The 72,089-nt window shown below is 36.0% G+C and overlaps 3 protein-coding genes across 5 annotated transcripts; all 3 read right to left on the bottom strand.

Moving 5' to 3' along the window:
- Nucleotides 1-17,250: 17,250 nt before the first annotated feature.
- LOC143594122 (uncharacterized) lies at nucleotides 17,251-21,808 on the bottom strand. 3 transcript variants are annotated; one of them, XM_077073511.1, is made up of 3 exons: nucleotides 21,253-21,808; nucleotides 17,887-17,935; nucleotides 17,251-17,672 (listed from the first exon to the last, which is right to left on the bottom strand). In XM_077073511.1, exons 1-3 carry the CDS (start codon nucleotides 21,709-21,711, stop codon nucleotides 17,644-17,646), a joined length of 537 nt encoding a protein of 178 aa, XP_076929626.1. In that variant the 5' UTR covers nucleotides 21,712-21,808; the 3' UTR covers nucleotides 17,251-17,643. The 3 variants fall into 3 exon arrangements, 2 of the variants coding, with proteins under 2 accessions (XP_076929626.1, XP_076929625.1); XR_013146266.1 differs by having other exon boundaries at nucleotides 17,256-17,672; nucleotides 17,863-17,935; XM_077073510.1 differs by having other exon boundaries at nucleotides 17,265-17,672; nucleotides 17,750-17,935.
- A 13,827-nt stretch (nucleotides 21,809-35,635) lies between these two features.
- LOC143594123 (transcription factor MYB83-like) lies at nucleotides 35,636-38,757 on the bottom strand. The gene is made up of 2 exons (XM_077073512.1): nucleotides 37,807-38,757; nucleotides 35,636-36,415 (listed from the first exon to the last, which is right to left on the bottom strand). The coding sequence occupies exons 1-2, from the start codon at nucleotides 38,106-38,108 to the stop codon at nucleotides 35,713-35,715; spliced, it is 1,005 nt and encodes a 334-aa protein (XP_076929627.1). The 5' UTR covers nucleotides 38,109-38,757; the 3' UTR covers nucleotides 35,636-35,712.
- An 11,870-nt stretch (nucleotides 38,758-50,627) lies between these two features.
- LOC143594124 (ATP synthase subunit O, mitochondrial-like) lies at nucleotides 50,628-66,443 on the bottom strand. Its single transcript, XM_077073513.1, has 6 exons — nucleotides 66,214-66,443; nucleotides 52,720-52,770; nucleotides 52,363-52,606; nucleotides 51,278-51,390; nucleotides 51,096-51,182; nucleotides 50,628-51,007 (listed from the first exon to the last, which is right to left on the bottom strand). The coding sequence occupies exons 1-6, from the start codon at nucleotides 66,334-66,336 to the stop codon at nucleotides 50,861-50,863; spliced, it is 765 nt and encodes a 254-aa protein (XP_076929628.1). The 5' UTR covers nucleotides 66,337-66,443; the 3' UTR covers nucleotides 50,628-50,860.
- Between the last annotated feature and the right edge of the window lie 5,646 nt (nucleotides 66,444-72,089).

Here is a 72,089-nt window from a genome sequence, read left to right as displayed (position 1 = left end):
TTGTTGAATTTATTGAGGGATTCAACAAGATCGTTGATGTTTACGGCTTCCCCCTCAGCCGGTTTTTTCCCCCTGGCGTCCCTTCCCAATGGCCGCCTCCTCGGCGGTGAAGACGTTTCCTCCCCCGCAACGTTTAGGTCGAATCCAACCCGGCAATCCGACCCGTCCGTTGTGCTGTACGCTCCAGACGAACTAGTTTTAGTCCGTTTCGGCCCTACTTCCGCATCAAGGTCCGGCGCCACCAGCTCAACCCACTTGGCACACCTTCTCAACCTCTCCCACAACTTTACACCGTCCCACGTCTTCACCGCCCCATACCTCCGCAGGCACTCCTGCTTCCACTCTTCGACAGTGAAATTATAGACCGCCAAATCGTCACTGCCACTTGGTCTCATACGACCGGCGTTCCTGTTGAACAGATTAGTAAACAAGCCGACAAATTTTCTAATTTCGGTCCACCGACCCGAAATCATATCGGGATTCCGCTCTGTACTCCCAACGAGCGAATAGAACGTCTCCCTAACCTTTGTCCAAAAGACCTTGCTCTTTTGGTAGTCGGCTGCAAAATTATGTAAATAAATTTGTAAGCCATTTAACTTTTTTATTTAACTTTTTATTTACAATCATTTTTAAAAACGTTAAAACAATTACCGCAACGCCGATCCTCAGAAATGGCTATCCAAGCCCGACACAGGGCTTCCTTCTCATCCGATGACCACGGAGTGATTTTCCGTTTCGCCCTTCCGGTCGAAGCCGAACCCGACCCGTCCGTTGCAAGTTGTTTTTTCCGGTGGACGCGTCTTCTTTGTCCCGCAGCTTCACCTTCTGGTTCCGGTTCTTGTGTCTCCGGAACTACAAAGTTAGGAGACGGTTGCATGTTGGATGGTTGAAAGCCGGATGATTGTTGCGACCCCGAATAAAACATCGGTTGTTCCGGTGCCGACCATAAATCGTCGTAAGGGTAATCTGAATCTAGGTTTGGGTACCAATTTCCAGACATGTTTTTAAAAAAAGGTTTCGAAGATAGGGTGATTTTGGGTTTTGGGTGTGGTGTGTGATATTCGTTTTGGTTGTAGTATGTGAGAATGGTTGTGTTTGATATGTATTGTGATATATGTATTGTGATATATATAGATGATTTTGTTAAAAAAAAAAAAATATTTTTATTCATTATTAAAGCCTTCCAACGGCTCTTTCCCATTTCCCACAGCCACTCACGCGCGCGAGCCTCCTGGCGCCTGCCTCGTTTTCCGCTCTCGCGCCCCTCTCGCGCCCCTCTCGCGCCCCGGTGGTGTGGCTCTCGCGCCCCGGGGCGCTATCGAAGTCCCTCACGCGCCCTGACTAGCGCTCCGCACCCCTCAGCCTTATAATCAACCTTTTATAAAGATTACTAGAAAACAACAAACAAAACGATATACTGTTTCTTCAATTTAATATATTAAGTTGGTGCGTGTGCCAGCCACAAGCAAATGTATTAATTTATTAAGTTGGTGGCACAAAGAAACAATTTGTGGCGCACTTATCGTATCTATGCTTAAATATAGAGACAAGTCCAATAACTTATAACTTTTCTTTATATCGGAATAAAAAGTTGTAGAATAAAATATTTATAATCCTTTTATAAATATAAGTACGTTGATAAGTTAAAATAATGTCTGAAAAATATTTATATATTATATAATATATGCTATATTAAACTGAAAAATTAATATAAGCTTTGATAAACTTGTTATATTTAGGGGGGGGGGGGGGGTTTGAGAAATATATTTTTATTGTAAAAATAATAATAATGAAAGCCTTTTAAAACAACAATAATTAAATGACGTTATAATATATTGCGTTTATGTATAAGCGTTGGGTCTCAGATTGCTTCGTTTATCAAATATAGCAAAGTGATTTTAACAATATGTGTGAAATTATGCGGAAATTAAATACTTTCATGAACTGATCGTACATAATTTTAAATTTATTCATTGTAAACAATAATGGAAGTGATTGAAAGAAAAGCTAGTTGCTACAACAAAACAATAATTCAATGATTATGTGCGAACGATTGATCGCTTATTTTAGTTGTGTTGTCTTGTCTTTTATAGGAATAATTTGATTTAATCAAATGTACAACTGAATATGCATTTATTGGGCTTTGTTCTATGAAGATTCAGCCTTTTGCCAGTATGTCCCTCTTGAAAGTAGTACACAAATTGTAATTTGGGACCTAGTTGCCTAGCTGCTGAAGACGTGGCTTGAGGCTTAAGTGAAACCAAAAACATTTTTTTTGTAAGCATAGGTTGGATATCCGATGAAAATAACCGGATATTTAATCATATCCTGATACTGGATGAAGATCATCGGATATCTAATATAAACATCAGAATTCTGCAAGTGTTTTTAACTTATTTTATAAAACTGTTTTATATGTAATCAGGAATAGGGGATCACAGACGGTGGTTAGCCATTACGATCTGAAGGCTGAAATGAATATTTTATAGTATAAATGATGTAAATAATAGTTTATAAAAACTCTTTTGTAAGAAAATTGGGTGTTTACTGTTTAATTACCAAGATTTTAAATATAATAATATTTTAATCAAAGACCTTTGTTTTACAACCTTAAACTCATATATATTTATAAAACATGTTTCAATATTGGTCACACGCCTAGACCCATGGAGTCGGTGTGACATACTTATTGCATTTAATATTATAATTTGTGAAAAGAATTTAACAAAGTCATTAGCTTATGAAATAACGAATTAAATTAAAAAAAAAAAACCCTACTCAAGCCTTCTATTGCTTTCTAAAAATGTGATAATCAGAGTATACCACTGCGACAAGCTTATTTATATTCACGTCTTGATATGATTATATTCAATACCCGAGTTGTGAATAGTAATGTTGATGTGTTAGAAAACACATATGTTTCTAAGTTTGTTTTTTTTGTATGTAATTACTTATTATTAAATTAATCATTTTAGTTCGTTTTAAGCATATATTGATTTTTTACAGGTTCCCATGTGCAGTACGAGTGAAAACCCGATGCTGAAGCCAAAACTAAACAAGACAAGATGATAAGAAGCATTCAAAAGTAAAACGAGTATATCTCAGGCTAGAAAATGAGTTATGGGTTTCTCGACGAGATGAATTCTAAAATATGGATTTCATATCCCTTGCACGACACTAGGAATGGAAGAAGATGTCTTGCGATGCACTTGCTTTTATCTATGTTTTGTATGAGTGTGTAGTTGCTACATGTTTATCTGTACGGGAATTGGATTTTAATAATCTCAACTATTAACTATTGGCAAATAACAGTCTCAACCAACGAAATGCCTGCTAACGGACCGATCTTTTAACATATTTGCTCCTAATGATCTGCGACTAAAGAAATCCTAACGTTGTTAGTCGCTAGTCGACAAAAAGACTTTTTAGCCGGAAAACTAAACCTTTTTTTTGTTGGAAAACTTAACCTGAACACCACCACCACCACTTAAACACCACTGTCTGAACACCACCAACCTACCAACACCACTTGAACACCACCGTTGATGACCACCACCGTTGACACCCACCACGTGAACACCACCATTAATACCACCAACCAACAACCACCATTTGAGCACCGCCAACTAACTTCAACACTGGTTTTACAGTTTCGACAACCTCAATAACTAGGTTTACTAGAAAGAGATTCATAAAGGTCTGATATAAGATTACAAAAAGGGATGAGACAAGTTTTTTTTTTTGGCAAAAAAGGAGTTTCCAACCAAAAAAGTTTTCCGGCGAACAACAGCGTTAGAATTCTGTAAGTCATAGATTGTTGGAAGCAAATAAATTAAATGATGGGACCCTTAGCAGACATTTCGGTAGTTGGGATTTGTTAATTGTCAATAATTAATAGTTGAGATTATTTAAATCCAATTTTATTATTTTTATATATGTTTCCGTATAAATTTTACTCATACTCGATCAATTTGGGGAACAGTAATCTAATCCTGTTTTTTACTTATCTATATATATATAAAGTGACCACGTTTTCACTTTTTTCTAGTTCAATAAAATAGTTTATTTCGTGATGAATTTTGAATATATATATGTTTGTGACGAGATAGCTTGTGTTGTTAAACCTAATAGACTAATACTTGTTTTTGTTTTAACTTTTGTACACTGCATGCATGTTTTCCATGGCATCGCGTGGGAAAAGACATGCTAGTTTGCTTTACAATAAAACGGTCTTGCGATTCTCGTTAAATTGATAAGAGTGACTAACAAGAATATAGTATAAATTTTAATACAAATAATGTGAAAAGTATATAAACGTGATTGTCCATTTGTAATAAAGTAAGCTCAGATATCGACAAAGAGACAATTAAGAGATTCGTGTTTTTAATAAGCAAGGTAAAAATAGGTTACCTCTTATCACCTTTAGCCAGTTAGTCATTAATCTGGTTGCCAACATCAGCATTCTCTTACTGAAAAGCATTTGCCCCGGCCCGTGTATATAACTAAATAATTATGAGTGTTCATAAGCATCACATAACAATTATGAGTGTTCAGGACCGTCTCAACGTTTTTGAAGGCCTAAAGCGAACGAAAATGTTGAGGCCTTTTTTTAAAAACAATTTGATATAAACCCTCCTATTTTACCCGGGTTTGGGACCGGCGATAATAAACTATTAAGTTTATAGTTGGCGGAGTTAAATATTTTTTTTTAAATAAAAATTTTCTATGTAATCATATATATATGAAATTTACTTTTCTTGCTTTATTTGATGCAAACTAATAGCATGAAATTCACAGAAGGTCTAAGTAACAAAAATCAGGAACTATGCACAAATTATAAACGAATTCAAAATAGAAATTAGTAGGCTGCGTACCTTTAAGGCTTCAGGTCAGTAGGAATTGTAGTCAAACCTTAGCATCAAAAAAATCAAAAATCAAGAATTGGGGCTTCCGGCTTCCGATCACACCTTCGAATTAGGGCTTCCACCTTAATGATTTTAGATTTTAAGAATCAAAATCAAGCCTTAGAATTATTGAATTTCATATTCAAATACTCAAAATAAATCTTACAATCAATTTGGGGTAGGAGGAATATGGAGAATTCTTCATCTTTAATATTCAACAACACAATGGACACAATGATGAAATTAGAACGTTGGAGGCTTAGCACTTGTAATCTCCAGGTCGCTTCAGTTTATGGCAGCCCTAGCTTCTGATTGCCGTCCATCCTTTTTGGTTTTTTTTTTCTTTTTAAATCCTTTCAAGCATTCACAGTTCACGTATGATATTAGAAAGGAATTGGGCCATCCTCCTTTAGTGTGTTTGGCCCATTTTTAACAACAGAAAAGAACTGGGCCTTTATTTCAACTTATGGCCCATTTTTAACCTATATATTATATGCATCATATAATAATTGGAGGCCTAACAAAATTGGAGGCCCAAAGCGATGGCCTAACTTGGCTGGCCCATGGGCCGGCCCTGTGAGTGTTCATGGTTTAGTTTAATACCTTAAAACCATTTAAACTGGTCATCGTTTAGGTTTCACAGTTGTTTTTTTTTGTTAACTTTTGGTTTCAGTACTCAATGATGTATATAGATTTTCGACTACAGAATATCGTTACTAACGGTTTGGCTCATAAGTTTAACTTAAAAACCGTCAAACCAGGATGTGAACATCCATACGTAACATATCATTATTTTTAATTGAAAAAAACTACAGAAATACCAATATACCATACTTAAATAAAATAAAATAAAATACTCATTTTATAGTGCAACATTTTAAAAAAAAATTATAAATCTCATATTAATTACTCCCTCCGTCCCATTATAAGTGTCATAATTTGATTTTTCAAGTCTTTTTTTGTTTAACTTTGACCGACAATATTTTTGTTTGTGTTATATAATACTTGATGTAAAATATATGAATGGATTAGGTTTTAAATGTATTTTATATTGATATAATTTTCATCAAGTATTATATGACACAGACAAAAATATTTACGGTCAAGGTTACAAAAGAAAGACTTGCAAAGTCAAACTATGACACTTATAATGGGACGGATGAAGTATATTTTTAGTTTTAAACTTTGGTTAAGATACCTTACCGGTATAATTTATTTAATAAAATACATTTTAAAATAATAAAATTAAAAATAAATGTGTTAAACAAGTCAATCAACGACTCGCCGGGTTCAACCGAACATGACTCATTTTGCTAAACATGTTCGTAGGTTTGACCTGAAACTGAACTGAATCCGTTTATACTAGATCCAAACTCATGAATTTTGTGTTAGGTTCGTTTCGTGTTGGGGTATGCTGCCTACAAAAGGAAGCTTCGTCGCAAATATAGTAATTGTGATCGTCCACAATGTTGTTCAATGTTAGCTTGCATTTAATCTTGTATTTTTAAAGATTAGACAAGTGAATGTAGAACTTTTAATATTATCAAACAAATTGGTACATAACTCTTACTTTAATCTAAACTAGTAATTGCCCCGTGTGCATTGCAATGCAAATTCTTAATTTTTTATTTTTATTTTTTTTATGGCAAGTTGATGTGTATTCGGTTGGTATCAGTTACGTTCGTCATTATATCATAACTAAATCCAAAAAATAAATTTCATAAATTAACATATTAGAAAATCAAAATAAAACGATGTTTGCACGGTCGGTAAAACTCAGCCATTGGCAAACCTCGAACGTTGTCGGTAAATCCTAGGTGTTGGTAAAACCCGAACGGTGAAACCTGGACGTTGGTAAAACCCGAACGTTGAATCTTGGACGTTAGGAAACCCCGAGTGTTGTTTGTAAAACTCAAAATTTGTAAAACCTAAGCGTTATGGCATCGAGTCGACAAAAAATCGATTGATACCGGTTACGTGTGTGTAATATTGTAAATAACTTATAAAAAATACACATATTTTGCAAAAATAATAATAATAAATAAATAATAATAATTTCGTCAACCATGTGCTATTAAGTGGACTAATAGGAATATTGTGGAATAACAGGTGAGGACCGACGTGAATATGGTATAATAACGGCACTCGTATAACTTATGATACGAAAAAAATAAGATATGTAAACCGATGCTTATGTGGTCGGTTAAACACGGACATTAATGCGACAAGGAATCGAATCGTTGTGGTATCGGAAATAAACCCAGATAATAATTTTGACAAATTAACACATTTAAACAAAATATCAAATAAAAGAAACCAAAAAAATATTCAAAGAAAGAAGGTCTCGACATAACCCCAAAAAATTTTAAAAATTTGTTAAAGATGTGCCTCGAGCTTGTACACCATTTTTCTAATTTCCTAAGCTCTAACAAACTAATAAACAACCAATATGCCAAGTTATCATAATTGTTTAAATATCAAAATGATTTACATAAAAATAAAACTAAACTAATAAAATATTAAGAGAAAAACTTTTTAACACCAAACTTCTCAATTAAACTAACTAAATAATATTTATATTTAGATTTATTTCGAATCCTAAATTCAAGGTTATATAAACCAAATAAAAGTTAGGTATCGATTTGTTGAATCAAATTTAAATAGTATTTTGCAACACATTGCTACTTTAGAAAACTTTTTTTTAATGGTTCAAATTTGTTTTGCAACACATGTAACCTCTCTTTCCTTTTAATTTTTTTTTCTCAACAGCAATATGATAAAAGTTGCACTATAAACATACATCAAACTTTATATGTATTGGTACTTTATGTACTAAACTTTAAACATTTATACGTTAAGTAGTTTTTATCTCTTATATTACGGGTGTTGTTTTATTTTATTTGTTTCTAATATTTATTTATTTTTTGAATTTTTGTTTTTTATTGTATGAAAGTTAATAATATAGTTATGGTTTAATGATAAATTGTTTAAAAAAAAAATGAGATATTATAACCCGGTTTAAAAGCTATATGAGTTTGATAAGACCCAAAACCCGTTTATTTTTTTAACTATAAAATTGGTCTATTAATTATAAATCATATATATTTTGTTAAATAAATCATATATTAATTTTTAGTATATCCATACTTTATAGGATTTTTATATCAAATATTTGGTTTTTAATTTAATGAGATGTTATAACCCGTTTAAGAAAAAATATATTCGTTTGATAAGGCCCATACCCGTGAATTCGGATCAAATGCATGAGAAACCTCTATTTAAAAATCAAGCAAATATGGTGACTTTAAAAAAAGGGGAAGCGATCATATCGCGACATGTAGGATTTTTATGTTTTCGTTTATATATATTATAGATAAAACTTATGCTAACATGTTTTTATTCACTCTACCTAATAATAGGAAAGGAATCAAGTTAGTTGCTCATATAAGAATAAGTAGTTTTGAGGAGGAAACTTAATAATATAATTATTTAAACTAAATGGTGTGTGCCACACACATGCAACAAAATATAAAGAAAGTTTTGGCGCAAATAATATAATTAATATTATTCAAATTACATTGTATCATGCTCTTCCTTTTCTACAATTTGCTTTACAATAAAAATGTCTTGTGATTTTTTTTAAATTCTTTAAAGTGACAAAGTAACGAATAAGACTAAAGTTTATATTTCAAATTTTCAATACAAATAATGTGAAAAGTAAATAAACGTGGTGCATGTCCACTTGTAATAAACTAAGTTTGCGTATGGACAAAGATGGATGCTTTAGAGATTCCTGGTTCTTTTAACGGTCAGCAAATAAATAGATAATTGATTAATTAGGTACTCTGCATGAGGTGATCGCTAGATGGTCCAACCCTGCCATACGAAGCCCCTTGAGTACCTTTAAGTTATTTCCAGTTGCAAAGAAAACTCACCTGCCTAAAGACATGTAAGGCACGGTTTTGGTTGTTGAGTCTTTCGTATTTGTAATTAGTTTATTTACGGTTTTAGATTATTTACGTTTATATGTATTGGGCCCGAGGCCTTTGTATTTGGAGCCCATTGGGCATTATCAATGAAGAGTGTATGATAATACACACACTGTATAAAGCGTGTGTATAGAATACACAACCTAACCTTTTCACAAAACATTTTTATCCAAGTCCTTAGAAACTCTCTCAACCTCTCTAACCCTCCTCTATATTTTCGGCTCTCTCTAACACACATACAAGATCCGAGATCTCGGTTCAACTAGTTGTTTCCGCCAACTAGTTGTGAGGTTGATCCAAGAACAACTAGTATCTTGGTTTGTTTTGTTGTTTGATCCGGTTTCGGGACCTACAATTGGTATCAAAGCTTTCGGGCTCGACTAGTTGTAGATCTTGGGTCACAACCTTGGATTTTGGTCTTTTGTGTGTGAAAAGACGGATTTTTCAAGAAAATAAGTGGTTTTCGGTTTCTTGTGTTCTTCAAGTTTTCAAGAAAATCAAGCGTGTTCATTCTCAAATATGTGTAGTTTTGGTTGAAAAAGTTGGTAATTGTGGTTTGTGAATCTCAAAGAATTAATGTTTGTGTTGGTATACGTGAATGTTTTCTTGAAAGGTAATATTATTCATGCAAATGGGTTTAATTTGTAAAAGATGAGTTTTTGACTTACTGTTTTGGTCTAAAATTTTTGAAACAAAAGTTTGGTTGGTGGACTCGATTACTTTTACCCCACTAGATTACAAACAGCCCACTTGCATACAACAGCCTAATTCGATTACATTCCAGTCATTCGCATACACTCCAGACTCGCATACATTTGATCTCACTCGAATACAATCAACTCGCATACATTCCAGTTGCCAAAGTCGCATGCATCTAACCTAACTCGCATACACCTTCCACTGTCGCAGTCGATTACAACATTCGTTCACATCCACACTCGATTACATTTGCCAAACTCGCTTACTTCATCACTCGGTTAGAAGTTCCACTGGTTTACAATCTGTGTTCGATACAACTCGCTTACATCCTCATCCGTCTTACACATCATCGTTCGCTTACATCTCCCAGTCAATTACAAGTAACTCGAGTCGATTACAATCTCCAGATTCGATTACTTTTCTTCAATTCCCGATTACCTTTCTCCAACCACCATCAGCCATCCATCTCGTAACCAACCACAATCCTCCTGTCTCACAAGCATCTGGTTCTCGCAATACGGTTTCGGTGATCAAACAGAATCTGTTGAGTTGTGTTGTTGATCTTGTCTAGCGACGGGGTTGATAGCGCTATCTCAGATCTGTATTTTAAGGTTGGGTTTGGATATATTATTTTGGTGATGAAGAAACCATAAAAATCTGGTTGTCTTGTTTTTTTAAGAAATGATGGAAAGATAAATATGGATGTCATTGAAAGATTTCAGTACAATTCAATCTTTATTTGAAGTCCACTAAGTGATGCGCATATTACTACGTTGACATTGACTTTTGAGTATTGGAATATTTGTGTGGCCCATATTTATTATGTAATACATATTAAAAAAAAAAAAAAACCACTTGAAAGATTTGTGTAATCTTCGCTCAACCACTCCATTCAAATTTAGACAATCTTATTTGGTGAACTTGTATTAACAAAAACAATTCTTGGTGTTGAGAACTGTTTACAAGATTTGTGAACCATCCGATTCTTAAAAGGTTTGGCACGGGTATAACTTGCGGGTTATTTCGGAATTTAGAATTACTTACTTTGGGTTTCAAAGTTGATAAGATCTTTCTTCGGGCTGGTCTAAGAAAAGGTTTTGGGTTTATTTGTCAAAAAAATAATAAATAAATAAATAAATAAAATAAATCTGGGTATGAGGGAGAACTGAATGGACATGTTAAAAGAAGAATTCAACATGTTTAAACATACTCAAGGAGAATCAATTACATCTCTCATCAACATATTTGAGTCACTCGTTACTAAATTGAGAAGTGTCGGTATCATCCATAAGTTGTCTGAAATCAACATGAAGTTGTTGTATTCACTGCTTTACGCATGGAACACCAGTGTGATTACCATCAAGAGAACGACAAACCTGGATATATTAACACTCTCAGAGTTGACTTCTACCATCAAGTCTATTGAATCAATGGATGCCAACCTTCGAATAAACAATCAGTCAAAAGAAAATAAAGATGAGACAAGTGATGCGGGTGTGAGCAGTCAAGCAAGTCCTATCATCCCCGAGTGTGCTGCAAGTGGAAGTAGTCAAGCAAACATCTCGTCAAGCTCCACTAATGGGATTCCTACACCTAGATCGCTCATTCCCGAGGTACACAAACTTTGCACTCAAGAATGTATAAAGTTCTTCATTATAGAAATCACAATGCTAAAATTCTTGAACAAGTTCGTAGCATTAAAGTTCAGAATGATGATCTTAAGAAAGCTGCAAAGATTTATACCACTAGGATTAACACTCATGGTAATGATATGACAAAACTTAGGGAAAATGTCACTATTGCTACATATTTAGCTCAACATCATGAAAAACATATAGATGAACTAAATGCTAAAATTTCCAAGTTAGAAATTGAATTATCTCAAAAGAAAATTGTCATAGAAAACTTTGAGTTAGCCTCTGAAAAGCTGAACAAGCTAATTGGGTCACAAATGAAGTTAAGATTAAAGACTGGTATAGGTTATGATAGTTCTGCTGTACCCCACCGCCTTTTAATGATAACTATACTAGCCTTCCTCACTTTGAGTTTAACTCACCACCAGAGGAAGAAATGGTCTATGGTATTGGTCATGTGCCAATTTCAAAGACATTCGTTCCTGCTGCTCCCAAGACTGTTGATTCAGCTGTTCCTTCAGTTAGTCATAATAGTAGTTCATCTTATGTAGCGGGTTGTGTAGAAGAAAAGGGGTGTGTGGAAACAAACAAGGGTTGTGGAGATAAAAACTTGCCTTTTGATTCATCTATTGACAACCCTGTCTGTAATAATATTGTTTCCAAAAACATTTTGAACAATAATGAATCTGATGAGAGTGTTCATGTTGACACGTCTCTTGAAAATGAAAATGATGTTTCTATTTCCGATAGTGATTGTGAAACTATTTTTGATGAAACCATTGTTGATAGAACTGTGCATGAGACGGTTTCTGTGAATACTAACCTACCCAGCTGCTCGTCAAAAGATTGTAAAGTTGAGGAGACTAAAATTAATGAAAATCGTTTTGAAAAGGAAAAAACAAGTACATCTGGTAAATATGTGCCACCTCATAGAAACAATTTTTATCAATCTACTAATCAGTATTATCAACCTCAACTGTACAATCAATTTGATAATAGCTACTATGGTTATTATTCACAAGATTATGTTAACTCTTTCTATACAAATGTTTTTGATGATCGGGGTCATAGATATGACAACTTATTTGTTCCCGTACAGCCATATCCTTATTCTCCACAACCCATGTATTATCATTCTGACGGTTTCTATAGGGAAGATAGAAGAAAACTTTGTTTTGTATGTGGTAACCCGTCTCACCTTGCAAGACATTGCAAGAGCTGGCATAAGATGAAAAGAGAAACGAACAATAGGTTTAATCAATTCCGTTCAAGAGCTAAACCAAGCTCAAGAACAAGAAATGACCAACCTGACAGTTCTGCCAGCGAAATGGATGTGAGATCCAGAAATAAAAAGAATGATAAACCTCCTTTTTGGATAACCAAAAAAAAGAGAGCAAAAAGGAATTCAAAGACTGAAAGGTCTGAGAATTCATCAAAAAGAAAGCAGGATAGACATCCAAAGATTGAAAAATCTGAGGATGTTGTCTTAAAACTAAGAAGGAGACAGTCTCGAAAATCTGTTAAAAACAGGAAACCTGCTCGTGCATGGAATCCTAAAGACTGTTCTTTTGATTCTGTCACGTCCCACAACTTCATAAACAACAACGAGAAAAGGACATTTGACAACCTTGTGGTTGACCCTCCCGAGACAACTAAGTCTCGGGAACCTGTATCTAATTAAACTGCTAATATGTAGGGTCAGCCAAGATGTTCTGTAAATAATATATGATATTTGGATAGTGGTTGTACCCGACACATGACAGGAGATGAATCCTTGCTGTTTGACATTAAACCGTTCGATGGCGGATACGTTTCTTTTGCTGGAGATATGGGTGGAAACATTTCTAAACAAGGTAAAGTGTCAAATGGAGTCCTGGCATTTGACGACGTCAATCTGGTGAAACAACTGAACCACAACTTGCTTAGCATCTCTCAAATCTGAACCGAAAGCTTGTCACATATAGAACGGGTCGATACTGATGACAACTATGCATACCTGTTTACTAAAGCCTTTGATCGTGCCAGATTTTTGTCTCTCGTTGAGTCACTTGGCATGATCTCTTTTGTACAAAATCAAATTTTTTATTTTTTATTTTTCTTTATTTTTTTAAATTATTTTAATTTTATTTTGTTTTATTTCATTTTATTTTTATTTTTTTTAAGTTTATTTTATCTAGGTTCTTTTTAATTTAGTTTCTTTTTTAATTTAGCTTAAATTTTTCTTTTATTTTAAATTTTAAACTTTTATTTTTTAAAATTTAGTTTTAAGTTTTAAAATTTGAAGCTTTTGTTTTATTTTTATTTTGTTTTTAATTTTCTTTTTAATTTGCATTTCATTTTATTTCATATTTTTTTTTATCTTTTTGTATTTAAAATTTGTAAATATTTTTCAAATATGTCACAATTTTAGAGGGAGAAAATGAGTCATAACTCACCAAAAAGATTTTACTTTTGTTAAGAAAATCAAAAATTAAGTCACTTGACTTTCCAAAAATATTTTACATTATTTATTTATATTTAGTTAAGAAAATCAGAAAAAGATCTAAAAGATATTCTCTCGTTTAAAGGGAGCTCCTACTTAGAGTGAGTCGGATAATTAAAATATCGGAAAATTTTGAGAAATCGATCCGACCTTTGAAAAATGATAGAAAATTGTCTTAGGTGACCCTAGCACATGAAAAGAGTATATCAAAAGCCAACAAGATCATTGCTTGATGTGTAGATAGGCTTGACAAATGAGTAACTATCATAGTGATATAAACTTAAATATCTGCCTTTGCTAGTGGTTACACTCTTATGAAGTGGTTGCCGACTCCAAATAAGTAATACGAAGGCAAAAATCCTAATAGTCAGTCATACACGAGCCCGTTAGTGATTGGTCACAATGAAAAATTATTTCTTGCTTTAGCTTCAAATATTGCAAATATCAAAAATTATTGAAAAAGCAGAAAGACTGCAAAATACTCAAAAAATATTCAAAAATCAACAACAAAAATGTTGATAATTTTATCAAACAAAAAGGGGTATATTAGAACCACGTAACGTGGGGCAAACAAGTAAGTCCTAAACACTTTATATGAAGGCATAAGCCAACAAGGCTAGTAAGTCCATGGTTCAACCTATACATATTGTTTGAAAGAAAAGTTTGCAAAAAGTCTATGAAGCTCAAAATGTTTTGATCAATCATTAGGGGGTCGGAGTCAATTCGTGGTGATACTGATGAACACAAAGTATGCCCAAGGTATGATGGAGTATATAACATGTTGGATTAACAGGGGACCACACAAGTATTGTGCCTAACTATACCTTAACGTATCACGGTGAAATCAAAATACTTGTTAAGTTTATAGTGGACCAACATATCTACAATCGACTTTGGGTTCTTGGCATACTAATATCCAAATAGAAGTGTGATCTAGGACGCTATAGACAATATGATTCCATGTCGTGATCTTTCTCACCAAAAACAAGTACCATGGATTTTGTAAATTAATTAATATAATATTAGTATTCTCCTTATCTAAATTTTTTTAAATTTTACTTCATTTTTAAGTTTTTATTTCATTTTAATTTACATGCTAAAATTAGTTTAACTTATATTTCTTTTAATTTTATTTTATCTTATTTCATTTAACATTTGATTTTATTTTCTTTGATTCTATTAATTTACTTTCAACTTTTATTTTTAACTTTATTTTTAAATTTTGTCTTTACTTCTAACTTATTTGATTTTATCTTATTTTATTCTTATTTCTTAGGTTATTTTACTTTTGTTTTCATCTTTGTAATTATTTTAACACTTTCTTTTAAATTTTGTATAAATTTTATTTTTGTCCAAAAGGTTTCATTTTCTGTTAATTTAAATTTTCTTTTTCTTAAAAAAAAAAACTTTATTTTACTTTGAACTTATTTTAAAATTTTTATTTTATTTTAATTTAAAATTTTATTTTAATTTTTAAGTATTTAGTCAAAATGGGTTTTTGTTTACAACAAGGTCTTTATTGCATTGTTTGTTAAGTGTTGACCCGATAAAATATATATCTTGAAAAGTGCTTGGACGGAGACGATGATGAGTTATAAGAGAGATGACGAGGATGAGGATGAGTATGATAGCTATGATGATACTCGTGGTGATGGTAATGGTAGTAAAATTGGTAGCGGTAAGTCTACCGGAAATAAGACGGCTGATGCTAATCCGTCAAAGGAGGCTGAGAAAACGAGGGACTCGGAGGCTGCGGTGGAGGCTGAGCTCGCCTCTTTACTAAATGTTTGTTCTTTTGCAGGAACCATTCCTTCTGTTCGAGAAAGCCGTAGATGAAAATAATGTTGAAAGTGATGATGGCATCAATTATTCTCCCGATCCTGATACACCAGTTAGGGAGAATGTTGAGCCAGCCGTTATAAACATGTTGTCACTCATGTTGCTGCACCTTCTCGAAGAAACTCAAGAAAAGGAACCAAATTCTATAACGTGAGTAGGATGGGAAGCATGTGAACGAGGTCGAAGTTTCTTCACGACTTCATTACATGGGAATTGGACAACGAATACGGCGAAGTTATCATACATTGCACTCGCAGTCATGAGCTCACGTTTTTTGATGAGCTTAAACTAGCTGGACTTGGACTTCACGACCTGAAGAAACTTGTGGAGTCGCCTCTTTGCACAGTCGAAGATGTCCGTCATGACAACACGGACGCCATCGTTGGAAAGTTCAACAAGTTTGCTAGATTACTTGTTGAAAAGAAGCCTTTTGAAGATGATCCAGATGGTGTATTTGACTATGAGTCCAAATGCGAGTGATGAGAAGGAAATAATACAAATACCAAAAGACTAGAGGGAGATTGTAAGGCCCGGTTTTGGTTGTTGAGTCTTTCGTATTTGTAATTAGTTTATTTACAGTTTTAGATTATTTACGTTTATATGTATTGGGCCCGAGGCCTTTGTATTTGGAGCCCATTGGGCATTATCAATGAAGAGTGTATGATAATACATTCACTATATAAAGTGTGTGTATAGAATACACAACCTAACCTTTTCACAAAACAGTTTTATCCAAGTCCTTAGAAACTCTCTCAACCTCTCTAACCCTCCTCTCTATTTTCGGCTCTCTCTAACACACATACAAGATCCGAGATCTCGGTCCAACTAGTTGTTTCCGCCAACTAGTTGTGAGGTTGATCCAAGAATAACTAGTATCTTAGTTTGTTTTGTTGTTTGATCTGGTTTCGGACCTACAAGACCCACTGTTGGTAAAACCCGGATGCCCTAAGGATTGGACCGGATATCACAAAGATTCCGATCTTTCTTCATTGAGCCACCAATTCCCTCCATAAAGTGTTGTATGTGGGGATTGAACCCACCACTACACATTAGAAAAGACGTATATGTATAAATTTATCGATAGTTATTGTCTTCTAGAAAAACCTAGATGAGGTGGAGGGGTAAGGGATTGACCGGTTCACGAGAACTTTGAATTGATTAACCATTCATGTTTTCTTTAAATTGATTATAGAACATTGTATTGCTTATTCGTTAGAATACGTCTATTTATAGACATGCACCACATACAAAATTCTTAAACGTATGGGGTCATTATTGGCGGTCATTCGCTAATAACTAAGCGAATGGCCTTCCCATACCCCACAACCTAGGCGTATGGGAGCATATCTAAGCGTAAAAGGGTTCATACGCTTACAAGTAAGTGTGTGATTAGCTATAACTAAGTGAATGGTCATATATATATATATATATACACACATGCATACTTAAGCTTATGAACCATTCCCATTACATATTAATCCCTAAACTACCCCTTACCCTATTTGAACAACTACGACCACAATTTATTGTACTAACAAGAATAAAGTTAAGAAACTTAATCAGTCAGATTTGTTAAATTAATCACATATTTAGCTTAATCTATTTATTGTATGGTTCACGATTGGGTTAACATGTTTGATAAAAGAGGCCGTATTAGCCGACACAAAACCTGATTAGTTTCTTGCCATGTGAGGAATTTCCGCTACTAGTTAATTATATCCAACTCTATAAGAATGAGAAAAGAAAAAACAAAGATATTCTAATTACAAGAAGAAACTTTATATGGTTAATTAAACATATTCTTTGAGGACGAATAACTTTTGCACTCTTGGAATCATAACAAATTACATCGATGATCATAAATCAAGGTTTTACGTTGTTTATTTTGTGATCTATTGATGATTAATATGCACTCGGCATGGTGATGATATTTAAGGCGAATAAGGTTCCCGACAACATGAAATCTTGAACTAAATTTCACAAGAACAACCAAAGATAGACCCTTTCCGGAGTCTAGAATGTCTTGCATACTTCTTCCGGCACCATACATAGGCTTATTTGTTGTCCCCAAGTGTAACAAGAAAGAAGTTGGCCCATTACTTGATGCATAGAGTGCTTGGTTTTCCTGCCAAAACAAGATTAGCCAATCGTGGTTTACATTATTTGTCATGGTTTGTTTGACAAGTTAAAAGAGTGACTTACAGTCGACGTTACAAAAGGGATATCGTCAAATGACATAGTTAAGACGATTGGATGAATATGAAGACCATAGAGTCTCGACTTGATGTTTACAAGTAGATTTATTGAACAATTACATGTGAGAAATTTTGTGGTAACACCTGTGTTATCTGCTCCTTCCCCTAGCTGAAACTCGTTCATTCTTTTGATCTATAATCATACAAGAAAGAAACTAAAACGATAGAATAATTTCAAAATAAAAGTAATAAAATATTTTCAAGACTATGTAATTCAAGAAAGAAAAAAAAACTCAACAGAAAAATACTATGTTTTGTTTTCTTTGAATTAACTTTATACATACACAAATGAAAATCGGATCTCATTTTCAATTTTATGGCGATGTTACGACATCTGTTATGGTCATTCTTCTCATTTTCCGTCATTTGTCACATCTACGTCATGTCAGTGCCAACTCGGCTTTTCCTCCATCATTAACCCCATCACTCCACACATATTTATATGAAATATAAATAAAAAATAAAGGAAAAGAACACAAAAGGTTCGACTGGTGGATTTGGGAATGACCGGCGTGACCGTACGTGGTAATGAATGACCCTTGCATGATGAGCTGTCCACGCAGAACCCTTGCGTGAGGCTTAGGGAGTTAGGGAGGTATACCAGTTGGTCTTAGTATGCAATAAATGAGTAAATGGCATTATGTTAACTTAAATTTCCAAAAAAATATTGTATCTGAGTTATAAATTTTTAAATAAAGTATCACAAAATATAAACTAGGTTATTATAAGATTCGGCAAGGCTTTTCAAAATAAATCCGGTTTGTACCCTAATCGAACTGTAGGGCTAAAATCGGTTGATAATCCTATGCTTTTGGAACATGATTGAAACCGCTTAAACTTGATCCATTTTGGTTTAAACCTGGTTTCAGAGTGATCAAACACCATCCTTTTCCCCTTAAAAAGCCCGGTTTTAATCTGAACCAGTTTGAATAAAACCCAATTTGACCATATTAAACTCAGCCCAAATTTGCTTCGAGCCAGAACCCGATTTGTGTACCTGTAGATGTGATACGTAATACGGTTTCCTTCACAATTCTATGTTCAGAATTTCATTGTTCTTTTAAGATCATATTGATTAATAGATCAACTTTAATTGGGCTAAGCTTATTCAGTAGTACAATACCCGTGATTGTTTCAATCATCAAAATATGGGCTTGGGCTAGTCTTCCGTTACGCTCAAAAATAGTTTCTATAAGGATGGAACATCAATATTTGACCAAATGCTTTTGGCTAGAGGTATACAAATCGGGTTTTTTCTAATACCCGGGTTCGGGTATGGAACCGATTTCGGGTATGACCGGGTATTGGAAAATCGGGTATTGAGAGAAATCGGGTAGGGTATTGAGGAGAAAAACTCAACCCTATACACCCGGGCAGGGTATGTTCGGGTTCGGGTATTGCCGGGTATTGGAACCGGGTATTTTCCGAGTACGGCCGGGTAGTAATATCCGGTTTTGAATTTTTAATTTTATTATTCTTTTAAATTTGTTTAAAATTTATATTTCCTTTGTAATTTATAAAACTAATTAAACCATATTACAAAAACCATAATTCCACTTAAGCACAAATCATTTTAAAAAAACTTAAACATAAAAGTTGTGAAGTAACATAAAAATATACTATAAAAACTCATGTATTATTTCGGGTATTAGAAAATTGGTATCGGGTATAACCGGGTATGGTATAGGGATGACCGGTTCCGGGTATTTACGGGTATAAATCGGGTACGGCTCTGGGTACGGGTATTGAGCTCAAAAAACATACCCTATCCACACCCTACGGGTAGGGTCGGTTCCGGTTTCGGGTATAGAATACCCGGGTATAAAAAAACCGGTTCCTCGTATTTTTTTCAGGTCCGGTTCCGGGTACGGGTTTTTTGTGCACCTCTACTTTTGGTGGTGTTCATTTTTATAAGTGGTGGTGTTCATTTTTATAAGTTTGAGGGTTTAACTCCTGGTAAATAGTGGTGCAGAATTAGAAGTAAAATTATAAATCTTAGATTTAGAAGTAAAATTAAAAAGTGTGTATATGTATTAGCCGTCAACAAACTTGTATCTATATATTATCTAGGTTTGTATCAAATACAAATGATATTAACGTGTAAATAGTGAGAATCAAGTAGAATAATTATATAATTACATCATAGAGAATATAATTAATGAGACACTAATTCGTCATTGATTCAAATTTGCCGTTAAGAAAAATATAGCTTATAAATATAATTAAATATAGCTTATAAATATAATTAAAGGTATACCTGTAAATATATATATTTAAACTAAATGAAATATTAATTAATTTGTAGTGGCCACGAGTAAAAGAATATAGTTAATGATGTTACACATACGCATGTAATTAGAACCACTAGATGGTCATATGAAAAAGAAGGTTTTAGCTAAGGTCATTCCTTTCCAGGACCATATAGTTTTTTCCATCCTTGTCTTTGGCCATTATCTTTTTCCAATCTCGTGATTCCAACTAACTCTACATATTGTTTTCAAATTAACCTTTAGTATATAATAAGTTAAAATAAATGCTTTGCAATTCTGAATTTTGGTTGGAACTAAACTAAAAAAATAATTTCGAACAGTATTGTGTTTGAACTTTTTTTTTATTTGTGTGTAACTAATTATGTGAATTTATTATTTATTGTTGAAACGTTTGAGTGATTTTTACTTTATGTTAGTCAAAATATTTTATTATTCATAATATAACTTTATTAAATTTAATTTATTTTTTAGGTTGGGTATTTTTGTCATTTTTAGTGAATTGTATTCTATTCCTTTGTCTTTTTCCTCATACCAAACAACACAAAATAATGGTTCATTTCATTTTGAACAGGTAACCAAACATGACAATGAAATGGTAATGATTCATTGCATTCTTTGCCCATTCAATTCATTCTTCCATTCCATTCATTCATTCAGTCCAGTACCTAGTTTAACTTTTTAGACATTCATATGTCGATTCAGAAAAGTTAACAAAAAAAAACTCACTTACTATGTCGTTTCCATATTAATAATGAATTAGAAAAACGTTAACTCAAAACCTAAAAAATCTCAAAGGATACTTTCTTTTATTTACTCTTGTTGATCATGTAGGTTTTTTTTAACTGCAAAAGGAAATTATATAAAAGAACATCGAGAAAGCTAAAACTTTTCTTTAATATGAGATTGGAAATTTCAAATATCTTTGTTAAATTTTTTTTTTATTAATTACTATACTTTTACCGAAGGGCATGCATTTGTAACATGTGTTTTCTTTTTTGGAGGTCGAGTATTCAATCCTCATGGTAGGTAGATTAAATGGATTTGAGAGTAGAGTGTTGTTCTTCTGCCAACTTATTAAACTAGATTTTAGCAAGTCGAGCTCAAGTAGTTCGCAAACGACCAGCTTGTTTACACATCTAGACTCTAGAGAGAACAAGAGTAATTGAGAGTGAAAGGTGACCTTAAGAGAGATAACCGGAGAAGGAGGCTTAGTAATGAGATAGAAGAACAACAATGCAACTCCAAAGCTGACCATCAATCTTAAACTTATCTGAAACATGATCCAAACACATGAATCCGAACGCGAGAACGACACAAAATCCCACATCTTCTTCCCAACATCTTTCTCTTCCCATGGCCCTTCTTCATCCTCACTCTCCACACACTTTTCACCAAGTTTCACCACCACACCACCACCATCACCATCGGTTTCATGGTCCAAGCTTTCTCGAGAGATCAACTTCTTGTCATGCATGGAATTGGAGGATCCACGAGATGAGGAGTAGTGGGAGAGAGTGAGGCGACGTTGTGTGGTTGGTGAGTGAAATGAGACGGTTGTGGTAGGACTTTGGACGAAGTATAACGCGGTGTATTGGTGGGATCGAAACAATGCTTCTTCCTCCGATGGTTCCATGTTCATGATCTAGAGTTCTTGATAGTGAATTATGATATACTAATGGTGATATAGTGAAATGAGGGGGTTTATTTGGTTTTAAAGCTGACACAAAAAGTGGAAAACAGGTTGGTATATATTTTTATCATATTTTGGCAAAAGTATATATTTCTTTGTCCTGAAAGATTTACCAAAAGTGCAACTCATGACTTCAATTAAAAGTATTGAGTCACACTAGTGGTGTGTGGCTTGATGTTTTAGTTGATAATTATTGTAAAGGAACTCCCATGACAAGCAATTGCGCCACTAAGTAAATGTATACTGTAGTAAATAGTCGTATTCATCGGTATTCATCAACTGATTACCCATGAAAAAGTGTCGCATGATGTAAGGCCCCGTTACCGGTAGCCCTACTTTCGTGTTGGATTTACTCATAAACGCAGTTCTAAATATCAGAGTTAATTAAAACATTCGCGGAATATAAAAGCTTTCATAAAACATTTCATAACAAAACACGTCTTGTCTTAAAACATCATTTTGTCTTTCAAAATAAATGAAACATTAAACTTAAACGTCTTGAGTCTTCCGATGCCAGCCTCTTATTCAGTGCCACGTGTCTCCTCAAGCGAGCTGCCTCATCCTACTCACCTGCGTGCATACTAAAAGTCAGCTACGCTGAGTGAGTTCTAGTTAATCATACATTATACAATACACATAAACTTATATTCTTTCATTCATACTTTCATACTTTCATACTTTCTTTTGTATTAACTTACTTTCATATCTTACGTTATAAAGAGCATTACGCCCTACATTCCTCGAGTATTATTAGGGCTCGGTACCCTCATTCCTCGAGTATTATTAGGGCTCGGTACCCTCTTTCCTCGAGTATTATTAGGGCTCGGTACCCTCTTTCCTCGAATATTAGTAGGGTTCGGTTCCCTAGTTCTCGAATATTAGTAGGGTCCGATTCCCTCTTCGTTACCATACAACCATACATCATACCTCGAGTATTATTAGGGCCCGGTACCCTCTTCGTAACCATACAACCATTCAACCATCCTTTCCTTCTTTTATTAACTTTATCACGTTCATACACATAAGCATACGTATCATACTTTACCTTATACATAGCGTTACAACCTGACAGTACGTGCAATATCTGAAGATCGTTCAAGTACCATCAAGCAACCATTCATACATTTCACATTATTCACATAAGGCATACACTTATCACTTAGGATAAGCGTATTAACAAACATATCGAGTATGCACACAGCCCCGAAAACATAACACATAATTGAGGCTAGAAACTCACCTGAATCCTGTTACGCTCTCCGTTAATCGTTATCCCCTTCTTGAGCTGTGCACGGCTAACTGTATAATATTTACATGTATCAATTAACTACTACTACTCATGTTGTATTTCTATCTTTATATAACCCACAACGAACGGGGGTCCGGGGGCAGCGCCCCTGGCAGCGGGGTCTAGAGGCGGCAGCCCCTTGTCCAAGGGGCAGAGCCCCTGGATGGGGTCGAGCTGCCAGGTCAGCTTGGAAAAATTTTATTTCCATTAACTGTCTTAACACATTTTCCATTAGGTTTTTAATTTATTTTCTAATGGAACTTGACTTTAGGCGAAGTTAAACCTTAGGCGAACTTAGCTTTAGGCGAAGTTAAACCTTAGGCGAACTTAGCTTTAGGCGAAGTTAAACCTTAAGCGAACTTAGCTTTAGGCGAAGTTAAACCTTAAGCGAACTTAACTCAGGGGAAGTTAATTAGTTAGGCGAACTTGCTTGCAAGCGAAGTTAAGCTTGCAGGCGAAGTTAAGCTTTGCAGGCGAAGTTATGGTTTTGCAGGCGAAGTTGCCCAGTTCAGCTACGGGTTTGGTTTTTATCAAGCATTTTGGCGATTTTAATACCCTTGTTATGGTTCGACATCACCCACTACGTTCCCTAACCGTTTTCGGTCGTATATATACCCCGTATATACTATAAAGCTTGGACCTTTAAGTAAAAACGTTCAATACTACGTAAACTTTAAAGGTCAAGAACATACCTTTAGCGCTCGTTCGATCTTGGTTAGCTTGTTTATGCCCTCTAGATCTCGTGTAATAAGATCTAATACCAACTAACGTTTACTCTCTCTCGGATCTTGCTCGTTTATGGTGTGTGTGTGTGTGTTTGGAGTGTGTAGAGATTATGATGGAAATGAAATGAGGGTTTAGGGTTTTAGGTTGGTTTAGGGGATATTTATATCTCTTAAAGCCCATGGACCTAAGGCCCATTCTCATTTAACCCATCTCAATTAATCTAAGTCCATGATCCGTTCTTTACTCGATATTAATTAATTAATAACGCGAAATCACTAAACGTAACTTTCTTTATTCAACATTATAAATTTTAGGATGTTACACATGATTAAATTGACGTTTACCGACGGCTATCCGTAGGTATGTGTAGAAATCTAGAGTTGGAGAGGGTGAATATATGTTTTTAAGCTTTTTCACTTGTTTTAAACATGTTCAAGATTGCTAATCTTATTTGTAAACTCTATGTGTAACTCAAGTAACAAAGAAAGCAATTAGTAAAGAGTTTAAGGGTTAGATATGACAAAACTAATTTATGGAGTTTCAAGTGAATGTTAACGAATCCATTCTTTATCCTCTAGCCAGTTCTCCGCCTGAGAGTTTATTTCACTAGCCGTTTCCCTAAATAGTATGGATCACCAACGCAATTAGATAAAAATAGTGATCACACTCTTCAATACGGATTGTCAAGATAGGGTACTAACAAGTCATAAAACATTAATTATGTTAAGATAGTAAATGCTCGCAATATTATGTCAAATAGTGTTAAACACTCGCAACAAAAACAACATTATATCAAGATAGTGTTCCGATCCTAATTTCAGAAACACTATATCAAGATAATGTTTTTCCTCTCTCAAATAATCAACAAATGACGAACACTCACAATCAAACAACTAGTCCCACACTAATGATGCCCTTCAATAATACATGAATATTTGAATGATATTGTAGAAGTTTTTCTTCTTTTTCGATCTATTTCTTCAAATGATATTAGATATGAAGTATCTTAAAGAGATATATTAAGTGATTATATGTGAAAGTTTAGAACAAATGTCGTGAACAAAATGGTTTATAAAAAACTTATAGACACAAGTCATACAACATCGTAAAAACTGAACTAGGAATTAGCCATCCACGACCGATCCCATTGTCCAGTATAACCTAGAGTGTTTGTGAACATTATACTTTTATCTTGTCCACTTTTGTAACATCTTTTCCATATATTTGAACAATGTTAAATACTCGTGTTATTGTTTATTTCTTTCGTATTTGTGTTCAATTAGCGTATGTTAATCCTAACAAAAGAAATTAGAGAATGTAGCTCACGAAACTACATATATGCATCTTACGTAGCTACATTTTAAGACGAGGTAAATTATGTAGATTACGAGCTATATATATATATACTTTTGAGAACTACATGCAATTTTTTATTACTTTTTTAGTTTTGGTAAAGATTAACTTCACATAAAAAAAGAACTAAGAAATTAATACTAAAAATTTAGTGGTTAAAAGAGTTTTCAAGTATTTCAGAGATTCTTGTTTGAACCGTCCCTTACATGTGTGTATTTAGATTCAATGATAAAATAATTAATAAAATATGAATTATACATATAAATATATTTGAATTGGTCAATGAATATGATAATCAATTAAATGTGAATTGTATATAATATATATATGAATAGGGTTAATGATAAAAGCATGGTTGCTTTTGGTATCATATCTTTGGCCTTGAAAAGCAAAACATTTCGGTGTAAAACAATATATACTTAAAGCTAAAGAAAACACGGCAATCAATGGCTTTGGCTAGGTAGGGCTTTACAATTTCACTTGAATATATAATTCATCGTTTCTTAAATGGTTAATAAAATTAACTCCAAAAGGGAGATATTAAAGGTGTGCGCATAATACAAAACCGAAAACACATGAATACAACACTTCATGAAGAAGATAATAAAAGGGTATTTTATAAAGAAAACAGAGTTTAAAACACATGAATACAACACTTCATGAATAGGGTTAATGATAAAAGCATGGTTGCTTTTGGTATCATATCTTTGGCCTTGAAAAGCAAAACATTTCGGTGTAAAACAATATATACTTAAAGCTAAAGAAAACACGGCAATCAATGGCTTTGGCTAGGTAGGGCTTTACAATTTCACTTGAATATATAATTCATCGTTTCTTAAATGGTTAATAAAATTAACTCCAAAAGGGAGATATTAAAGGTGTGCGCATAATACAAAACCGCAAACACATGAATACAACACTTCATGAAGAAGATAATAAAAGGGTATTTTATAAAGAAAACAGAGTTTAAATAAATCACTAAACTCTGTAGAAAGTAATAAACTTTAACAAAAGGACTAATTAACGGTCTTTCGTTGGATCATGTTGAAAATCACGTGACAATCATGTGCAATTATAAAGTATAAACAAATTAAAGTTTCGGGTTGAAACAAGTTTTGGAAGGCTAAAAATAAGAACCTATGAAACCAGTTAGATTCGGTTTGAAAGCAGTTCGTGTAGGAACCGGTTTAGTAGAGGTGCAAAAAAGGTACATGTGCACAAATTGGTAGTGTTATTTTTCGAGATGTTTACCATCCTGTTTTGACGGATTTAGGTTCAATCGTAAACTAAACCGTTAACAACGATTCTTTATTATAAAAATACAAAAACTAATCAATGAAATTAAAAACCGAACATCTTTTAAAAATTTGGTTTCGCGGTTTGGCTTTATTGTCCTTCTCTTAAAAATGCAATATATACTAAAAATTTTATTTGTAGAATAATTAGGTAGTCTGGTAATTTTATAAAGAGAGACAAAAATGAGAAAAATTTATAGAAAAAAAACACAATAAAAAAAATAAATAATAAAAAAAATCACAGCTCAAATTTTAATACGAAAACAAAAAAAGTAAAACACAAAAATATTTACATCGTCTTCCTCGTTCTAAAAAACACAATGTTGAGGAAAAAAGATTATTCCGTCATTGACATTAATTGTGTCATTTTTCCTTAATATTGTGTCTTTTTTTAGTATTGTGTTATATTAATCAACATTGTATTACCGTATATTTTGTGATCTAACATACATTTTTTATTTATAATTGAGTCTTTTGTTAATTTTTTGTCACTGTGTTTTTTCGTTGTTTTTTTGGAGGAGAATGACGAGAGAATCATTTTAGTTTTCAATTTTTTTTCTTTTTATTTATATTTTGAGTTATGATTTTTATTTTTTTTGAGGGGAATTTTTTGTGAATTTTTTATTTTCACAATTTTTTTCATACTTTATATTTTTGTCTCCATTTGTATTTTAATTTTTCCCTAATTAGTTATCCATAAGAAATAGTTCAAAGTTAAAATAAAATATATATCTCCAGAGAATTTTGAATTGCATGAAAAGGCCAAGCAAAGATACGATTTCTAGAAGAACAATAACATCTCTCTTTCAAATAGATATGATTCTTACAAGAAGAGTAAGTACACATTCAATCTTCCAACATACACAAAACAAGAAAGCAATAGACGATAACATGATGATTTAACATGATTTTAACTAAACTGACCTATATTAGGTATATTCTTATTTAATGACATCGCTTGCAAGTACATAACTTGGTATACATAAAGACTGAACTAGGGTTTGTATCTTATTAAACAATAAATCTAAACTGGACTGGCTTGGCTTAGGTCCGGCCACCCTGCACCTGTCACCTCTTTTAATTTCAATTAATAATCGACCCAAACAAGACTTATGAACCCAACAATCTCTCACTCGGTGCCTTGAACACGTTCATATGGGCTCTTAATCGTACTTATGTAATCTAAACATTATGCTTCCTTTAGTTTCCACTGCCTTCTCATTAATTTAACTTGAAGGCCCATTGAAGCTCACCGGAGCTCCAATACATTAGTCATGACTAAAACTGCCCCAACCGAATTATCTGTTCCTACCGGCTCCCACTGAAACGAATTGTCGGATCCTAAGATATCACGAGAACAAACACTCTTCATATTGAGCAAACAATCAATCGGAGAGACTTTTGTAGCTAGAATACTGGTAAGAACTGTCGACCTGAAACATGACATGCGCTCCCATTGTCATGATGTCCTCCGACTGATAAACTTCCTGGATTTTCATGGGGAATCTTCACTTTGGCTCTAGGTTTATTACTTGCAAAACGACACTCTTCTGCCTACGAGATTCTATGAACTGGAATTTGTCTTTCATCGGAACTGGACTATCTCCTTCTGGTGATATGTCGACCATATACAACGATCCATTTTCTTGCCATGAGCTGACACAAGATTTCCTTTGACTACCTTTCACCGCCCATTCCCAAACTTAACATCGTGACCATGGTCATCCAACTGCGCAACTCAAATCAAACATTTCTTCAAACTTGTAATGACCCTCACGTATCTCAAAGTCCAAGAAGTCGGCTGAAGTTATCAAATCAACATCTCTCATACCCGTAACCTCTAGAAGATCATCGTTCTTTAGTCGAACCTTTACAAAATTCCCAAACTTTAGATTCTTCATCGTTTCATTTGTAACTACATTGAGTGGCATGAAACAATGCACCATAATCCATCAGCCAATAATCAAAATCACTATCAACACTACAAACTAAAGCATCTTTAGTAGTGACCTCGTCACCTATCTCATCTTCTATAACGTTAACTTATTTTCTTACCACTCGGACATTGATTCCTAAAGTGTCTCGTCTCCTAACAATTCCAACATATAATATCTTTATGAGTCTTAGACTGACGCTTCTTTTTGCTTCCACTGTCTCGTTGTTTTCCCTACCTCTGCCTTCTGTAAACAACATATTACTCGATTATTCACTTGAACTTTTGCGTCTTAGTTTCTTTTACCAACATCAGGTCCCAAATCCCACCAACAAGAATTCAAGAATTTATAGTTGAACTACAAATTGTTGTCATTGTTCAAGACCAACTGTCGTGCAATGGGGATAATAACAACATGCCTTGAATTTCATCATCAAACTTAGTGTCGACTGACACTAAAAGAGACATAATCGAATTAACATTAATATATGTGTTGTAACTAACCCACCCTCTTACATTCTAGTAGTCACCAGCTCTCGAATCAGATAGACCTTATACGCTTTTGAGGGCTTCTCATACCATGCTATGTGGTTTCCTTAATGATATTAAACGCCACATCTTTCGGCAATGACAAAATAAATATTGCCCTAGCCTTCATATGTAACTCATTTCAATCCGCTTCAAACAAATGTTTTGGTTTCTCATCATCAAGCACTACATTCAAGTCTTTCTGACAATGTAGTGCTTCAATTTGCATGTTCCACCAACAAAACTTTTGTCCGTCAAACTTCTAAATCAAAACATTTCCGTCTTCTATCATGACACTGACTAAACAAAACTTGGATAAAAAAAATACAGAGACAGACATAGTAATGGCACATGCCTGAACTTAATGGTTGTTCGACTAAACTATGCTAAACAATTAGCCTATTTATATGTAGCGGAATAAAGAACTGCATGTATATCGGAAATAGAAACTTTAAAGTGAAACGATAAACCAAATAAACGTGTCTGGCACTGATCCTCCGGTTTGTTAAACAGTTTCTTCTGATTTGACGACTGTACTTGGCGGCAGAGGTGGTGGTGGTGGCAGCAACGGTGGTGTGTGGTGGCGGTGGGAGGGTGGTGGAGATGATATAGTGTGAATAAAATGGATAAAATGAATTTAGGAATATGTGATTTCATTCTATTGAACAACCAAATACATTTTTTTTCCATTTCCTCACAACGATCCATTTCATTCCTCCTCTCAATCTAACATGCAAAACGCTACCTAAATATTATTATATTTCGACAGGTGGGGCGTGACAAAAATGACGAGGGTTCAAGTTTCATAACGAACAAAATTAGAATAATAATACCACTGAAATTTGGATCCTCAAACTTACAGCTGGGGACACACTCTATAGACACCTGAATACCATTATACTACAATACCGTTGGTGCATGTCTTAACAAAATAGTCAAGTTTTATTTTAAATATAATTTAAGAAAGGAAGAAAAAACTGAATTCTACACAGACATACATAGATCTATCTAAATTATCATAATTGATAATTTGCTAATAAAAAATACATCAATAAAGTTTCATACAGAATGCGTGCCCATAAAAAATGTATTCTTGATTTATGATTTTTTGGGACAATCATGAGCGCCGGTTGTTATACGTTAGCTTGTGCGTCTCATGATGTAAATTAAAGGGTATGAGTAATTATGCTTGTATGACAACATAGAAAATTACATCAGTTCTAAACTCCTAAATTGCGTATTTTCAATTTTATATCCTAAAACGTCTCTTTATCATAGAAAAATATGTATTGTAACCAAGTATTACACGCTACGTATGTCGCATTACATCTTTAATATTGGTCTCTACTTCTATATCCTTTTAACCTAGCGAAGTTGGTAATATATGAATGTTAACAAGTTAAACGTAAAAATGTTGAGAACGTACATACCGTTGTAAATTTGTCTTTCATGATACGAATAAACATTTTGAAATTTATCTTTTTTCTTAGAGAAGAATCACCTCCAACTTTATCAAAGTAAAAAAACAAAATAATCGAGTCAAAATATCCAATTGCTAGAATTTTACTAAAGAACTCTAGGTAAACCATCATAGAAGAATATAAATAGCAGTTCAGATCTCAATTTATATGTATGACATGTTTTCATATTAAGTTGAGGGGTTGTGTAACAAACATAATATCTTTCATTTTAATTTCAAGCTTTGTTGTAATGGTTTGTAAATTGTTTGTTATTTTTTTATTTCATGTGTGGGCTTCTCTCGTGGTTCATGGGCTTCTCCAAGTCGCTATTCAGCGCATTGTAATTGTTAGGCCATGGATTGCTAGTTGCTACAAAAGTATAAAGTACAAACACACTTTTTGACAATTATTCTTGTTCTACTCTCTTTGTCGGAATTACCGATTTCTTTGTAATTTGAATAAGTTTTGTTCTCGTAAACCATGAATTATTGGTCTAGTAGTATGACTTCCCTTTGTATAGATGCGAGGTTATAGATTCAAATCCTTGTGAAGGTAAATATGGAATTTTATTGGTAAAAAAATATTTTTTTATATGTATTTGGGCCTCTAAATCGTCTAGCTTTAGGTTTGTTGTGTTTTTTTATTCGTATATATTTGATGTTTCTTACTAGTGGCGAAGCTTGGGCTTAGTCACGGGAGTGACCGAAGTCATGGACTCAAAAATTTTCGAGTCGACGATTCGGTTCGTGTCAGTGATTCGGGTCGGGTCGGATCAGACAATATGACATCTATATATCTCATTTTTCTTCTATTCAAACAATTGTTCATACTTCATACAATAAAAAGAATAAAATAATATTTTAACCAAAAAACCCTAAAATATTCATGATGATGTGAGAGGAAGGGTGAGTAGAGATAAACAAATTCGGTATTGATACAGGTACCGGTACCGAAATCGGTACACAATTGGTACCGTCGGTACCAAATAGATACCAAAGTTTTGAGTTTTGGTACCGTATATCTCAAATTTTACCTTCAATACTGTTATCGAATTGAATATTTTGGTATCGGTATGGGCACCGTTACGGTACCGATCTCATCCCTAAGGGTGAATACCTAGAAGAAGAATTGGAAAGACCTAAAATATTTATAAAAACAAATTTTTTATTATTCGACTAGTATTTTGAAATTTTTGTTTATAAATATTGCGAGGTTTTAGAAAAAAAAAACAAACGATATTATATTTAAAATAAAAATCAATAGTGACCGGTGGCATTTTGGAAAAATACATCGGGGGTGACTGCGCTTAATACCTATAAAAATTTTCGAGAAAAAACGCGAAATTTACCCTACTAACGGAGAAAACGGCAGTGGCCGGGTGCCCGAGGCCACCCCCGGTCTCCACATAGCTTCGCCCCTGTTTGTTACTTGTCTACTGAACCGGTTAAACCGGTTGGCCGGGTTGCTGAATTACCAGACCCATTCGCAAAATGAAAGAACCTGAAAGCATGGGAAGTTGGTGCACATGGGTGTTGTAGTTGTTTCAACATATGTTTTGTTTATTTTACATAATCTTTTGAATTCCTTAAATAAAGGAAGTGGGGACGCCCACTACGTCTGGTAGCTAGTTGTTCTAACATATGTTTTCTCTCTTCTCATCTCATAACAACTTTTAATCATCTCTAAAAAATGGAGACTCTCCTCACGTTATTTAAAGATTGGAATGGGAATGCTGTAAATTGTACTTGTTTTGCATTGGGAAGATATCGAAAATTGCAACAAATCTATTATTTCTTCCTATTTTCTTATCTACTTCCTTCTATTTTCCTATACTTCACAAACCCTACTCAATCCCCATCAATGTTGTTCTGAATAAAAAAATGTATCAAAAGGTTATAAAGTTACTGAAGAAACACTAAGTGACCCGGTGCAGATTATAGATAATCTGGGGGTTAAGTAATGTTTCCCACGAGAATGAGGTCCAACAGAGACGGTTGTTCTTCAGGGGACCTGCAAAACAAACACCGTAAGCTCGTCACTGAGAAGGGGGGGGTTCCTCCTTGTGACCACCCTCCGGCGTGAGAATCAGACTAGGTTGCTCTGAATATAAGTGTATATTAAGAGATTGCTAGATAACAGGATAGCAGATGATCTTACCATTCCAAGATGTTGGAGTATTTATAGCCGAAGGTAGGTTTCCTAGAAGGTACAGCCGGCTGAATAGTATTCCTGTTCTACCAACAGTGGACTATGCACAGGCCATACTGGTTGGTGGATAGGTTACGGCCAACAGTAACTATGTCGGCTGCACTATTCCTCCAACTGTAGATTATGCACGTCCTACCTACTGTGGATTATACGCAGGCCATGCTGGTTGGTGAATAGGTTACGGCCAACAGTAACACTATTTCACCAACTGTAGGCTGCGCACGCCCTGCAGTAAGGGTTGGTGAGTAGGCAGCGGCTAATAGTGACAAACAGTACTAGAGGGTGCTCCTCCTCGTACTGTTGTCGGTGAGCTGTCACCCTGTGATTGGCTCATGGGCTGTTCTGGTCAGATTGTCTGTCCTATCCATACCTTGGTAGGTATAGTACAGAAGATCTTTCAGAATCATACGGACTGGCTCATTTTGGCAGGATTGTTCCCGTCTTGCTCATTCCTTCATGTGACTACTGAAGTATCTATTGTCTTGTGCGTGTAGCCCTGCTGTCTGCGGGTAGCCTTCCCTGATGGCTTGTATCCGCAACTGCGGGAACAGGCGGGGTACTTCACCATTGGGAGGCTTTCCCTGCGTGTACAGCTTGCGTACTGCGCGTAAGGTTCTCTGAGCATGGTGGATCCTGCGGAAGCAGATGGCCTTTGCGCAGACGTCCCTGTTCAAGGTGAGTCTTGCGGGACCAACTGGGCTCTGCTGGGACCTACCTCTTCAGTTACCAACTTGTCGATAGTTTTTTTTTTATTGTTTTTGAACGGAGACCAATTTGTTAATAGACAAGTTATCATCCGTAAATAATATATTTTCGTAAAAAGGGATTTAAAAGTTGGAATGATTTGAATCGCTAACATAACAATTTTAAATTTTAAATTAATAATGGTCCATCCTCTTAGTTTAAAACTATAAGTAACATGCTGTCAATTAAATCTGAGTATCGATCACCAAGACACCATACCTTTTTCATTACAAAATTGTTTTAAATTAATATATGTGATACATTTTTCAATTTAAAGATTAACTTAGTTGTAGATTCTTTTAGTACCTTTTGTAACTTTCATGTGATATATCCATCATTTGTTGAGTAAAAGCTCTTATTTTCTTAAAGTAACTAAAACTACATTCATATGTATGAAAAGTATCAAAAAAACATCAATGTAAAGGTGTTAATGTCAAAATTGTATGGTATGATTCGTTAATAAGATTTAAAGCCGTCTTGTTCTTGAGTTTTTTAACCAAAGAAAGAAAATGAAAGGAGAGGGAAGGATAAGAAAGTGAAGGGAAATATATTTTTTTTAATTATGTGTGTTCTTGAATTGGAAGGAAATTAGAGAAAAGGAAAGGATAACTATGTTCTTAAGTTGGATGAAAAGAAAAGGAAAATAACACTTTTACAATTTACCCTTAAGTTGGATGTTCTTAACTATGTTCTTAGTGGGTAATATTGTAATTTGGTTTTTTATCCTTAGTAATCAGCCTATTTTTTAGAGGATAATTTATTAGGAAAAAACAACAATTTAATCCCTCCTAAATCCTTATACTACTTTCCTTTCCATCCTAAAAAAATCCAAGAACACCCATTTTTTAACTATTCTTAATTTTACTTTACTTTACCTCCTTTAAAAAAACTCAAGAACAGTAAAAGTTGGTTACAAGAGCACAATCCCTTAACCACGGGTGAAACTTGATTAGCGATTTAGCCCACCAATGAGGTGGAAAGCCCATGAAGATCAAACCAATCCAAAACATGAAAAGGGAAAAAATAAAGAGAAGTAGGTAACATTGGAAAAAATGAAGATATCGAAAAAGTTTGATCTTAAATTGAACAAGTGTTTTACCTTGTGCAACAAACTAGTGTTTTATCCAGCTGGGGATCTCTTTACGTACCCATCGTGTTGTTGCGGTGCACTAATGTGAATTCGGGTGGTATAGGTTAAGTTCGTTAAGATACCGACACTAAATAAAAAATATTAATCTGTCAACGAAGAAAATAGTAGCGACGCTCGTAAAATAATAATAGAAAAATTAACATATTAGATAGTTCATAACAGTAACAACACTGATTTTCCCGTGCGCGTTGCAAGAGTGTGTCAACGCGAATCAGGTCGGTATTGGCTATGTTCATTACAGTACCAAAAATAAGCCTAAAAATAAATTCGTCATATTTAAAATAAAAACTCAAAAAATAGCAGCACTCGTATAGCGGATTATAAAAAATTAAAATATTTAAAACAATGTTTATTTGCTCGGTAAAACCCGGGTGTTGGTAAAACCCAAGCGTTGTGGCGATGAGTCGACACAAATTCGGTCGGTTTCAGTTATTTTCATTACGATACCAAAACTAAATAAACAAAACAAAAATATAAAAATTGATGTGGCTCGGTGGTGTTCCGCCACTTGACCAAATGAAAGCTATTGCGGCACAAAACATCATCTTTAATATATAAGTGATTTACACGTGCATTTCACTGATAATAATCCCAACTTTTGTGTATCGTTTCGAGATAAGTTTTACATTAGTCGACTCGTATTGTTCTTTTGATCAAAAGCCCTAAAACATCGGTCTGAAACTCAGAAAAAAACTTAACAATTGTATATATTTTTTAACAGAAGTCAATTGAGACAATAGTTAAAGGTTGGGACTACTGATAGTGATTTTTAAAGTTAGAATTATTATCTGTCAATACATAAAAGTTAGGATTATTTAATTTCAATTTACCTTTCTTTTTTTATTTACTTTATTAGAAGTTTTTTCAATTTTTTTTAAATCAAGAGATGGTAAAAAAAGGACTAAATGTCTTACATGTAAGAGACACATTGATAAACATGTACATAGAAAGACCAAATGCACCATTACACAATTTCCTGTCTTCACTTTATTTCTGTTGTACACAATACTACACTTTTCACATCTTCTCTTTATTTTTTTAATTACATTTCACTATTCACATTTCCATTTATATCCGTAACAAATGCCACTTGATCCAGGAATTTAGTTTAGCTCGTCAAAATCTGTTCCGAATGACGTATATATCCGACCCTATATGCCCCAAATTTTGATGTTCATCTTTCAATAAAAAAAATAGTATAAAAGAAGGTATAATGTCTCTATCTCCAAGTTCTTATTTTCCTAAAATTAAGGATGCCTCTGTGTTCAAAAATCAAGATAAGGTAACGAGGGGATACTTGCAAACAAGCCCTCCAAATCCCATTCTCCCATTTTCAAGCTTTCTCCTGCCCAATGATTTTCAAAACCAACTACCTCCTCCACTTTAACCTTACCATCAATATCCCTATTATTAAAGTGGTGGTTAAAATTGGTTGATCTCTTATCAACCATGTAATTAGTAGGATTAGCATTAACATCTCCATCCATGACCCCACACCCAAGGTTAATATTGTCATTTTCCATTCCTATCATGTATGGTACTTCAAGAATACCACAATCATCATATCCTCCCATGCTAACATCTCCTATGCATGGGGAAACATTAAACAAGCTTGATGTACCGTTTGTGTCATGGTTGGTGTTATTTTGAAGAAGTGGTCGCAATAGACCAAATTGGTCATGACCTTTCACAAGCATAGAATTATTATGCATGGATGATGATGTTGTCGTGGTTGATGTCAATGATGATTCCATGCACATCGCCGAAAGGTCATGATCGTGCATGGTTATGAACATAGCAGCACCCATGATGTCTCTACTTGGGTCGGGGGATGTCTCGTCAGTATTATTGTTTGGTGAGCTTTTAGAGACGTTGCTAACTTTTAGTCTTTTCTTTATCGTTGAGTTCCAAAAGTTCTTTATCTCATTATCTGTCCTTCCGGGAAGACGAGATGCTATTTGAGACCACCTGAATTTCTATACATAATAAGTAACATGCCACCAACAGCACATTAATTGAAAAGAATTGTGCCTAAATATAATTTTAGGGCTCGGTTTGACAACTTGGTCATCAACATGAGTTTTGATTCATAAAACTATGTGACATAGTAACATCTATCATTTCTTATATAGGACCCTTTTAATTCTAGTGTTAGATAAGTTAAAGCCAATATAAAAAGTATATTGTAGCTGCGACCTTCCATTCCTGAGCTTAATTTATATAAAATGATATAAGAAGTTTTTAGGGATTTGTATTTTTTTAAGCAAAACATGGTCGTAGAGTTGTATAACTTTTAATAAAGATTGTAAAAGTAAATGAAAAAAAAATGAAAATGACTTTTTCTTGTCGCTATTAAAACTCATTATCAAGTCATTTAACATGCATTTTGTTTGTTAAAAACTCATGATTTCTATATTAGTTCATTATAAGTTTTAACTTTTAAGTTATATACTTGTATATAGTAGTTATTGAGATGATGTGTAATTTAAGCAAAAGATTTTTTGTTTTAGAAAGCATATATGGAACACCGGTTATATAAATATTACGAAAACAACCATGCATTTTGAACATACAAAGATCAATGCCTAACTAAACAGAAAAATTAGAACATACAGCAAAACATCAGACTTTAAGGTACACTGGTCGCACCCCACTTAGACCAACGTAACACCCATGTTCGCGACACTCTTATTCTAGGTACTTTTTGTACTTTGATTAATGAACGGCATAATGATACTGTGTTTGCATGTGTTTTTTACAATGACCAGACCGTCTAACTCACCCAGGAATAACGTCCCATCACTTTACTTTGAAAAAAAAATCATTTGAATCAAGTTACGAACCTGAGACCATAAAGATCTCAAGCTTAACGATCAACGCGTGCCATTAGACCACATGGCCAATTGCATGTGTTAAACTAATATATTTAGATTTAATCACATTCAGAATTATTTTAAGCATCCATCAAATATATTCTGTTATCTTATATGAACATCAAACAGTTCATCTAAGAATTATTCAATATTCAAGAATATAAGTATACATATCTATCCACCAAGAATATAAGTATACATATCAATATTCAAGAGAAATCAATCCAGGTTATCACATATATGAAAATAATGTTACTAGCTAGGAAGGTATTAGTTGTACAAGTTCTCATGTGTGTAACACATAAATTTAGCGCCAACTTTGGCCTTCCAACGAAAGTTTTTGACAGAAAAATGAGGCATCAATTAATGTGCATTTCAGTATTTCACCTTTGTATGAATTTGTGTAAACACCTACATGTGTCTACTTTTAATCATTATTTGTTACTTGCCATAAAAACAAAAACAAAGAGAGGGTGAGGGACACACCTGTTGCCAAGAATAGAATGCAGATGAATAATAAGCTCTTCTTCTTGAGGCGAAAACGCGCCACGCTTAAGATCAGGTCTCAAGTAATTAATCCAACGAAGACGACAACTCTTCCCGCACCGTTGCAAACCGGCATTCCTAGCGATATCGGTCCAACAACCTTGACCATTCCATAACATGTAATTCATCAGCTTCTCATCTTCTTCAGGTGACCACAACCCCTTTCTAAGCTTTGTAACAACATTATTATTATTATTATTCTTGCCCACCTTTTCTCCTCCTATTAGTTCTGGCTTTCTCATTGGAAAGACAAGTTTTTTAATGCTCTAAGTAACAAAAGAATGAAGTTGGTCATTGATTGAAATCACAAAGTGCATATAAGCAATTCTAGAGATAGAGAGAGAAAGAGAAAGAGATGGATGGTCGTCTTGTTTTTAATTCAAGCTTGTCTTTTTCGATGCATTTTTCTTCGCTCACAAGGTAATCATCATATGTGTATGAGAATTAATTCATATTTCATACAAACAAACCATTTTGCTTCCACTTCACATAATATTCATCTTTCTATGACCCTACAAAGGTCCCCCTCCAATCCGTTTTCTACTCTATCTATCAAATTAACAAGGGCCCACAAGCATCACTATCATCATCACCATTACCACTTCGAGAAGCCACCCCCCCTACCCTATGTATATACACGTGTAAATATATATATGAGAGAGAGTGTAGAAGTGCTCTTTGTGCATACGATGATGTTTGTGAAAACTTACGGTTATTGTGTTTATGGGAGTAGTTAAACGTTACGTGAAATAAAGACAGTAACATATTAAAGCATGTCTATGTTTTGAGGTAAACCACTTCCTAAGCAAAATAACTGTCGGCAGCTAATGTTTTATCCCTTTACAATCATATATATGTATCATTAAAGATGAGTGATGCTAACCACACGACATATAATAACAACCAATCTATCTTTAACTACTGTTTCCTCAAACCACTCTTTGTCGTTCGTTTATTTCATCATTAATTTATTACGATTTGACATGAACATATTCTTATTTTATCTATCACCTGTGGACTTCATTTCTCAAGAATTAGACACCATACTGAATATGGTTTCAGTTTTTGATACATTATAAATCTTCATTTAATGAATAAAATGTTGGGGATTTTGGGAATTTTACTTGAATTTTATATCTATAATATATATAAACGAAAAAATAAAAATCCTACCTGTCGCGATGTGGTTGCTCCCCATTTTTTGGAGTCACCAGATTTGCTTAATTTTTAAATCGAGGATTCTCATGCATTTGACATGAATTCACGGGTATGGGTCTTATCAAACCCATATATTTCTTAAACGGTTTATAACATCTCATTAAATTAAAAACTAATTTCATCAAATATTTGGTATAAAAATCCTATAAAGTAAGGATATAATAAAAATTAATATATTATCTATTTAAAAAAGGATATATATAATTTATAATTAAAAAACCAATTTTATAGTAAAAAAAAACGGGTCTTGGGTCTCATCAAACCCATATAGCTTTTAAACCGTGTTATAACATCTCATTTATTTGTGAAACAATTTATCATCAAACCATAAGTATATTATTAACTTTCTTAAAATAAAAAAATAAAAATTCAAAAAACAAATAAATATTAAAAACAAATAATATAAAATAAGTTTCGTAATACGGGAGGATAAAAAGTAGTGTATATATATATATGAGAAAGAGAGAGAGAAACTGACCTAGGATCAATACTAGAGAAATTTCAATATGAATACCACGAATTAAAGGAAAATGTCACGTGATATCAAATTTGTAAATAGACAAATAATTACTCTATTATTTCCTTCGTAAAACTATTCTAATTTCTATTATTGTTATTTTTTTTAGACGACCAACTAAGTAACGCCTCCACTTTTAAATAGCATAAATTTAAATGAAAAATTTAATTATAAAATCGAACAAAAGATAAGATTAATATCCGTTACAACATGGTAAAAAAGTTTAAAAATAAATCCCTAAAGTTAAACACCAATTAGGCTAATAGACTCAAGTGTTAGGATCAATTTCAAATAACTTCAAACGTAGAGAGCGTTCAAATAACTAGAGTAATTATCATCACGATATAGTTTTCAAATTGAAGTGAATATTATTATGTTGCTTCATTTTGTTGTAGCATAATTACAATTGCTCTTGTTAAATAAAAAACTATAAACGTAATAATAATTACTCTAATGTTAGCATAATGTATTTATACGGTTCTCATTATAAAATCTATTTGTATTGGAACCTACCCCTCACATAATTATATGGGCGTTTAGCAATGATCATAAAAATTGTTTATTTAACTAGTTGTAATTGAAATAACTTGTTTCTTAAAGTAAATATAATTTATATAACTTGATAATAATAATAATAATAATAATAATAATAATAATAATAATAATAATAATGGCAAACAACACATATTAAGGTAGAAGTGTAAGAGCGCCCAACCTAGAGGTGCACAAACCAGTTTGGGTTGAAACCGATTCGATTTGGTCAAGAAAAGTCAAAATCGGTTTAGGTTCGGGTTTTGACTGGTTTCAGTTTGGTTAACCGGTTTGGAACCAATTTTGGGGAGAAAATTACAAACCGGTTCCAAACCGACAATTTCATCGGTTCCAAACCGGTTTCTATATAATCAGTTTCAAACCGATGGTTTCGGTTCAATTTTTGGGTCGGTTCATTTAACCGGTTTATTTGCTCACCTCTAGCCCAACCTAAATCTTGAACGTGGAATATTACATCAGTCGCTAATTTTTAGAAGTCTTAAATTTTGAACGTTTACCATAAGCATAAGGGATAATTGTGTTACATCTCTATAAAGTGTACGATAGGTTTTGGTTCATTGCAAACATTCTGTATTTTTCTTATAGTACAATTGAAGACTTTGTGATGTGGATGTTAAGGAAGAACACCTAAACAAAAATATTAAATAGGTGGAATAATTCATGCAGATTTAATTAGTTATATATGCATTTCTGGGATCTTGCATGAGGATTGAGACTAGCAATTTATATATAGATAATTAATCACTCGATTTTTTATAGATTAATAAAAGATAGATAAAGTAAGAAGAAAAACTGTCAAGTTACTCAATGGTTCCCATAAATCAAAATAAAATAACAGCTGGAATGAAAGTGTCATGCATGCTTATGAAGCCATGCGAAGCAACATGGTACTTGGTCATAAAGACAAGAAAACTACAACATATAAAATATTAAAAATATGATGATCCTACAGGTGCCAATACCAGTTGATATTCTATGTTATCATCTTTCTTTAGATGCCCGCTAAGTGAGACCTACTATAGCGTCCAAGCTTCATAAAATTAATGAGCCTTAGCTCATGCTGGTAGCTCAATTATAACCTTTTGGGCTCAATTGGTATTCTAAGATATGGATTCCTTCTTATAAAAAGATATATTTATTATCCTAGGATCTTAACACCTTTTGGATCATATTAAAATGGTAATTATAATAGTAACGTGTTAGTAACGTGCCGCCCATTTATTGCGCTCAAAGATGGCTTCGTGCCTTCGTGCATAATCTGAGACGCGGCTAAATGAGGGTTGAACTAAGGGATAATCTCCATCCTTTGTGACGATAATTGTGTAAATGAATGGCCGAAGATCTATTTTACTTATTTATTTGTTTTGATATTTTTATTTTAAAAAGACGAATATTATAGATAACCTGGAGGAAATGAAATAGCTTTTATGCATCATGTAGATTCACAATATAATTATATATGAACAAGATGCACATCAAATGATGGTGTTTATTAGATATTTTGATTTTCAAAAGTACTTTAACAACTTTTAACAAAAATCTTATCGTTGACGAATTAGGTATTTTGATCGCTTTTTATTTGTCAACATGATAATTTAAAATGTCTTATAACTCTGTGAATTATTAGATATTTTCCCTTTCTAAAAAATGCATCATGGTTTACTTGTGTAAAGGAAGATCAATTCACCAATTCTTTTATATGATTTCAAATTTAGTAAAAACATTATTTTCTAACCTTTTTTTTAAGTGGTTGGAACTACACTTAATACCCGAGTGAGTTTTTCTAAGACTATATGTCAACTGTGAATACTAATTTTGACACCTCATGTTTGACTCACCCAAGAACATCATCAATGAGGAAACCGATTATTGTGTGAAAACCTCCTTAATTTATGTTTCGAACCTGAGACTTAAAAATCTCGAACCTTAATTAACCATCATCCCAACAACATTATAATATGACTTAATTACAAGTTGTACCTCACATGTTTTTTTTAACCTTTTAATGTCTGAGCGATCAGATTCATATTTTTAAGTTTACATGATTTAGCACATTAACAAATATATTATATATTAAATTTCTATAAACTAGCACAAATCAGCATACCTACATAAATCAGTTTGCGATACGCGCTCAAGCTATCGCACTACACTATGTTTTTTTCTTATATGATAAGTACATTATCAAAATTTGATTGATCCCCGACACTTTTCTCACGATGGCCCCTATATGTTTGTTAAGTGACTGATCAAGTAATGGCATAATCGGCGTGGATAATCTCATCTACTATGAGTTACTTAGCATGTTTCAAATCATGCTAGTTGTAATATTCGCTCAGAGATTATTTAGAAATGAGAATGCTTAGTTCATAATTCATCTACGTTTTTGTTGTTATCTTTGTAAACTATTTCCATTCTTATCCATCTACATTTTTTTTACCAAATTTTGATATTGCTTCTATATGAAGATACTGTCACTTAAGGTATCAAATAATATTAGTTTGAGCTAAAGAATATTTAGAATTATCTAAAAGTTTAGTGTTTAATTAAATAAACGTTTATTTATCTATTTCAAATGTTTAAATTGCATTTCCTAATAAATTAGTCAGTTATATTTCATCTAATGAGCTGATGGTGTTCCATTTAACTCATGTTCAATTCATGCCCCACTATTTCAATTAATATTGGTGCAATACCTGGTGCGTGGCAGAGAATATTAAAGGAGTTTAATAAGATAAATGAATCGGGTATTGTTCCTTTTAATTTGATTAAGAAACAAATTCATTGTGAAAATGAGACTGATTTTTGGAATCATACGTGGTGCCAAAATTTATGCTTAGCTAAGAAATTTCCAAGGTTGTATGCATTAGAATTGAGAAAAGATTGTTTGATAGTCCAAAGGGTGACATGTAATACGTGGGGTGCGGAAATGACTTAATTCATTGAATTAAAAAAGTTGATTAAAGACGGTTCTCTTTCGCATGAGAAACAAGTAGGTATGGTCGATGAAGGGTATGACCGAATTCTCGATTAGGGGAGTGGGGGAGCGAATTAATGATTTAGCTCTTCCAAATTGTCAGTAAAATAAATTAGTTATCTAGCTTACCTCAAATAAATCAAAATCAATATTTGTGGGTGGGAGTGCTAGGAAATCGTCTCCCAACAAATATAAACTTGTCTTCTAAGTGGATTGATGTTCCAATTATTAATTGTCCACTATGTTCGAATGGTTCATAAACAAATTTTCATATGTTTGGTGAGAGCTATACTATTAAAAAGATTTGAGACTTGGTTGAACAATGGTTAGAATTAAATTTCCTGGTATTGAGATTCTCTTCAGATCTTATGATTGAATTCGCTTCATAACTCGACGTTAACTTTGGCTAAGAAAGAAATTGTGGACGTAATTATTTTTGGTGACCTATTTGAAAACTTCGATATGACACGGTTTTCTCAAAGAGCAGGCCTAAGTTAGAATTCAGTTTTGATTATGTTGTTTATTTTTTGTTTTTGTGGTACTCGAGCAGGAAGAAAAAGTGTAAAATTTATTGGATCTCTTCTAGTCATTGTAATTTCTTAGTTTTTGCTTGGCTAGTCGTTTGCTAGTCAATGCCTTTTAATGCAAGCCGTACTACACTCATTAACAGTGGTGAAGCTTGAAAAAAGATGCAGAGGGTGTTCTGGGTCAAAATTTTTAAAACGAAAAATAATAAATTTACACTACATATGAAAGTTTCGAATGAATTAAAATTGGGTAAATTTATCATACTGAAGAGAAAAACAAGGGGGCCCTTAATAAGCTAGGCGCGCGCACTCATAAAAAGAAAAACAAAAAACTATAAATATTTTATAACTTAAATATTTGAATAAGAGTTAGTAGCTAATGACTGTTTAACGAATGCAAGTATAATGACTTAAGGTATAATCACTATTTATTATTATTATTATTATTATTATTATTTTCTTTTTTGCTTTTGAATTTTAATAGTTGCTTTCAGTTTTCACGTTTTTTATATTCTGTGAAATTCCAAGTGTGTGTGAAAGCTTTTATGCGTGCTTTGTATTCATTGGTATTCAAGTTCAAATTTTCTATTAGATAATGACTTAATAGTGGTTGAACTTGATTTTTGAAGATCTTTGAGACCAGCTTTTACGTCGGTCTGTCTCCTCTTTCTTTCACACCTTCGGATCAGCATTTTTGAGCATAATATTAAAAAGTAAAAACATTCAAATTTCTGAACAAACATTTAAAACTAAAGTTTTTGAAAGTAAATGGAATAATAAAACTAACACTGTTGAGATTAGCTATCATAAAAATCGTTAAAAAAATATTACATGGCCTAATTAATTTTTTATAAGAAAATTAATAGTTCAAATCTAGATATTTTGGAGAGAGGAAGTAACAATGACTCAACGAATTTGGTAACATTACCTCATGCATGCTTGAGCAGATGTGTTCTTTTCATTGCCTTCTTGATTGAGACAACAAATTACTATCTGTTCTTAATTATTTCAGTAAACAAATTCTATAAGTAACGAAAATAATATAAAGAGTAAACCCGTCATTTTTATTATTGTGGTTTGGTTACTTACTTACGTCACTTTCATCCAAAAACAGTTTTTCCTCCTACCTATCCTTATGGTTACGCATCATAAACATCAACGATGAGTAGTGACGAAAATGATCAAACTACATAAAATTGTAGTTTCGCATTCATAAAGAAAAAAAAAGGTTGTGACTTGTGACGAAAATATGACATACCATCATTCATGACATAAGCATCATTCTCATGTGTGAAATGTTATATATTTAGATCCATAATAATTAAATCCTTTTAATAATTTCCCATTTAACAAATCTTAATATCGCAGCAAGGTCTAAGAGGACAATCTATTTGACATTTTTATCGAAAGTTAAACAACTCATAAAGTATGGCTTTTGTCACATCCAAAAATAAGAGTTTCATTGTGATAGAAAAGAATAGTTCTAAAGAAATAATGCAAATGATCACCATCGGTCATACCCTTAACAACAATTGAGAACAATAAACGATTGATAAATTGCACACATATCACATCATGCGTTGGGCAAACATCATATAGGATTATTAAAAGGCTACTGACCCGAAGCTCACACATATTATACTATAAAGGCGAGTAGAATGGGTTTGTAAGCAAGTCGAGCTTGAGCCATTGTAAGCTCGTTCATTGCCCCGCTTGATAGCTTACTTGTTAACTCGCTCGCTTGACTCCTTAGTTAAAAACCCTTAGTTTAGGAGTCTTCGTGTAATCCTAATAAATCTAAATTTTAATATTTGTAACTCATTTATAAACAAGCTCTCCACTCATGTCATATAATCCCTAAGTCCACTTAATCAGTCCATCCTAATTCCCGTTTTCTTTTTCCCACTTATTGTTGAAAATACCGACCTTTGCTCAATTTAATATCAAACGTTTATTTCTAATTTCTCTTCTTCTCTTATTTTTCATGTTGTGGGCTAAACATTATATTAATGCTCTTGGGCCCGTTACAAGCTCTGTCCAGCCCAACCTTTGCCTCAATGGTGTGCTGCTCTTCTGCACGTGTTTTAGAACAGAAGCTTCTATACCGACACCCTAATCTTGGTTGGCGTACAACGGGTTGATTGATTTGCAATCCCATGATTGAAGAAATTGATCGTGTTTCCTTAACTACTACAAGTTTGGATGGTTATTTAAACTCTTATTGTGTTTCAGCAAAATCAATCAATTGACTACAATCAATCTCTTATTCTCCTTCATTATATTCATCGGAATCATCCGATTGGTTTTACCCGGCATAGTTCGGTTCTTGTCTTACATCTATTGTAATCCTTGAATTCAATAAATTATCTTTTTTTGAAACTTATTAGAAAAACCCTAAAACTCTCCTTGTCTCTAAGGGCATTTGTACTGGACTCTCGAAAAACACCAATGACGCTCCCACACCACTCAGCCTTGGGTATTTTTGAACCAAAAAAAATGGTCTCCAGGTTTTTGTGGCTACGGCGTCTAGGCCGAATAAATTATAGGTTGGTCGATCTTTGACCAATCCCAGCTCTTCATTTCTCTCTCTTTTTTTTGTTTAATTAATTTTAACAACATTTAATTATTACAAATGATTTCAACCACTACTCATATAAATGAAAGGCCCTTGTGTCTATGTAGTTCTGACGTGGCATGAAAAAAAAAGACGTTTTTACCCCCCCCCCCCCCCCCCCCACTTCAGATGCCCTGACGACATAAGTCATTGGTCTCAACCGACACCAATTAATAGCCGTCCATGACACCCCGACCACCACCTGTAAAAAGTTTCCAACCACCACATCGTTATGTTTAATGGAATCTGATTTGGGTCCGAGTGGTCTCTTTATTAGCCCCCCCAAAAAAGAACCATTTCTTACTTGTAACTAACATATATATATCTACACCCGGCCCACTTGAAATGTCTACAGACAACACCCGGTTCTTCATTTCTTTTTTGGTTGCATGCTTCTTTAATAAAGTTATATATGGCTTCCCTAATTTTTCCATAACAACCAAATCATCATCTCTATGATTGCATCTGAAAAGTCTCAAGTGTGACCCATTAAATTATAAAGAGAAAATCACGGATATATATATGTGTTCATTTTTCACATGTCTTCTACCTAAATATATAGTCATGGCCTAGTTTAAAGACGTATATGGTGATCATACAATATATGAAACCATGGTTGTATATTTAAATAGGGAAGTAATAGTACTAATTTTTTTCCAGCTTCTACTTGGATCAAACAATAATAACGTCGCTAGTCTCTTTCGAGCATGCATTGATTTTTTTCCAGCCTGTTGATAGCGCGCGAAACAAAAAGATGATACGCAATACGTGATTTGCATATGACGTGATTCTTGCCTAGCGTTGATGGAATAAGTAGGATATACGGCCATAGATTCAATCGCGGTATCTTGTAGAAGTAACTATTTCTAACATGACTAGTTTCATATGTTTAAATTAAAAAAAAAACGCCTTTATCTCATAGTTCTGATTTTCTCATGAATAACACATTTGTTATGAACCCTTGATTTGTTTGATACATAGCTTAGACTTATTCTCATCATACTCGTTTTAAAAGATATTTCTTATCTGAGCAACCTTTGTTTGTGTCCGGCAATCTTAACCCAAACACCCAAAAAATTCGGGCTAACTTTGTTGGTCCAGACGGATCAACCAACCGAATCAAACAAACGAACACGAGATATTTGGGTGACAACCTGTGACTCTTTTCATATAATCAAACGAACATAACAAACGAACTTTACGAACTTATCAAACGTACATAAAGAGGAGACTCCTTGACTCTCTCTCAACTCTCTCTAATAAAACTAATAATCTAGACCCTATATATAGACCTACCAAACTTCTTATCCAAGACAAACCTAACATCCTCTCCAAGGCAAGCCTTTCCTAAACCTATTATAATTCAAATACCTATATTAAAACATAATTAAATAAACCCTCAACTTTATTACTAATTCAAGATTAATCCTTCATTCACCCCCTTAATCTTGAATTGTTCATCTCTTTTGTACCACCAAGGTCTTGAATTCCCAATAACGCTCTCAACTCTTCAATTTTAATTATTGGTTCATCCTTACCCTTTCTTTTCAGTTGTTTATAACAAACTTGTTTAACAAGTTCTTCACATTCATCGTTCAAACCTCCCACATTGATTTCAGATACAACTTCATTCTCCATGATTTTCTTTGTAACTTTTCTTTTCATTCTTTCTTTATCAGAACTTGTAGATGGTTTATTATCTCTTTCTATATCAGACCCTAGACCCTACTGGCCTTCCAGTCTGACAATTCTTCTCAGCCTTTCATTCGGTTCTGACTTTTCATCAACAAATGCTCGATTGTTGACTTTCACACACACTTCTAAATCAGCAGACATGTTAGTTGCTTCATTCCTTTCATTCGGTACAATATCCTTCCTCTCATCATCATCAGTAGCATATTTCTTGCTTCCTTTCTGCTCACTTATCTTATCAATTTTCTCATCTTCAATGTTGTCTGAGTTATAAAAGCATACCTTAAAATTCTCCATCTTCTCTTCTTCTTCTAAAGAAATTCTTTTTTTTCTTCATTCAACCTTTCTTTGCCTTCACTTCTCAAAACAACTTGCAAAGCTTCTTCAATCTCCGTTGATTCCTGAGTTTCATTATTACGTGCTTGTTCTTCTTGAACAATAGCATCCAATATTTCCTTCTCAACGATCTTATCCAATCTTTCTTTCTCAGCAGCTTCTTGAGCTGCTTTTTCATCTTCTTTCTTTCGTACATAATCAATTCCTAGAAATCGAATCTTCAAAGCACGCCATACTTCCTTAGCATTCATAAGTATGCCAACTTGTACCAAGATATCTTCCGGTAGGGTTTGACATATGAACCCCAACGCTGTACACATCTTCTTTTCATCTACAGCTACGTTGACTGTAGGTTCAATAACTTCCCAAAAACCACACTCTTTCAGAAATCCATCCATCTTGGTTGACCATACTTTGTAGTTCGATTTCGTCAATACTGGAAGTCCTCCAATAATCATCGTCTCTTTCCTATCTTTACTTCTTGTATGCTATTCTAGTTGGAATTGATTCCCAATCTCGAAACCAATCTCCAATAAATAACCAAACCTCACAAACTTTAATTTAAATCATAAAAACATTCTTCATTACCCCCACAAACAAAATATTAATCACTTCTCCTTTTAGTTAGTTTTCCAAAGCACCAAAACAAGAGAAAAATACATTGCTTCAAACTTTGTGTGTCGTTCAAGCCAATTAATTGTGTTAATTAATTCACACAATATCAATTGCAAAATAATTTTGGTGGCTAAAAAAACCTTTCTGACTTTTGGGGTTTTCGATAAATTTCACACAAGAAAATTATTATCACCATTTTTAATTTTGGTCAACAAAAAGGATAAAAGAAACCGAACCTCATCCGATTAAACAAAACGACATTTGTTTACCTTCTTTACAATGATTAAACTCTTGTTGTGATCGGCCGCTCTTTTCGAACTTTAGTACGGGCGTTGTGTAGCTCTGATACCAATTGTTGGTCCAGACGGATCAACCAACCGAATCAAACAAACGAACACGAGATATTGGGATGACAACCTGTGACTCTTTTCATATAATCAAACGAACATAACAAACGAACTTTACGAACTTATCAAACGTACATAAAGAGGAGACTCCTTGACTCTCTCTCAACTCTCTCTAATAAAACTAATAATCTAGACCCTATATATAGACCTACCAAACTTCTTATCCAAGACAAGCCTAACATCCTCTCCAAGGCAAACCTTTCCTAAACCTATTATAATTCAAATACCTATATTAAAACATAATTAAATAAACCCTCAACTTTATTACTAATTCAAGATTAATCCTTCAAACTTCACTTTAGATATGAAGACATGTTGGGTTCACGGCAAGGCGTTAGCACGTCTGACGTGGCAAAAAAAAGCCCAAAATACCACACCAGAGGAGTAAACAGGGCGTTATAGGGGTGGTAAGTGTGCGGGCGATAATGGGTTAACATTGGAAGGGCCACAAATGTGGGCATCAAGGGTTGTGGCCGATGGGGGTAGTGGTGGCGCCTTGGGCATTTCTCCACAACACACGGCCTAAGCGAGTCAAAATGAGTAATTTCAAATCCATCTATTCCATGAACAGAAATGATAGCAGAGCTAATCCCGATATAGAAACAAATAGTAACGTCTATAACGATCTCAATGTAGGTGGTATTCACATTTTCATATCAAAAAAGCATTCGTCAACCAAACACTAATACTGATTCGGTTTATAGGGCTAGTTGCAGTTCATAGCCATTCGATAACCATCACATGGCATCCAAGGCAAACAATGTCAGCGCCTCACATAATTGTGCTGGGAAAGATTATGAGATTAATACAAAGACGCGTATTATGTTACATCATTTGGTAAGAGTTAAAAGGAGCGACAATATCATTAGTTTTACTTATTTACAGATGGATTTGTGCAAATAAATAGATATGGTTCAAAAGCTTAAGAAAATGTGAATGAAAACCTATTTACATCCAAAACGAATATGTACCATATGTTAAAATGACCCGTCCTGACATGACCGAATTTAACCCAAACCCATCACCGCACCCAACCAACTTGCACGTTTTAGCGGGTATGCTTGAATTCACCTTTCGCATCCTAGTGCTAAATAACTTGGTTAAATTAGACCTAGTTAACTACAAGTTGGATCACCCATTACAAAGCCGACAAATCGTAAAGATCCATATACACTCAGTAATCAAACAAAAAAGAAAGATCGTTATTTTATGAAGTTCAATCTACCAAATACATACATCTTGTGTTTAAAAACTGTTTAATGGCCAAAAGAATACTATTTTAACCTTATATAAAAAAGCATATTGAAACATTGAGCAGATTGACGTCAAAACATCATAAATACATTCAGCAAATTCATGACGAACGACATTAAGAGCCTTCGGGATTCTAAAAACATTATGACCCAAGAAAATATTCAAACATATGAGAGCTTCTCAGTGAATTATTTTGAAAACGAACCGGGTTAAACACCCGACCCGAATCAAGGAGAAAATAAAACAATAAACAAAAGGCTCCTTTCTGAGGGCAAGATGGTAAATTCAAAGTACAAAAGACAACAACAGGCCTCGTTTAGACATCGAAGTTCGCAAGACCCTCTCCATTTGCTTAGCCCTGGTCTTTATAGACATGTCAAAGACCTTTTGACCAAATTCCACCACAAGCCCACCAAGAATACTCGGATCAATCTGTGACAGTTAAAAGCCAACGTAAAAAACATTTATCAGTGAAAAGTCAGCATGTGACGATTAAAAGACAAGAACATGTGGCGCTTACCTTCTGTTCAAGCTTAACCGTCTTTCCTTTACCAAGAATCTCTTGTAAAGTGTCTTTAAGTTCTTTCTCTTCTTCAGCAGGAAGTGGCTGATGAAAATAAATAAATAAAAAATTGTAAACATGTAACATTGTTCTTTAAAAAATAAAAAAAAAAATTGATATGTAAATCGTAACAAATTTACAATGACAGTAGTAACTATGGCTTTGATCTCTCCCCTGTGGCCCATAGTGAGGTCTGAAAACCTCTTTGCAATAGTGTCAACGTGCCTTAGTCTCCCATTATCAGCCAAAACAACTGTACGATGCACAAAGATATACATGATTTGATAGTTGATACAACTAAAATGTAAAGCAGTTACTGTTTCAATTTAAAAACTCTCGTCTCCAGAAAATAAAACGACAATCTTGAGTTCTTAGCTTAAACTGAATAACTCTAGAAATCTGAAAGAAAAAAGTTGCAATCTTTAACATCTCACAAATGTCAAAATGTATCACTTACAGTAATCATAAAAAAATGGTTACCTAATAACATGTTACAAATATCCTACATATATCCTGCATTTACTTGTAGCTCTGTAAACGAACTAAACATTCAATGAATCGTTCATCATTTAATAACTGATCGAACAGGAACAAGTTTTTCTGTTCATTCAGTTCAACAAACGAACGTTAACGCATGCCTCATTCGTTCATTTTTGTTAGCAAGCATTTGTTTTATGTTTGTTTATATATTCACTTAATTCTCTAGACCCATTATAATTTCGTCTAGTTAATGAAATTAAGATTTCACCATTACGATTTAGTTAAGTTTTAATTACTTTTTAGGCCCGACAAATTGATTCTTAGTTTACCTTTCATTGGTGACTTGGTGTTCATCTATGTCAGGTCATATTCATTCATTTACATTCGTAAAGACGTAAACCGTTCGTTAATACTACTAACTAACATAAAGAAACACGAGCATGTCCATTTTCATAGCAAACAAACAAACACATATAAAACCCCATCCGTTTAATTATTCGTGTTTGATCGTTTGTTAAAACTAAACAAACAAACACAAACAAGGCTTGTAAATGTGTTACAGCTATTTTTTTTCTATAAAATATCAAACAGGTCAAGCTCTAAACAAAATGGGTCAAATGGCTTGAAAGTTATCAAAAATGTAATTAAAAAACAGATAAAGAATGTGTTTGTTGAACAGCCCAGCCAAGTTTACCATTAGTGATACTTTATAAGTTTGTAACTCTAAGAATATAAACCATGATACCTAAGAAATTCTTTGTTACTTCTGAAAATTTAGCTTGATCACAGATCTCGGTGACAGCTTTGACTCTAGTATCTGCGGGGACCGCCAAATCCTTCATGAATTGAGAAAAAGTGGGAGACTTCTGAGTAGCAGCAACAAGATCAAGAAGCTCTGATTCAACTTTGTCTAATGCCTTGGCTTTTACTGCTGCAATGTATAATGCAGATGCATAGTTCCCAGATCCCCCAAACATAGCCACGGGAACCTACGATTATAAGATAATAAAAGATAACTGTGATTGAACGAATATGTTTTTTAATATTTCTTCTGATGATACAGTAAAGTGTTGAGTAGTTTGTTAGAGCTAAATAGTGTTACCTTAACCTTCGGTTCCTTTGGTGGAGAAGCAGAGGAAAAGTTCCTTGATTGCTGCAAAAATATAAGATTCATAAATAAGCACACGCCCAACAGAAAATGTAATTCATTAATCAAACCATCATAGAAAATGGCATGAATAAAGTCATAACAATTTCGCATCGCCACCAATGCACAAAATTTAGATCATCGAGTTTCTAGTTTTGAATAATTGTTGTGCATTCAGTTATAATATATCATCATCATCGTCGTACTCGGTATATCCCACCAATAGCAAAGCTATGGTAGGGTCTGAGGAGGGTAAGATGTAGACAGCCTTACCTCTACCCCATAGGGATAGAGAGGCTGCTTCCGGTGAGACCCCCGGCTCGATAGTAGTTTTGCATCAAGCCTTGGACATAAAGCACATAGCACTCAATCATCGGGATACCAGCTGATTGGTGCATGTACCCTCGTCTTTCGGCTATCAACGCCACCACATGATGCCTGATTAACCTTCCGCCACTTTTAACGTTATTTTCACGAGATTAGTAAAATAACGTTAAAATTAGTGCAATTTCACTTTTGCCCACCCGAGGGTTTACACATATATACATAATATGCGTTCAGTTATAATATATCAGAATGCATATTTGAAAGATGGAATAAAAAAGAATACTATAAAGTCGTTATAGATGTAGAGGGGAGGTTGTAAGATATGAAAACGATCAACACAAATACTCGAAACAAGATTAAAGATATGTTTGGCACACAGTTTATAGAAGCTTTAGTTATTGTTTTATATATATATGAGTCGTGTTTAGATAATGTAACAAAACTTTTAGCTTTAATAAAAAGTGCTCAGTCAGTAGCTTTTTCACAAGCTAGAGCTTCTAATAAAGTAAAACTATTGTTTCAGTTTTAAAAAATTGTGTTTACAATTTGGTTTTTAAAACTTTTCATGTAAAAAATATTTACAAACATTTCTGTACAGCTAATAGTTACAACCATAGCTCCAACTAATAGCTACAGCTACCTTTGTCAAACATAGAAAAAGACTGTACAAATGATTACTGTCTTATAACAAACTGAAACCATAGTTGTCAATAGCGAATAGCGGTAAATAGCAACAGGTCACCTATATGCTACGTAGCGAATAGCGGTAAATAGCAACAGGTCACCTATATGCTACGTAGCGAATACCGGTAAATAGCGACCGCCATTTCATATTTAGCGATAAAGGGGCAGAAAATCTATAAGCAAATAATTAGGGTTTATATTTACAAAAAAAGCTTTTAAGGTGGAACTTGTAGAAGGTGCAGCTGTTTGGTCGATAAACAAGCCTAAAAAATAAGTGACTGCAATTTTTATATTAAAAAAAAAAACCAACCTAAATACCGCTATAATCACGCTAAATGACCGGTAGTTAGTATATAGCGGCCTATAGCCGCATCGCTACGTAGCGCTCGCTATCACCGTTAATCCGTTATTGACAACTATGACTGAAACTAGAAGTTTCATCATCAAAGCTAAAGATTAACATGACAATATGATATAACCTCATTTATATTCAGTCAACATATGACCTGTAGCATTCAAGATATGTGAGTATGTGACAACTGACAAGAAACATGACATGATAAACTTTCACATCAGTAGTCTAAAAAAAAAAAAAAAAAAAGCGAGCACCAAATTCGCTTTGGTGCAGTGGGATGACACATCGTGTAAAATTTGCGCGTTCAACAAAAAAACGATGATATTCTGCTCAAAGTCTCATTGGCCTTTTAACTTATTCACTAATTAGAAATTAAAATCAACTATATTAGTTAATATAAAGTATAGCATTCAAGTATACTAATCTTAATTTAATAAATCAACTGTTTCATGCATAATCTCTTACATCAAGTTAACTTAACTCCAACATCTTAACAACGTGGTAATATTCATTCATCTACACTGTCTTTAACTTAATAATCTCGACGGTCATTGTATCGAGCTCGTGACAAGATTCTAGTGTCTATCATTAACACAAACTATTACATTTGATCTTTACTTTCAAAAAAACTAATAAAATTCAAATCAGATTAGTATTCCATTTCTATATATATATATATATATATATATAAAATTAAAAATTAAAAATAAAAACCCACTAGTGCCCTAATTCCATTTCGCCCAAATCATGTTTGAAGAGGTATGTACCCGCCTTAACATCGAGATGGGCGGGTCAACCCACAAGATATAGACAAGAGGCTTGAAATCAAGATATCATGAAGGCACAAAGCCAAAACCTATGCGCACAGCGCATATCACATATGCTCACGCATCACATATGCTCACGCATATCATATATGCTCACGCATCACATATGCTCACGTGTATCACATGCTCGCGCACCATATATGCTCACGCATATCACATCTGCGCGTGGCGCATCTGCGCGTGGCGCATCTCGCATGCTCACGCATCATATATGCTCACGCATATCACATCTGCGCGTAGCGCATATTACATATGCTTGCGCATATCACATCTGCGCATGAAACATCTGCGCGTGAGAATAAAGAGAAGACTTCGCGCATCCTCAGGATAGGCGCATATCACACGTGCACATAATCAACCTCGTCCTTATCCAAATCAGGATAAGGACAACCTTGATTGTGCTCGTCAGCAAACCTTCCAGAAGGTATTCTTTAAGGAATAAGAATATGCTGATGTTGACAGCTGCCAATGAAAGGTGGACAACTCAGCAAAACCCATGTGCTACAACGTGATTGCACATGGGTCAGGTAAAATGCCTGGGTCAGAGAATAATCAATGAAAAAGCACCAGGTGTCCTAAGGACACGTGGCGCAAAGCAATAGGAGGAGGCCAAAAAGGCCCTAATGGGATCTGAGCCCAATCATTGGAAACCCTAACACTATAAATACCACACCACCTCCACAAGGGGAGGTAAGCAAGAAAATACATTCCAATTCCTTACTCACTCTCAGATTATCATTATCTTCTCCTACAATCTCTTATTCTCACACCGGAGGGTTACCCCAAAGAGGACCCCTCTGTCCCTTTCTGAGGGGTAAGTTCACGGTGCTGCTCGTTTTGTAGGTGGAAGAACTCATACTCCGGAGAACCATCGGTGAAATAGCATACTCATACCCGAGGAAAGTTGATCGTCTACCAGTGAGCCGATCCACGTTTCTTCATTGGCGCCATCCGTGGGATAAACCAGTTTTTCTCCCGCATAAAAACAGGCGCAACCAAGCTCACCCCAGCCCCAAAAAGACAGTCGTAATCGCGGAGAGGGTGACAAGAGGGAGGGGGCAGAGAGTTTAACAGACCTCTACCAAGAATATGGACTCCCCTCACTAAAACGCCTTCACAAGTGTTAAGCACAGAGAATGTCCAGTTTAAAAGCCCCAAGCCACTACACTATAAGGGACCACCAAACAGTGGCAAGTATTGTGAGTTTCACAAGTCCACAGGGCACAACACCGATGCATGCCACCATTTGAAGGATGCGATTGAAAGAGATGTGAAATCAGGCAAGTTGGCTCACCTGGTGAAAAACCCAAGACCAGAAAATGAACAACCAGATGGAGCCTCAGCCAGCAAAAAGTTCAAAAGAATCTGTGTAGCCGAGGGAGGAAGGCAAGGGCAAAGATCGAAAAAGAGAAGCGCGCAAGTCCAAGGAGATTGGCGCGAGCAACAAGTAATCTTCCCAAGAATCAGGGGAGGCCCTTCTATCAGCAGTCCTCTAGTCATCACTACACACATTGCTCATTATGAAGTGTCAAAAGTCCTGGTGGACACTGGCAGTGAATCAGACATCATGTATGAGCAATGTTTCAGGAAGTTGGATCCAGCAGACCAAGCAAGGCTCGAAATTGTGAATGCACCAATCTCGGGTGTTTCAAATGAAATCATTCACCCCTTAGGTCAGATACAATTTGAACTAACTATGGGGGATGAGAAACACAAGCGAGCTGAAATTGCCAACTTCTTGGTCTTGCCCACCACTTCATGCCACAATATGATCTTGGGTAAAGGAACGATTGCCCAATTCAACGCCATACCGTCGCCAGCGCACGGCGCGTTGGGGTTCCCAACACCAACAGGTGTAACATTAGTATACCGAGATCATTTGTGCGCAGTGACAAGTATTCCGCGGGAAGGGAGAATGAAACTTCCAATGGCAAACAACGCGACATAGGAATGGATTCTCAACCCAAAATTTCCAGAGCAAACAATCACAATTGGAGCTACGATATCAGTCGACACAAGGTTGAGAATGAAAAGATTGCTCACAACGTATATGTCGGTCTTCGCGTGGCAACATTCCGATATGACTGGGGTTCCGCGAGACCTGGCGCAACATTCTCTCAACACGTTCAAGTCCGTAGAGCCAATTGCTCAAAAGAAGAGAATCATGGGGGATGAGAAGGCAAAGGCCATGAATGAGCAAGTAGAGGATCTACTGCGCGCAAACATCATCCGCCCAATACGATACCAAACATGGGTAGCCAATCCTGTGATGGTAAAGAAGAGCAACGGGTCATGGAGGATGTGCATTGACTTCAAAGACCTCAACAAAGCATGTCCAAAAGATTGTTACCCCCTCCCAAACATTGACGCTAAGGTGGACTCCGTGGCGCCATTTAAGCTCAAATGTTTTCTGGATGCCTATAAGGGCTATCACCAAATTCAAATGGCACCACAAGACGAGGACAAGACTGCCTTCAGAACCGACAAGGGTGTTTTTTGTTACACAAAAATGCCCTTTGGTTTGAAGAATGCGGGAGCCACCTACCAAAGACTCATGGACGCGGTTTTCAACGAGCAAATTGGAAGAAACCTATAAGTCTACGTGGATGATTTGGTGATCAAAAGCAGGGAGGAAAAACAAATGCTCAAAGACATCGAAGAAACCCTTTGGCGCCTAAAGGAAGTAAACATGAAGCTCAACCCGAGCAAATGCACATTTGGCGTAGAAGAAGGGAAATTTCTCGGTGTAATGGTCACCAAGGATGGTTTCAAGGTGAACCCAGAGAAGGTGGAGGCTATCCTTGACATGCCCTCACCATCCACCATGAAAGAAGTTCAAAAGTCGAATGGTAGATTGGTATCAATCAACAGGTTCCTAGCGAACCATGCAAGCAAATCTACCCCATTCGTTAACACATTGAGAAATTGCCTAAAGAAAAGCCAATTCAAGTGGACGCCTGAGGCCGAGCAAGCTTTCAGTGAGATAAAAGAATGTCTGATAAATCTGCCTGTGCTCACAGCTCCACTTCCTGGCGAAACTCTAACATTGTACCTGTCAGCAGGAGAGCGCGCCATCGGCGCAGTGTTGTTGGTGGATCGCAAGGGAATCCAAACACCAATCTATTATGTGAGTCGGGTGCTGACAGATCCTGAGACGCGCTACTCCATCATGGAAAAGTTAGTTTTGTCACTAACACACGCGTCGCGCAAGCTTCATAGATATTTCAATGGTCATCCTATTGAAGTTCTGACTGGTTACAACATCCAGCAAGTCTTGCGGCGTCCCGCGCTCTCAGGAAGGCTGACAAAATGGGCGCTGGAATTAGGAGAGCACACGATCGCCTATAAGCCCCGTCCAGCAATAAAGGGACAAGTCTTAGCTGATTTCATCGCAGAAATCCCTGAAGGAAAAATTGAAGAGGCTCAGCGCGAGGTAGACCCTCCGCGAGCCAATAATGAAGAAAATGTTTGGAGATTATTCACTGATGGAGCTTCAAACAATGAAGGGTCCGGCGCAGGCCTCAAGCTGGTGGATCCAGAAAGTCATGAGTATACTTACGCAATCAGGTTGGATTTCAAGAGCACCAACAATGAAGCTGAGTATGAAGCCCTGCTGGCTGGTCTGCGCATCGCGCACAAGTTCGGAGTTAAAAAGCTAGAGGCCCATGTTGATTCATACTTGGTAGCAGCACAGGTCAATGGCCTTTATGATGCCAAGGAGAACACCATGCCTCTGTATCTAGAGCAGGCGAAAAAGCTCATCGAGCAATTTGACTTCTTCAGAATCATACATATTCCGCGCAGTGAAAACAAGTCTGCTGACGCGCTGAGTAAGATGGCATCAACCAGCTTCGATCACTTTGGCAAAGATGTCAGGGTAGAAGTAATGAGCAACCCGTCGGTGGGAGCGAAGTCTGTCCTTGTAATTCATACAACCCCTTCATCATGGATAACTCCAATAATGGAATTCTTGAAGGAGGGAAAGGTACCGGACGATCGCGCACAGGCGAGGAAGATAAGACACAAGTCGCAGAACTATGAACTGCTTGATGGTACATTATATCGACGCTCTTATCTTGGACCGCTCATGAAATGCCTAGATGCTGAGGAAGCAAGCTATGTGATCAGAGAGATACACGAAGGAATCTGTGGAATACATGCTGGCCCGCGCATGGTGGTTGCCAAGGCAATGAGCGCAGGTTACTATTGGCCAGGCATGTACTTGGACGCGTTAAAAGAGATCCAAAAATGCAAAGCGTGTCAGAGCTATGCGCCAAACACCATGCGGCCAAAGAACAACTTGATTCCGGTGACCTCCGCATGGCCTTTCCACAAATGGGCAATCGATATTGTGGGTCCCCTACCGCAAGCGCAAGGGCGAGTAAAATTTTTGGTAGTGGCAGTAGACTATTTCACAAAATGGGTTGAAGCCAAGCCACTAGCAAAAATCACAGCCGAGGCGATGAAGCAATTTATTTGGAGCCACATCATATGCCGTTTTGGCCTGCCCATGGAAATTGTGAGCGACAATGGCAAACAATTCACCGACAGGAAGATATCCAGCTGGCTCAAGGAATTGCGCATCAACCAAATCTTCACTTCAGTATACCACCCTCAGGGGAATGGCCAAGTGGAGCGCGCGAACCAAAGCTTGCTAAATGGGCTGAAGAAAAGGTTGGAGGGAGAATCCCATTCATGGGTCGAGGAGCTACCTAATGTCCTGTGGGCGCATAGGACATTAAGCAAAACCAGCAATGGTGAATCCCCGTTCAGCCTAACCTATGGAACGGAGGCTATGATTCCAGCAGAAATTGGATGCCCATCCCATAGAGTGCTCATGATGAGTAAGATTGATAACGAGCGCGAAAGAAGGTTGGATCTCAACTTACTTGAAGGGCGCAGAGAAGCGGCTATCATCAGTGAAGCCAAATACAAGAAAAAACTAGAAAAGTATTACAATCAGCGTGTGAAAGAATGCCACTTCAAGAAGAATGATTTTGTCCTTCGAAACAATGAAGTTAGCCGCGCGATACCCCCGGGAAAGATGTCCCCAAATTGGGAGGGACCTTATCAAGTCTCGGAAGAATTGGGAAAAGGCGCATACGCTTTAAAAGATTTGAATGGAAAGAAGATCCCGCGCGCATGGAACGCAGCACAGCTTAGAAAATGTTTCATGTAAAAATTGTCAAGTTTGTAATCAAGGCTTTTTAAGCCATTATGAATAATGATACGCGCTATCTTCTCTTAATGTGTGTTCTATTACCTTTTGCATACATGTTTCACACTTCCCGTTATTAATTTTGAGCAATATGACAACATTGTATTGACATCAAAACAAAAATAAAACGAAGTAAAACATACATGCGCGAGCTTCAAGCTCAAACGCGTTAACGAGTTTTAACTCTAAAACGTCAGGGCCTTAGCCCAATAATATGAGCTTTAGCTCAGGGCCTTAGCCCAATAATACGAGCCTTAGCTCAAATCACTCACAAGATCCATCCTACATGCTGTGCAGCTAGACCATAAAAATACCTAAGCACAACTAAGGCAAAGCACATGCCAAAACATAGTTGTTAAGGTCTCAGGTCGAGGTCGCGCATGGAATTGTAATGGATATCAGAGTAACACATGCTGACACGTAAAGGCTAAAAAACTCATAATTCCCTATAATAAATGCGCGATAACGTCGCGCAAAAGAGGAATAATGAAACGCTAAGGCAAGTGTCAACATAGTCAGGATATTGCAAAATCACTTAAAATATGACAAGGATTAAGTAAAATAATTTCCTTACAACCTTGTTCTTATTTCAACGTGCAAGCATATCTTATTTTCAACAAGCAAACATGCAATATAAAGAGATGAATGGGGAATGCGCAATATGCGAATAAGGGAAAAACAAAATTTCATTCTAAAACATAGAAGGTTACAAATTTACAAAATGATGAGATACAAACTGCAAATAAAAAAAAAAACATGAAGGGCTTCTCAAGTCTCTATGTCGACGTCAGCCTCTTCATCCCCCTCATCATTACCTCCCTCAGCATCTGGCGCAGCCCGCTCCTCGTCATCTCCAAACTTGCCATAGTCAAGCTGTTCGTCTTGAATGGAGTCGTCTTCTATCACAATAGTGTCAGGAGCGGGTCCTTTGGCCACGCCAGAGCCGCTAGCAGAGGCAGCATTGCCCGCGCCATCATCGCCGCCACCAGCCCCTTCACACTCGTCAAGTAATTTCTTTAGAGCGTCGAGATCGGGCTGATCAGCAAGCAAGGCTATCTGCAAAGCATAAGGAAAAGTGTGAGTACAAAAAGACTAGGAAAATAAGTCAAGGTAAACTCATTAAAGTTAAAATACCTGCTCAAGGATGGGAATGAGAGTATTCAAATACTTCTCCCCCACCTCGGCCATGTCCGCGCAGACAACGTCGAGCTGATAAGGGTAGTCGGATGGGTTCTTCTTCAGCATGCTATATTCACAGCCATCCTTAAACCCTTCAGCTCGACCCACCAAGCGCGAGGCAGCGTTGCAATCCATCACAAGGGTCTGAAACTCGTCTGAGTATTTCATCGCATAAGCGCAACGAGTCATACCCTGTGAGACTAGCCATTGGCGATCCTGCGCGAGGGAAGAAACAGACGTCTCAAGAGCAGGAATCTGAGAGTTTAACAACTCAACAGTTTCCTTGGTCTGTTTCAGATCCTCTCTGTCGGACGCTGCTGCCGCCAAGACCTCTTCCCTTTCCGCTCGCGCAGCATCGAGCGCTTCTTGGCTAGACGCTGCCGTCGCCAGGGCTTCATCCTTCTCTGCCCGCGCGGCCTCAAGCTCATTCTTCAGGCGCGCAACCTCACTCTCTAATGAAGATTTGTCAGTGATAGACTGCACAAGTGCTTGGTCACGCGCCTCTGCATCCAGCTCCAAGTCGCGCACTCGCCGCGCATACTTGGCCGCGTCCGCCTCTGCTGCCTGCAGCTTCTCCCGCGCAGCCTGCAGCTCATGCCCGCGTTTCACGAAGGCAGCGTTGGCACTTGCTCGGTTCTCGCTGAGTTCTGCTTGGAGTTTCTCAGCTCTCTCTCGAGCGTCAGAAAGATTCCAAGCAGATACCTTAGCCTCTTGCTTGGCCTCCGCAAGAGCATCACGCACCTTTACATAATCATAGCGAAGCTCTTGGGAGGCAGCAAAGAACGCTGACCCAGCGAAAAGATGGTCGTTGAGCAAGTCCACGCGGGGCGCGCTCCTCCTGAAACCTCCTTTCAGCTGGAGGCACGGGGTGAGCCCAGAAGTCTTCACACACCCCCATGGACTGAAATGAGCTATCTCAGTAATATTCCATCTCGGGCGGTATATGTGATCGGCTTCCTGCAAACACAAAGCAACGTTCTAGTCATCTAAACACTAATATGGAAGTCCGCGCAGCGGAGCAAAACGAACTTATACCTGCGGGGAGCAAGCAGAAAAGTCAGCGCCAGCCCCACGAGAAGACTGCGCCACGAAATCTCGTGGCGCTACAGGGCTTGCGCGGCCGCCATCGGAGTCTTCAAAATGGACCTCCTCATCTTCCTCTGTAACAGGCCTTTTCTCCTGCGACCTGGAAAAATCAAAACCAGCCTCGCGAGGAGGGCTGCGCGCAGGAGGTGAGGGAGGTCTCGACGCCGCGAGATCAGCGCGTAAAACAGCCTCCTGCTCCTTAGTAATCCCAATGAGGGGAGATTCAGTGCTTGCAGGAGCAGGAGCAGAACCAACGGCGCTGGCGCCGGCGCCAGCAGTGCCGCCAGCAGCTTGTGTGCCAGCTATAATGCCTATGAAAAAACCAACAAAGAGAAATGATTCAGGACTTGATCTAAAAAGGAAAAAGTCAGAAAATAAAAGCGCAATATATACCTTGGCGCACCGCCGTTCGCGAGTTAAACATCGCCATGAAGTCCATTTTCCCCCTTTTTGAGGGCAAAACAGGGGACTTCAACGCAACCTTCGGCGCAGCCTCGGTACCTTGTTGCGCCTGAGGTTGATCCACCAAGGTCGCCGGCTCTACAAACATTTGAGTGAGAAAGATTCATTAATAACTCTATCGGAATCACGCTCATAAAACCATAAAGTATAAACAAAGTATACATGTTGAAGAGAAAACAGCAGGCGCAGCGCCGCTTCCCTTTTCCGCCGCGCGAAGAGAGGAGGTGGCAGCACCATACCTCGTGTGGACAGAAGGACTGCCCACACCTTGAGGCAAAGAAGACAAGGAAACCTTGGAGGTAAACCCCTTGGTTTTCTTAAGTCCCTTCGCCTGAGTAGGAGGATCCTGAGCAACAGGGGCATCATTTTTCTTCTGTTTTTTACTGGCCCCTGCGCCAGTTTTCCCTTTAGCTTTACGCTTGAGCTGTGGCACCTCAGCTTCCTCCTCCACCTCTTCTTCCGCGAGCTCCAGCTCATAGTTCTCGAGCACATCTACAATACGTGCAACAGAAATGTTAACCAAATTTGGTATTCTAAAGGCATAAGCATAAGTACAAAGGCCTACCAGGCGCATCGCTGTCAAAGCAAAATCTCAAATCAACAGGGATGAACATATCAGCGAAGCGATCGGGGAAGCCAACTTCCCCAGCGCCCAGCGCGACAGAGCCACCCTCCATATGCTCATCATAGGCGGCGTGGACGTACTCCTTGCTTACTGCATAAAACAAGACAAATGATATCAGCAAAACGAATTATGTTCGCGCGGAAATAATGCAATGAGCTAATAACTCACATAATCCATCAACTTGGATAATAGGCTCAGTCGCGCTGTCGGCCCACCTCCTGCTCATGCCAACCCCCACCAGCGCTTCCTCGCAAATATTCTTGGCGGGGGATGGTTCAGCAGTCAACTTATTAACCCATGCGCCAGTTGGGTTCTTAAAAACATTCACATCCGCGGGCGCAGAAGTGATCGCGCGCATGGTCATGCGGATGGGAATCACACCAGCCTTAATATAGAAAAATTTCTCAGACCAGTCATGAAGGCTCTTGAAGGAAACAGTGCAGCACTTGACCTTCTGACTGCGAGGAACGAATGAGAACCAAGAATCTTGGATTTTTGGCTTATAAAAAAATTGAAAGCGCCGAGGGGTCGGCTCCTCGCGCTGAGCTTTGCACATGAACTCAAAATGAGTCATGCGCACAAGTCCAAAAGGATGGACTTGGGATATGTGAATCCCATAAAATTGAAGCAGCGCACCCATAAACCTTGTCATCGGGAGACGAAGGTTGCAGTGAGTGAAAAAATGGCAATATAAGGAGATATAGCCGGTGGGCGGATCTGCCGTCGTTTGCCCGGCCGCCGGAAGCATACAGCCATACTCAGGGAGAAAACCCTGAGAGGCGATGAGACTGTCAAAATCAGACTGTCTCAACTTGCAGGGAATCTCATCCCACCTCTTCACTGTCTTGCCCTTCCCCACCTCCTCCGACGAGGCCTCAGCAGCCCGTTTTCCCTTGCCGGTCTTCTTCAAAGTGGACATGACTAATGATTTTACACGGCGTCTGCTGGGGGAGATTGTGGTGTCTGGGTTATCAGACATACAACTGTGAAATCAAACAGAGATTACTTCAAGAACGGAAATCGGAATAAAAATGGAAGGAAATGAAAGCTCTGAAATAACAATGAAGATGAAGAATAACAACTCAAAAGGCTTGCTTTTATAGGCCCAGGAGAGAGAGAAACAGGTACTGGTCAGAGTTCACGCGCCCCCACTCGCAGGTGCAGGCCAACGCGAGCGCGACACGTGTTCCTGACACTGTGTGAGAGGACATAAAGGGAACGAAACAGGTACTGATCAGAGTTCACGCGCCCCCACTCGCAGATGCAGGCCAACGCGAGCGCGACACGTGTTCCTGACACTGTGCGAGGGGACATGAAAGGCAACTGTAGCACCTCGAGCACACGAAAAGTCTGACACATGTCTCCATCTCTGACGCATGTCAGCACCAACCAACCACGTACATGGACGATTCATTTCAACCACAAGGATAGAATTTCGCGCAACGATGAGAAATAAAAAAGGAAAAGACAAAACCCTATTAAAAGAGAACTATTAAGTCTAATATCTATCTTACCTCGCTCGCGCGAGACAAGACACACATTAGACTTGGGGGGCTTGAAGAGGTATGTACCCGCCTTAACATCGAGCGGGGCGGGTCAACCCACAAGATATAGACAAGAGGCTTGAAATCAAGATATCATGAAGGCACAAAGCCAAAACCTATGCGCACAGCGCATATCACATATGCTCAAGCATCACATATGCTCACGCATATCATATATGCTCACGCATCACATATGCTCACGTGTATCACATGCTCGCGCACCATATATGCTCACGCATATCACATCTGCGCGTGGAGCATATCGCATGCTCACGCATCATATATGCTCACGCATATCACATCTGCGCGTGGCGCATATTACATATGCTTGCGCATATCACATTTGCGCATGAAACATCTGCGCGTGAGAATAAAGAGAAGACTTCGCGCATCCTCAGGATAGGCGCATATCACACGTGCACATAATCAACCTCGTCCTTATCCAAATCAGGATAAGGACAACCTTGATTGTGCTCGTCAGCAAACCTTCCAGAAGGTATTCTTTAAGGAATAAGAATATGCTGATGTTGACAGCTGCCAATGAAAGGTGGACAACTCAGCAAAACCCATGTGCTACCACGTGATTGCACGTGGGTTAGGTAAAATGCCTGGGTCAGAGAATAATCAATGAAAAAGCACCAGGTGTCCTAAGGACACCTGGCGCAAAGCAATAGGAGGAGGCCAAAAAGGCCCTAATGGGATCTGAGCCCAATCATTGGAGACCCTAACACTATAAATACCACACCACCTCCACAAGGGGAGGTAAGCAAGAAAATACATTCCAATTCCTTACTCACTCTCAGATTATCATTATCTTCTCCTACAATCTCTTATTCTCACACCGGAGGGTTACCCCAAAGAGGACCCCTCTGTCCCTTTCTGAGGGGTAAGTTCACGGTGCTGCTCGTTTTGTAGGTGGAAGAACTCATACTCTGGAGAACCATCGGTGAAATAGCATACTCATACCCGAGGAAAGTTGATCGTCTACCAGTGAGCCGATCCACGTTTCTTCAATGTTAATCCGTGAAATTAAGCAAAAATAATCACAACCCAGATCAAAACACAACATAAAACCAAAACCCTTTAAATGAAAACAACAACTAGTGATTCTAAAATCTAAATTGAGTAAATTGAATTGAAACCAGAGGCTGGGTGAAATTAGGGCAAAGCAATGATCGTTGAACGATTGATGCTTGATCTGAATCGGCGATCAGGGTCTTAGCGAATCGAGGAATGGTTGATCTGAATCGTGCAGCCATAGCCATTTGGATCGATAACACAAAATGAATTGAATTCAACACAACAGATGGAGGAGGAGGCTATGTTATGTTATTCCAAAGGGTCAAGAGTATTTGTGTTAACCATATTTTGTTAATTGGTACTTTGATATATTACAAATTTACATTTTTAATCCAGTTTGGGAACCACATAGTAAAAAGTATGGGTGCAAAGGAGCCTAGCTCGAGCTCGACCGCGGCTTGTTTAACTTACACAGAGCTTGAGCTCGAGCTTGGCTCGACTCGTTAGTAGATTTCCAAGTTCGAACTAGATTCGAACTCGGCTCATTTACTATTTATTAATTATTTTTTTACATATTTTTATGTATTTTTGTATATACTTTTTTTCAATTACAAGTTTGTGAATAAGATGATATATATTATGTAGTTATTTTAATATATTTTCTCATATAATTATATATACTAATAAGTAATTATAAAATTTATATTTTAAAAAGTTATATAAATGACAGGCTCGTTTAGGCTTGCGAGCTAGCTCGGGCTCGATAAGTGAAGCTCGGGATCGTTTATTAAACGAGCTTACTTTTAAGCTAGAGCTAGGTCTCGGGCTCGATTAAGCTCGGCTCGATCGAGCTTATGCACAAGCCGATCTTGAGTAGCTCGCGAGCGGCTCAGCTCGTTTGTATCCCTAGTAAAAAGTATATAGTATAATAGTAAGCTATGAAAATCATCTATATGGTTTGCTCACTTTCGTTATTTCTGGCTAAAAAGTTTTTTTGTTTTTGTTTTTGTTTTTTTTTTGTCATTTCAGTCCAATTCAACGTATAATTACTAAAACACGCTTAATAAAAATTAATAATACTATAAAGTTATATAGTAAACCACCAAAATCGTCTCGTTGGTTTGATCACTTTCATCATTTACGTGTAAAAAGTTATTTAGCACTTACAAAAAACATGGTGACTAGAGTAACCTTAACATTTTTCTACAACACCTAATCACCATCTACCTCCTCACTAACCCTACCTATCCACTTTAAAACCCTAACCAAATCTATAACTTTCACATCAAAAATAAAACCATGATGACGAAAAATTTTTTTGAACAAAAATGACAAAAGTAAGCTAAGCATATGGACGGTTTTGACAGTTTAGTGCTATGCATATTATAAAAAGTTATTCATATGATAGGTTGAAAATAATATGTTTAACCTATGAACATAAGTCGATTCAATTATAACTAAGTCAATTTTAAACGAGTTATCTTTTAACAAGTTTTGAGTTATTTTGGCAGCCCTATTTAAGTGGAATCATTACGCTAGAGATCCATAAGATTTGATTTAGGTAAATGTTGTACTAACTTTGTCAAATAATATGTATGAGAGATTGATTGGTAGTAGTTTTTAATATAGATTTTAGGGGTTGCTTAGCAACCTCTGCGATAGCAAGTGTTAAGTTAATAAGAGACCTGATTGGGTAAGAGATTCTAAGTCAGTAATTACTGAGCCGATAGTGTTGTTTGATACTTTGATTAGTCCTCTAAATAACAATGCAGAATGACTATTTTACCCATTTAACTAGTGTATGCTCATCAAGTAGACCGACCAAAACATCTTTGTTAAACTAAGATCAATTAATCAAAAGTAATATAGTGACTTTGGCGAGTGAAGATGGCAATAATAGCAGCTTCCGATGTTACATGCTGTGGGGGTTGCAGTTGTTTGGTTGTGCACGACGGCCGAATTCGGAACAGAAAAACGATGGTAGTGCGATGGGCTATTTGCTCCACGTGTTACCGACAGTGTGGTGGTGGTTAGTGACTTAGCGTGGCGGAGCTCGAGATGAAACTCGGTGGTAATGGCAAGTGTGGTGGTTCTGGCTAGAGGTTATGAACACGGGTGAATGGACAAAGAGGTAAACTTGTCATTTTGTAACACCACGTCCCTAACCCTCTTAAATTAAGCTTAAAAATACTAACTTAAGAAGTACATGGACTAAAATGCAAATTCTGAAAATCTGTTCTCATCGCGATACGCGATGGGGTAACAATCAACCCATCGCGTAGCGCGATGAGCTTGGTGAGTCACCGGACACGTGTTGAAATCGTGTCGACACGTGGCACAATATGACAGGCCACGTGTCATCACCGCATAAGGCGGTGTAAAATGGCGGCGTCGCGATACGCGACGGGCCACAAGGGACCTATTGCGTATCGCGATATGGTCCAAAAACGCCTATAAAAGGGGGGTGACGGGTATTGAGATCTCCTCATCCCATTTCACCTCCACTTTCACATAGTTAACATCAAAAGGCGTGCCCCGTTACTGTAGCGAGCTGACGTGCCATTTTCTCGTAATACGTGCAAGAAACGAAGTTGGAATTAAGCTAGCAATCACATAAGCGAGTAGATCAAGTCCTGCCTTATTGTGTTATCAATCTAAACATCCGAATTAAGGTAGGAGTTATGTTTAAGTTATATGAATTATAGCTTAGGCTATCAATCGAGGCTATGGCCTTTAACTTTGATCGTATTTTACAAATATTCATTCACAATCATGTTTTCATAAAACGTTACTTCATGATGAAGTAACGTTAAACAAAAGAGATATTTTAACGGGCATGTAGTAACTGGAAGGGGGATATCATTAGTAGTAAGTTTCTTGCCTAAGGAAAAGTAATTCGCATAAATCTCAATCAACCGAGGGACCCGTTTACTTACCTGGAGAAACTTACCAACGTGATAGAACCTATTAGGCCAAAGCATGCTATATCAAACGTCACATAAAACTAAGTGTTTTCATTCACAATCAAAGATAAACGATTTCAAGGTTAAGCTTACAATCATAGCTTAACATCATTCAAAACATTCATACGAACCTATTTATGTATAGGTTAATATCATTCACAGTCAAACAATCAATCAGTCAAGGTTTACAACACCGACGGTACAGGTGAATACGTTCAAACCTTTTTGATCAGTGAAAATATATTTATACTCAATGAGACGAACGGGTGTTTGTCTTAACAAATCAATCAATGTCTACATGAGATCGAGTAATCTCTAAAACTTTATAATACAAGATAGAAAATAAAGTCAACACAGACCTAATACACATGTGTCTGGATCCAAACATAACCGTTCAGCCTAATCATTCTAAGGCTACGTGGCCGCAGGCTAATGGTCATAACTAGTCTCTCGGAAAAGGGCTACGTGGCTCGGGAAAAATTGTGTGTGTAGGGCAGTGGTACATAGACCAGAAGTAGAAATGCTTCTGCTGAGCTTGTAGAGAAAACTATATTTGTATTATATTGTCATTCAAAATGTTTTATTGAGTCATACGTGTTCACTAGCATATAGATGACGTATTTTTCCAACCTATTGCAGGTAATTAAACGTAAGTAGCATTAACAAGGATTGGAGTCTTAATGAAGATAGAAGCGCGTACAAGATGGCTCCGTTTTTTATATAAAAATCCTTATAATATGAAAACATATCTTTTTCAAACCAATACTCGGGTATTTAATTCCCGAGTAAATTTTCAATGTAAATTAATATTATATTCAACCTAAAGTCTTCCGCTAAAATTAACCATAAACTCTGATATATTTACAAAACAGGTATCAACTCGTGGTCACACGCCTAGGCCCTAAGTCGGGGTGTGGCACATTTGGCATCATTTTGAAACTTACCGATTAAAAGGCTTGCTGGCCGATTTAAAAGTGACATTTTAATGAACCAAACACATTTAATGTTGACCAATTTAGTAACCTGTTAATGAAATACTGAGAAACTACTAAACAACCCAAGCTTGATGTGATATAGGTGGTGTTTAGGTGAGCTTTCGAAAATTATTTATTTGCTTATTTATTTTTTGAAAAGTAAAAGTTTTTTGATAAACATAATTGAAAAATAAATAACTACATAACAAACATGTACGAGGGACATATAATTTGAAAATAATATAGGGATAATTTTCATAATTTTAAACATAAGATATATGTTTCTTTAATTTATTTCCACTTTATTAGAATAATAAACTTTTATTATTATTAGGTAAACGAAATATAGAACTTTACAACACGAACTTTCTTTATATATCTTTTTTCTTAATCGTTTCTTCTTCATCTTTCTTCACACATGTCATTTACCCCACATCCTTCTTAACAAAATAAGTTGTCTTACCCATATCACTCATTGTATGCAATTATCGCAACTAGTCATAACAAATGTCTCAAATACCACAAATGTGTTTTTGGACGAACTAATTGTAGATTAAAGAGAACTTCTTCACGATAAGTATGTTTTGATGGGAGCAATCCCACGATGATGACTTTGGTATGAGGGGCTGGGTAAAGTATCAACAACCGTGACCACCACCACCATCGTATCCATTTTAGTTGATGTTGTAATCCACCCTAACCTGCTAAATTATTTTCTCAAGCATTCAAATATCAACATATTATGTACCACAAAAGGGTGTGTTTTTACTTATACTAGTGTAACAACCAGCCATCGCTGGTTCATCCGGGTGGTCAAGGGGTTTTGTCATATGGCTTTCCTCCCGGGGGGATCCTGAGTATGAATCCAACAAATGTATGCTATTAAAAAGGGGTAAGGAGATGTTGGTAAGTGTTTTGATCTTTTGGGACAAACGCCGATGCCACCAAACTAAAGTACTAAACCATTTTCGATAAGTAATGCATGGTGACATTGTGGTTACAAGAAAATATATGTATCCAGGATAGATGAAAAATGTGAGTATTTAAGCTTCCAAGATTTTCTCAAAACCTATTTCAAAATTTGTAAGTAGACTTTGTCATAAGGAGTTGTACTTGAAGTGTGGTCGATAGTCACTAACCTTATTAGTATCGTCTGTTTAACAAAAATACATTATATAATTTGGTGTGTCTAATAATTAACTGACCCGCCGTATTATTAAATCACTCATTTTATAAACAATAGTTTTATCAATCTATTCATCAGTTGGTCAGAGGGTTTGCCATAAGGCTTTCTTCTTTGGGGACTCGGGTTAGAATCCAACAAGTGTACACGGTTAAAGGAGAGAGAACAACGTTACCAACAAACTATTGTCGTTCAATAAAAGGTTTTATCAATTTATCTGTGTTAAACAGACTGGCAATTGCTATGATCCGTGTTCATCATAGTTGACTATTTTTAAGGTCAAATAGAAATCAGAATTGTTTATTGATATTGTTTGTTGTATTTTTACAAAGAAGAAAAAATTCCAATAAATAGGAAAAGGACATCAAACTAAGAATGGAAAATATAATAATAAAAAGGATGTCAATCCTTTGATTGATCTGCTGCAACGGCTACTTTTGGTTGTCAATTAGTCGTAGAAATCCTCCAGAAAAGAAACTTGATCTTTGATTAATTTAATTTTTCTAACACTCCCCCCTCAAGTTGAGTAGTAGGATCTCCAATACTCAACTTGGCAAGACAATCATTGAATATTCTTCCGTTCACAGCTTTGGTTAATATATCTGCTAATTGGTCTTCTGACCGGATGAATGGCAATTCTATAATTCCGGCTTCAAGTTTTTCTTTGATGATGTTGCGGTCAACCTCTATGTGTTTTGTGCAATCGTGTTGGACAGGATTTTCTGATATTTGTATAGCGGCTTTGTTATCACACATAATCTTGCTAGCTCTGGTAGGAGGAAACCCTATCTCAGTCAAAAGTCTATTGATCCATAGAACTTCTACCACGCCTCGTGCAATTCCTCGAAATTCGGCTTCGGCACTAGATAAGGCTACTA

The sequence above is a fragment of the Bidens hawaiensis genome, unplaced genomic scaffold (genome assembly GCF_021521415.1).
Source record: "Bidens hawaiensis isolate Kalapana, Puna unplaced genomic scaffold, B.hawaiensis_p1.1 tig00043101_1, whole genome shotgun sequence".
NCBI lineage: Eukaryota > Viridiplantae > Streptophyta > Magnoliopsida > Asterales > Asteraceae > Bidens > Bidens hawaiensis.
Note: the sequence above shows the minus strand (reverse complement) of the source record. Positions and strands in the feature narration are given on the sequence as shown.

Coding starts and splice junctions, on each gene's coding strand:
- LOC143594122 (XM_077073510.1), bottom strand. CDS start 21,711: ATGAACATGGAACCATCGGAGGAAGAAGCATTGTTTCGATCCCACCAA. Junction 17,936..21,252: donor CTCCGGTTATCTCTCTTAAG/GTCACCTTTCAC, acceptor GTATGATTATAG/ATCAAAAGAATGAACGAGTT. Junction 17,673..17,749: donor TCCCTTTTGTAACGTCGACT/GTAAGTCACTCT, acceptor TTGTTTTGGCAG/GAAAACCAAGCACTCTATGC.
- LOC143594123 (XM_077073512.1), bottom strand. CDS start 38,108: ATGAGAAAGCCAGAACTAATAGGAGGAGAAAAGGTGGGCAAGAATAAT. Junction 36,416..37,806: donor CATTCTATTCTTGGCAACAG/GTGTGTCCCTCA, acceptor ATAGAAATTCAG/GTGGTCTCAAATAGCATCTC.
- LOC143594124 (XM_077073513.1), bottom strand. CDS start 66,336: ATGGCTATGGCTGCACGATTCAGATCAACCATTCCTCGATTCGCTAAG. Junction 51,391..52,362: donor AGTAACAAAGAATTTCTTAG/GTATCATGGTTT, acceptor TGCATCGTACAG/TTGTTTTGGCTGATAATGGG. Junction 51,008..51,095: donor CGGTTAAGCTTGAACAGAAG/GTAAGCGCCACA, acceptor TAACTGTCACAG/ATTGATCCGAGTATTCTTGG.